At 34.4% G+C, this 72,089-nt stretch overlaps 1 protein-coding gene and 1 long non-coding RNA gene across 2 annotated transcripts in view; both read right to left on the minus strand.

Moving 5' to 3' along the window:
• Positions 1-9,586: 9,586 nt before the first annotated feature.
• Positions 9,587-43,480, minus strand: LOC127859733 (high affinity cGMP-specific 3',5'-cyclic phosphodiesterase 9A-like). Its single transcript, XM_052397240.1, has 7 exons — positions 38,483-43,480; positions 23,548-23,618; positions 22,894-22,971; positions 15,269-15,312; positions 13,497-13,551; positions 11,714-11,784; positions 9,587-9,699 (listed from the first exon to the last, which is right to left on the minus strand). Exons 1-7 carry the CDS (start codon positions 38,549-38,551, stop codon positions 9,587-9,589), a joined length of 501 nt encoding a protein of 166 aa, XP_052253200.1. The 5' UTR covers positions 38,552-43,480.
• A 5,718-nt stretch (positions 43,481-49,198) lies between these two features.
• The window catches only part of LOC127860516 (uncharacterized), a 36,275-nt gene continuing 13,384 nt past the window's right edge, over positions 49,199-72,089 (minus strand). Inside the window, exon 2 of the long non-coding RNA XR_008039827.1 lies at positions 49,199-52,193. This is a non-coding gene — a long non-coding RNA (uncharacterized LOC127860516). The remainder of the gene's footprint in view (positions 52,194-72,089) is intronic.

Genomic DNA, 72,089 nt, shown 5'->3' on the forward strand with positions numbered 1-72,089 from the left:
AGCGTGATAATACAATATTAACAACATAGAAACTGAATATCACCAAACGAAATCATAAACAAAAATATAAACACAACATAGATACATATATGGTGTGCGATTTGTTGGAAAATAGTACTTCATGTTTTAACATATATTAGTTAATGTTGTTGTCACTTTTTGAACAATTGATGTTATTTAGTAAGTTCCGGATTAGTTTGGTTATGGTTTGGTAAAAAAGGTCTATAAACGGGGTGCCATTAGGTAGGCAAATTATGTATATTCTGGTGCGTAATTATGAGACAGTCGTGGGCGTTTCTCTCGCGGACACTTACACTCAATAAAAGCTGTATTACAACGCAATATTACATGTATATTACATGCTTTCTTATATATTTTCTTATACAGTGATGTTGAGCCCCCGACCTTGGCAGCTGATAATTACCTATTTTATAACTAATTACAATTATCAAACAGTTATCGTGCCACTCTTGTTTCCCACACAGTCGCAATAAAAAGTATATCGGCCCACAGTTTGTTTTTTTAGAGGGCACAGCTCGCAGTCAGGGACCACAGTGACATCTCCTACTACTAAAACCGCAAACAGGTAAGCCTCGGATCTAGGAAAACTAGGGTTGATGCTTGGGCGTTGAAATGCCAGCCCTTTAGTTGCAGCCGTTTGCAGTACGCACAAGCTAAGAGAGGGACACTTTCCGCCCTAACTGGATTTTCGTTAAGAAGAGCCATTCTTTAAACGAAAAACAACAACAATTAAAGCGGAAACGTCCCTTTTAAGCCTAATCTGGGGACGGTACCTAAAGCACACGCAGTAAGCCCCGTTTTCCGGTACCCTATAAAGCACACGCAGTAAGCTCCGTTTTCCGGTACCTAAAGCACACGCAGTAAGCCCGTGACGGTACCTAAAGCACACGCAGTAAGCCCCCGTTTTTTTCCTGGGACGGTACCTAAAGCACACGCAGTAAGCCCCGTGACGGAACCTAAAGCACACGCAGTAAGCCCGTTTTCCCTGGGACGGTACCTAAAGCACACGCCGAGTAAGCCCCGTGACGGTACCTAAAGTACACGCAGTAAGCCCCGTGACGGTTCCTAAAGCACACGCAGTAAGCCCCGTGACGGTACCTAAAGCACACGCAGTAAGCCCCGTGACGGTACCTAAAGCACACGCAGTAAGCCCCGTGACGGTACCTAAGCACACGCAGTAAGCCCCGTGACGGTACCTAAATCACACGCAGTAAGCCTCGTGACGGTACCTAAGCACACGCAGCAAGTCCCGCCGACGGTACCTAAAGCACACGCAGTAAGCCCCGTGACGGTACCTAAAGCACACGCAGTAAGCCCCGTGACGTACCTAAAGCACACGCAGTAAGCCCCGTGACGGTACCTAAAGCACACGCAGTACAGCTCGTGACGGTACCTAAAGCACACGCAGTAAGCCCCCGTCTTCCCAGAAAGAGCTCATATGACCAGTTGTGGAAACTCTTGCGCAGGCATAGCCCCTTATTGAACCAGTAAGTTAAACCCTAATGATCTATAACATCAAGGATTAACTGTAAATTCATTCCAATTTGAGATGTCCTAATTGTGAGCCCAGATAAAATATAACAACAAAGTATAACTGTAGATTCATTTCATTTCGCGATGTTCTAATTGTGAGCGACCCAATACATGCTTTTTTCGCCTTGGTTCTTGTCATGAAAGCTACATAAAAAATTAAATCATATGTATTTGGTTGTTTTAATCGTTTTTTTTGCGTGCGAACGATAACTGATAATTATGAATTCATTTTTTTCAAGGGTTTATGTTATTTACCTTACACGGCTCTCGTGATTGTGTCTTTTAAATAGAATTACAAATTATTTGTTGCCACAAACACTCTAAAAAGGGAATGTAGTTCGTCGAAACTATTATAATAATGCTTTACGATGAAATAATTATTTAACCCATTTATGCCTAGTGGACTCTCCCATCCTTCTAAATTGGATCAATTTATTTCCAAAATTAGGGATGTCTAGTATATTTTTTCTATATTTAGAATATTCTTGCAGAAATTCCTTTGAGCAAACAGCGCAGACCCCGATTATACGCCCGCATCATGCGGCGTCTCATCTGGGTCTACGCTGTTTGCCATACCTTTTTTTCTAGACGCTAGGCATAAATGAGTTAAAATTTCGATGATATTTATGTTTGACGATTATTCAAAATCTCTTTTCAGCCATTATTATGTAAAAGTTAACATAGCGTTCAATGTAAAATGTGTAGCAAACATGTTCGTTCACAGAGTTTTATGAATTTGTACACTTAAAATGGAGCATAAAAGCGTTTATGAAAGGTACAACACATTTGGATCTATTGTGTTTGTGGAAACAAACAACTTTATTTCAAATAAATTATGTGTTTGCAGGATTGTTGTATTCGCATTATATTCGGAACGCGAACAATTCGAAAAAAGACCATCGCGAAATGATTTGATTTTACATTGTAGTGAAGAACATCGAGGCATGGTTAGCTGACATAGAGGTTGAATTTCTTTCATGTGCAGAGAGTTAAAGGTAGACGGTAGGATTATACAACTTTGCTAGTAAAGGCTACATTAGGATACGGGGTATACGGAAATTAAAGTCTAAAAATTACCTTCGGATAGGCGGGGATATCCCGCTTTAGGCATATCTTTCTTTCATCACTCATTGAACTATAAAAATGATCTATCGTGTTACTACCATACAACATTGGTCTGATTGTGGATGGTTTGGCGCCCGCGGGTTTGGAAAATCATAAAAAGGAAAGAAAGAAAAGAAAAACATTAAGATTTGTGGATTAGAAATAATTGAATGTGTGCGTATTAAATAATGTATTAACATATTTATGTACACTATTTGTTATTTATGACACACACACATGCAAACAAATCACAAATGTTAATGTTTTTACAACTAACACAATTTCAGTCTTGCGGTTTATTTACACACGACGATAATCATGTGATCGAAATTGCGTACTTCATTTGTCCTTAAAGTTGTCTAGACTTAAGTATCAGCATTAACATATGAAATGTGAATGAAATTAAAATGTTTGTCAAACTAGACCTTTTCGAAACTTTATAAAAAATATAAAATTTTACATTTATCAAGTTATTTCGTTTATCAGATTATTTTGTTTATCAAATTACATGCATTTATGAATAAAGTTTGTGAAAAGGTTACATTGATGAAATGATTGCAAATATCTCAAAAATAATTATCTGTTTAAGCATTGGCATCTGTAATTCAAACGCTGTTGTAAAATACCATCTTATCACGTGTTTGAAAAATCTCTAAATTTGATCACATAATTCCGCAAACCCATACATTTTTTTACTGGAAAAACAAAATATGTTAACGCTTAAATGCAGCATTGTTTTGATTTTGGGGGCGCTAACCGTCAAGTATATGTGGATAGATGTGCTTTGCCGTTTTCGCAGGCATTTAATAGGAAAGCTTAATTTGGTCAGACCTTTGTGGCGACAGGGGAAGGTGATGTGCATTCATTTACATCTATACAGCAAATCGTCGCTGTCGTTCTCAAACCTCGTAGCTACAAAATGCCAACTTTTCAGGAGAGAGAAAAAAACGTCTCATTTCGTCACGTGGTTTTTTCAAGGGCTCTGATTGGCGTAGAGCTAGGAGATATAGCAAACAACACGCGCCAGACTTCATATATTCGGAAAGGACGAAACAAATATTTTGAAAATTTTGGAGCTACGAGGGTTGAGAACGACAGCGACGAAATGTTCTTAATTTATTTTGTATACATGTATGTTGATAGCACAGAATAATCTTATTATTTAAGCAGGTTATCGAGAGTAAATTATTGATATGCATATAACTTCACCTTGATACGAAGGGCCGCCTACTATTTCAAAAATCATGACGTCAATGGAACATTCGGCGAATTTGATCTCGGTATTATACGGTGGCATAGAGGTGACATTCACTTCTCTTTCTTACATTGCTCTCCTCTTTTTTCTAGCTCGTGGCCACTAGTTAGCTATGTCGTGGCCACGAGCTAGAAAGAGGAGTGCAAAACTAAATAAAAGCGGCGTACAATTAAAAAAAGAGCGGTGCTTCTCTTTTTTTAAATTGCTCTCCTCTTTTTTCTATCTCGTGGCCACGACATAGCTAACTATTGGCTGACTAACTCGGGATCTCGAGATAGCGAAAATTCTCTCCTCTTTTGTTTACTGCACTCTGTCTTAATTTACTGCACCGCTCTTTTTTTAATTGTACGCCGCTTTTATTTAGTTTTGCACTCCTCTTTTTTCTATCCCGTGGCCACGACATAGCTAACTCGTGGTCACGAGATAGAAAAAAGAGGAGAGCAATTTAAAAAAAGAGAAGTGAATGTCACCTCTATGCCACCGTAGTATTACTATTGGAAAAGTATTGACGTCATTAGATCATGCAAATGTATATCAAACGACCTATGATGTTAGTACTAATAAATCATACCAAAAGAGCGTGTATTTAGAACGATCCTCAAGAAAAGGGATATTAGCTAAAATGTGAAAAATGATCTACCACATATAAGCAAAGAAACTCAAAAAAGAGCAATTTTAGTTCCGAACCACAGGAACAAAGTTGCGACTGTGAGAAAACTAGTTAGTAACCTACGGGGCTCGTGCACAAGGAGTCAATACTATAAATAGAGCTGGTCATACTATAAATAGAACTGCTGAATACTATAAATAGAACTGGTCAATACAATAAATAGAACTGGTCAAACCAAGATTTACACAATCAGCCGTTAAACTATCTCAATATTACTCAAATACTTTGTTCCCATGATGAAAAAATAAATCCCATGCATTACGTTCATACTTAAAGCATCAGTTTTTTTTATCTATGATGTACGATTGATAACATTTTAGTTCAGATACAAAAATAATTACATAAGAAAAAAGCGAGTATGTACGATCCAAGTTGTTTTTTACACATATAAAACACAGACAACCAGATTAAAGGCACAGAAGAGGTGGTATTTAAAAATGAACGAAATTCGGGTTTTCTTCACTTTCAATAAATTTTCTATTATAAAGGGCGAAATATCTCTTTCATGTACAAAGGCATTCCCACAATTATGCGCAGATTTGTTCAAACTAAAATGACATATAGTTTGGCTCTACAACAAATTCAAAAACATTGAAGTTTAGAGTCGGAAGTAAACAACATATTTCTAATTCCAATATTACAAGGTAGTTATATATTTTTCCTCGCACATATTCATGTAATTGTACACATTGGTATTAACATCAACTGCTGACATGACAATCGTGTATACTCGCTTTAAGAAATATTACTGTAGTTAGTTTTAACTAAACAACTGCTAATTCTTAAAGTTATTAGAAAGTCATAACCATCAAACTTAAATAGAATCGCTAAATCTATTTTAATGAACAATTATTTTATGTAAAATAACAGTAATCGGTGATTTTGAAATCAACTCACCTTCCATCTTCGATACTGACCAGATATTTGTGCAAATAAAAACGCAACGATGTAGCTTGAAACTTATTTTCAAAAACACAATACTCAAATTGTTTTACTAGAACAAACTTGAAGCAAAATGGAAAATAGTAATGTCAATATTTACACAATAACACAATTAATATATTAATCAAGGAAACACTCATGCTTATCCGGAATTTTAATGCATTTAAAAAGAATATGCTAAATTTCATATATAATTATATTCATAATACAATATATATTGATCAGTATACACCTTTTTATGAGAGTTATTATTTGAGTCTGTAAACTGAATAATGCTTTTTCCTTAATATTAAGTATACATTAATTGTATAAATTGAGTTCTCCTTTTAGCAAACCAGGTGATATTAAATGTTTTATTCTGGGACAGTTGTCACTGCCTCAAGGAATCTTCGAAAACTCTACATATTTTTTTATCTTTCTGTCTACCTTAAGTGGTCACAAATTAATTTTGATTGATGCGAACTTACTGTCTTTCTCGATAACTACAATATTATGTCACACTTTTTGTATTATAGCTTATATCATTATCTTAATCCTAAATTGTATACTTAAAAATTTAATATGCTTCACTGTTCAAAGTTTCAACAATAAGTAAATTGCAGTTACAAGTTGAATAGTTTATGCCGCATCTGCAGCACGTCCAACTTACAGAAGAGATATATAGAATAAACCTCGGGCTTTGTTTACAGCCCTGTCAAAGTGTACTTTACAATTTTATAAAATGTCAGGCATATTTTGTAAAAAATAGTATGTCGCGTTTATATTATATTTCTTACATGTGTCTACGAATAAATAAATAAATAAATAAATCGCACTTAAGTGATAATCGCACATCAAATTTCATGAAAAAAAGTATTTTTGAAAATGCCATATTTTCTTGTGACCATGTGATAAAATATTAACCGTTCAGCAATATAAACTTGTTACAGGCATTAACATGTTTAAAACATTAAAAAGAAACATCCACTTACTAAATGAATTTTATTCAATGATGCAAAGAGACATATTACGATTGGTTATGGTAAAACCAAAAAGACACGTTCCGTATCACATCATTAATGCTTTCTACAAACCACTAATACTTGCATGGATGTTGTCTTTGAACACACTATACAAACCATTAACAAAATTATCTCGTTTTGATCGTGTCCTTACATACTTTTAGAATTATGAGGATTCGGAAGACCGTATTCTAGGTTAACAAAAAAAATGATGCATTGAGTCTAACATAAATAATAATGTTTGACTTTGACAAATACCTTCTTTCGGACTTCTACTTAATCAGAAGATTCCCATTCTTTCTTAACCCAATATAGCGATTTATTTCAAACATCAATAATGCTTGCTAAAAAGATTTGATACTTGTATATACGTTTTATATGAACAGTGTTAACACATCAACAGTACTTCAGAACAGTTTTACCTTTACCTTGACATACTTTAGGAATGCGACTTACTCAGAAGGTAGAACTTCTTGGGTAACCCAAAACGACCGTTTGCTATTTGGCAATACGGCCTATTTAAAAGCTTAGATACACTCATTCAACACTCCGCTCACTCGAATTATTCTGACCTAATTTTGACATTGGTGTTGACCGAATTCAGTTCTTGAAGTATTCAAATTATTCAAATAAGCAAATGAATCAATTCTGAAAAGGCTTCCTCCATACTGAATATAACGACACGACTGCGATTTTTTATGCAGCATCGTGTTCAATATGTTGTTAGCTTTATGTATACTGGTCAAACTTGTTTCTATTAATAGTATTTTAATTATGTGGAATATAACGTATTTTCTTAGATAGAAGAATGCTTACATACAAAAAGTACTCAACCTCGGCATCAATTGCCACAATACTATAAATAGATCTTGTCAATACTGTAAATTGAACTGGCCAATACGTTAAATAGAACTGGTCAAACCAAGATGTACAATCCATTTATGCACAAACATATTTAACCCTCTCAATAAATGTTGAAATTGCACATCATAACATTAAAGATAACATATATGCAGTGTTTTGGGCGAAATTAATTAGATGCACTTGTATTTATTTACAAATATGACCTACGATATTTATATAAATACGTGTTCACAATGCAAGGTGTGTTTCATGCACTTGTTATGTCAATCTACGCGTCAACCAAATGTCTCTATGGTAAATGCCGTATGTGCGAAGCATTATTTAAGGGGCATATGGACGTTAATATAATACTATACTTCCAATAATTTTTTTATTTTTTAACTTATGTATTAAATGGTTGCTTTACATGTATATCTCGTTAAAAAAAATCTCTTAACTCATTTATGCCTAGCGTCTAGAAAAAAGGCCTTGACAAACAGCGTAGACCCAGATGAGACGCCGCATGATGCGGTGTTTGCTTAAAGGAATTTCTGTGAAAATTATTCTAAATATAGAAATAAATATACAAGACATCCCTAATTTTGGAAATAAATCGATCCAATTTAGAAAGATGGGAGAGTCCACTAGGCATAAATGGATTTAATATGAATGCTCATACTTAGTTGTCAACGTGGTATTTTAAGTACATACGGAAAATGAGTTTTTATAGTAATAACGTTATAACTATATGTGCATGTAGAATCGCTTGCTATTCGCATGTGGACCATCAAGGACGGGACTAATTGGTAGTGGCATTTTAATTGAAGAAGTCTGTTTCATCAATATAACATTGTAACTATGCATGTATCTGCTGAAAATGTGAGTCAATTCATTACTTGAATACATTTATATATTTATGTTAGACGAAATACCGTCGATATGTACCTTTAACTTGTCAAATCGCGAACATTTGACATTTACTGCTAATGAATGAAACGTGTATTCAGAGAAATGGCGTGTGCTGCTTCAATTTAAAGAATGTTTTTCTAGTAATTATCGCGAGTGCAAAAATGTTCTAATTCTGGATCTGATAGAGACAGATAATGATTTATTAGAAAAGAAATTATCTCCGGAGTCCATTAATGCATTATTACTTTCAGACTTATATGCCTTCTAAGTTTTATTACCTGTAAACAGCTAGAGTGTTTAAAGGCACCGTCAACCGCGATTGACGAAAAAAGAAAAGTTCTAAAATACCGTTTTTTTACAATTATAAGTTTATTATGATTAAAATATCACAAGTGTTATATTACATTACTTGAAAAAGTTGTTACGTTTTCATATTTTCAGTATATTCGGTAATAAATTTTACTGGGTACAGGTACCAGGTAACTACCAGTTAACTATAAATAACGCAAATAGATTGATCATCATCGTCACGTAGTAAACCAATGAACGCAAATTGTGCATGCGTAGTGAATTGTATATAGTTTATACAGTCGAAACCCGATGGCTCGAACTATAAAATGTATTTAAAATGACCAATCCACTTGCGTTATTTATAGTGTGTTTATCTTTATGTCAACTATTTTCGCGATGTACTATCGATTTCACATCGCGAAATTTTATTACCGAATATACTGAACATATGAACTTTTTTTCAAGTAATGTAATATACTAGTCGTGATATTTTAATCAATATAAACTAATAATAAAAAATGGTATTTTAGAACTTTTCTTTTTTCGTCAATCGCGGTTGACGGTGCCTTTAAACACACTGAAAACGTACTGAAAAACAAATGCAAAATGACACTTTCCTGATAGAAACCATCTAATGCTATTTTACGCATTGACTGTATTATGTTGGTTAATATTGCTCGTATAATATGGATGCTCTGGAAGTTGTTTGGTATCTACTGAGCCCTTGTTTTTAAACGTTTTTAATGTTATCTTAAGTGATAATTTTGAGTACATATGGTGTGCGATTTCTCAAGTTGTTTTGTTTAAAGTTTTGAGTCTGACCCAAACCTGACTTTGAAGAGATATTTGTGCATATGATACATATTTGGCATAGGTTTGGGATTTTCTTGTCCTGAATGACATATTCAATACTCGTCGAAGAGAAAAACCCGAAGCTCTCAAAACTTGAGAATGTTCATCATATTGTACCAATGTGCCTTAAAACTTTTGTCTTGAAAAACCAAACAACGCTTCGCCTCACCTCATTCGGTTGAAGTCCACAAATTTCTTCTGTGCGGTCCAGATCTGGTCCTTGATCTCGGAGATGTCCCTCTTGCATTTCTCGATCTCCACTGCCTTCAGGCCCTCGACTGCGGTAAAAGACGACACTCGTATGCAATGATAATAAACATCCCGTTGGTGCGCAAAGCACGCAAATGACTTCCGTGGATGCACAAAGCAGCACGCAAATGACTTCCGTGGATGCACAAAGCACGCAAATGACTTCCGTGGATGCACAAAGCAGGCAAATGACACCCGTGGATGCGCAAAGCACACAAACAGTAGCTGACAATCAGGACCTCGACTGCATTGAAAAATGACACGCGTAAGTAGGTGAGTACACCAGCAGTTGTAGGCATAAGGGCCCTCTTCTGCAGTGCTTAGTGAAACCCGTATGGCGTTGGTGACGCAAACCACGCAAGCACTTGTTTGTTTTAAGGAACGCTACTGCGATGAAAAATGCCACCCGCTGGTGACGCGACTCACGCAATCAAGTGTAAGCAATTACCGTAGACCCATTACTCCGTTGGACGACGCCACGCGTTAGGTACAGTAAGCACGCAAGCAGTTGTTGGTCATTCAGGCCCTCTACTGCGGTGAAAAATGACACACATGGGTCACACGAAGCACGCAAACAGTTATTGGCCTCAAGTCCTCAAATATCGTCACTCGTATTTTACGCAAAGCACGAAAGCAGTGGTAAGTTACGCAAAGCACGCAAACAGTGGTAAGTAACGCAGTGTAGAAGGTTTCTTAAATAGTTAAAACAAAGCAAGGTTGCGCAAAACACGCAGTTGAAGGTTGCGCAATAAGGAACGCAAAGCATACACAAAGTCGTAAGTACAAACGGTACACAGCTAGCGAAAACTGCCGCAGTTTGTAGATTGTGTCATGTGGAATTTTTACGAAAAGCACGAGGAAAGTTGCAAATTACACAGCGCAGGCGACGCAAAGCATTGATATACGATATATGGCGTAGGTAACGCATAGAAATAAAAAAAAATAAAACGATAATGGTAAGGTAATACACATTTGTGAAAGTTCCCAAAAGTACACATAAGTAGGGAACAATACACGTAGCACTTACTCATTTATTCAGCAAAAAGATGACAAAACAGACGAATTATTGTTCTTAATGACAGTTGAAAAGAGAACGTGTAGACGATTGGACACGGACATAGGCTGATGAAATCTTTTGTTGAAAGCATTTATGATTTTCTGCTTCCCAAAATAGTTTCAGAAATATAAAACGAACAGCAAAACTTTGTTCATTTAAGTCAACGACTTTAAGGGTCATATCAACGATATATGCAGTATAATATTACAAAATTAAGATTATCTTTCAGAATGTAAAAAAATTATTGCATCTATGTGTTATTTTTTAACGCTTTAATTAAGTTGTTGTCTCATTAAAAGTGTCCATAAAGAACATTTATATTTTATATGTTAACTTTATTTTTTTTGAAATATTTGTCGAAATATTCTTTGATTTTGAGTATTGATGTTATTTTAATCATTTTTATTATATCGATATTAGATAACGTCTAGGATTATCTAACAGAATAAAGAGACTTTGCATAGATACCATTAAAGCCTACATTAAGGGGGAAATACCGGCGATGTGCGACTTTAAAGCTTTGACAGTGGACTCTGTAAAAATATATTAAATATAGCGAGACAAACAGCTTTGGACAAAAAATGCATATTTGACACATAGATAACGTCGAACATAAAATATTTTATATAACTATGTAATTGTAAAGTATTGTTTATTAATCCATTTATGCATAGCGTCTAAAAAAGGCCTTTGCAAACAGCGTAGACCAAGATGAGACGCCGCATAATGCGGCGTCTCATCAGGGTCTGCTGCTGCTTGCTGAAAGGAATTTCTGTAAGAAATATTCTAAATATAGAAATAAATATACTAGACATCCTTAATTTTGGAAATAAATTGATCCAATTTAGAAGTATGGAAGAGTCCACTAGGCATACATGGGTTAATGAAGATCCGCTAAAAACTGCGTGTTGTATTATTGTTTAGACACATATATGCATAGAAGTACATTTTTCATGACAACACATTCTCAAAAAACGTATACTCACTTTCTAATTTCCGCTCTAAAGCTAATAATCTGCTTGAAATTTCCGTCTTCATTTCTTCCACTTTGAAAGCCCTGTAAAACAGTTTTTTAGTTTATATATAATCTAAACACGAACATACCTTCTTAAGCGCTGTCAGATTTGTACAATAAGAAATACCACATATGAATTAAATTAGACTTGAATTCTGACGTGTCGTTATATATGGCTCCCACAAAGGACATAATTCACCAAGACATGTCAGACAGACTTCCTTTTGGCTTAGTGTCTAATTGGTTAGTGTGTTAACATTATACGAATTACAAAATATGCGTTTTGGGTTGAATTGTGTGGTTTTCATATTGTGTAATGGTTGTGCGCAAGTGTCAAGTTTATACTCGTAAAGTAAGATGTTACTTACGATGACCCTGAAATAAAAACTTTTGAATCGCACTAGAAATCGTATGTGTGGATATTAATAGTCATTTTTATAAGGCTTTGATCATTCTTAAGACAACGGACACAAATAGTTGTTGCTTAACTCAACAATAAACAATGCAGAATGCGGCGTTGATACCAAATGGATACACGTTAAATGTAAATCCCAGTTCAAATGAATTTTTGACTGATAAATTAAGAATTGCAAACATTTTTTTTCTATGATCGTCGACTCAAAATTTATCACCCTATAAACAATCATATGAGTCCCGTTCTGGAAAAATGGGGCTTGATGCACGTGTCGTCCCATATAAGCCTGTGCAGTCCGCACAGACTAGCCTGTGCAGTCCGCACATACTAAGCAGCGACGACACTTCTCGGAGGTATATGTCCATTATAGGAAGTCTTCTCTTAGTGAAAATCTGGTTTTAGCGAAAAGTGCCGTCCCTGATTAGCCTGTGCCGACTGCACATAATAATCTGGGTCTACCCTTTACGCAAAGCAGTAAGATCCGCGTAACCAGATCGTGGCGCATATGCTTTAACACTAGGACAGTTTGATTTGGATATTTATCATGGCAACCGAATCTTGGGGCAAAGGAAACAACAGAAATGACGCCAACATTAAGTTTCGTTTTAAATGTAGGAACGGACAACTGAACAAGGGACGCAAATAAACGTACAATTCATTGAACCTCTTATTTGTTTAGAAAAACTGCCAAGCAACTTTATAGCTAAAATTTCAATATTTATTTTGAAAATTCGTCTCAGTTTGTGAGAGTCTAATTAACCCATTTATGCCTAGCGTCTAGAAAAAAAGGCCTTGGCAAACAGCGTAGACCCAGATGAGACGCCGCATGTTGCGGCGTCTCATCAGGGTCTGCGTTGTTTGCTTAAAGGAATTTCTGTGAGAAATATTCTAAATATAAAAATAAATATACTAGACATCCCTAATTTTGGAAATAAATGGATCCAGTTAAGAAGGATGGGAGAGTCCACTAGGCTCAAATGGGTTAAAGTACTACGATTACTCACATGTTGCGGCCTCGTGTAGGAAAACTCTGAAAAACTTCGAAATGTAAACCAATAATATATGTTAATATATATCAACATGTGCCGAATAAAATGAACTCACTTGTTGAACCGGGGGTTTCATGCTTGTGCGTAAAGTGTCGTCCCAGATCAGCCCGAGAAGTCTGCAAATATCATTAGGGAGGATACTTTCCGCGTGTATGATATGTTCCGCTCTAAGAAAGTCTCTTGTTAGCAAATATCTAATTGAGGTGGACTTCACAGGCTAATCTGGGATGACACTATATGCATATGCATTTAACCCCCCTTTTCACAGAGGGAGGCTAAAATGTACTAACTTGTTGAACTGGTCAGCTACATGGCTCATCAGCTGCGTAAGAACTTCACTGTCACCTATAACAAAATCAAAACGCTGAGAGCATTGGAAGAGTATTTGCGGAAAAGACATATAGGTCTTCGGAGATATACGGCAAAGTTGGCGTTTAACATGTTTATTAACAATACCAGAAAAGTCGGCAGCTTTTTTTCCTGCAAATATATCTTTTTCGATTAAAAACCATTGTCGATATCGCCAGTTGGGCTTTGCAAATATTTCATGATTGTGAAACGGTGCCTTTTAAACGAGAGTTATCAACCCATTTTGGAAAAGATACAGATTAAGCATCTATAATTGATCACTTTTACATAAAGTGTACATTTACAGTAGGAAACACAATAATTCTCGGAACATTCTTTGTTTTCTTGATGTTGAGTATATCATATTATTGATAGATAGAATAGTGTTAATAAATATAATGATAATCACATCTAGTCATTATAACATTATTTCATTCCTTTTTTTAAGTTTGAATTTCTTACTGTTGTTCAAATTGCACTGAATTTTTCTGATTTATTGTTTTGGTAAACTTTTCAACTTTCCCGATTCTTCTCTGTACGGAGTTAATCTACCTTCCTAATCTGCACTCAGATTATTTTCAGATGTCATTGACTCAAAGGAATTTAATGAAGGCTTACTTTGCAATGCTTCTTATTAGTTCCTCATAATAAAACATCTTCAAAAGCTTTTTATTCATCAACCAACGTGTCGTGAAATTGGATCAAGCAAAACCCTCGCTTGATTAAAGAGCGCATTGATCATACCTATACGTTAGATACTTAACCCATTCATGCCTAGGGGACTCTCCCATCCTTCAAAATTGGATCAATTTATTTTCAAATTAGGGATGTCTAGCATATTTATTTCTATATTTAGAATATTTCTTACATAAATTCCTTAAAGCAAACAGCGAAGACCCTGATGAGACGCCGCATCATGCGGCGTCTCATCTTGGTTAACGCTGTTTGCAAAGGCCTTTTCTCTGGACGCTAGGCATTAATGGGTTAAATGACATCCCGTTCGTAAAAGACATATTACACCATATTAATGACAACTGTCTTGCAAACGCTTTTGCAAGACATACAATTTAAGAACAGTTAAGCGAAATGTGTTAACCCATGCTTGTCATTCTATTTTAATACCCCCACCACCACTAAAATAAGGATTTGGTGCTAAGAAAATCAAGGTCTTTGTATAAACACATCTGTTCAACGGTATGTCTCCATGGCAATTTAACTGTATAGGTCGCCGTGGTGTAGAGGATATGGTGTCCGCCTCGTGACCGGGAGGCCATGGGTTCAATCTCCACGATAGACACCACGTATTGGTTCTAGTTCCAGGAAACGGACTCGTTTCAAATAAGACTTAGACGTTGTATGGACTCGAGCTATATGTCAGGTTTGAAAAATTATCTGTTTATGTACATCTGATATTGCGACATTGTCCGTATACATTATTTGCATTTATATTAATTCATTAACCTATGTATACCTAGCGTCTAGAAAGAAGGCCTTGGCAAACAGCGTAGACTCAGATGAGACGCCGCATGATGAGGCGTCTAATCACGTTCTGCGCTATTTGCTTAAAGGAATGTCTGTAAGAAATATTCTAAATATAGAAATAAATATACTAGACATCCCTAGTTTGGGAAATTAATTGATCCAAGTAAGAAGGATGGGATAGTCCACTAGGTATAAATGGGTTAATAAATGTGTAGCGGAAATCGTTTGTTACCTTGATTCGAAGTCGGTTGCTGGATTTGAACTTTGTAAGGTGTCCTGCAAAGAAGAAAATATAAATATATAGTTTTCGTCGGAATTGCCATAATTGTATATGTTAATTAAATTTTTGCCTAACGCTTATTGTGTTGAACATAGAGGGTATAGTAAACCTTAAAAAGAGCGGTGTTCACAAAACGTTTTAAGTAAATTCCATCCTTAAAATTGTTCTGCAATGTTTCTTAACGACAACATTTCATGAAAGGATCTTTTTCGCAGAAATTTCGTTTTGTTTACGAAAATACTTCATTTCAACGTCATTGAATAGATTTACTAGCAAACACTCAAAGCTGTAATATTTGGAATAAGATATGGGCTGCGCTCTGTGAAAAGGGGGCTTAATGAATGTGCGTAAAGCGTCGTCCCAGATTAGCCTGTGTCATCTGCACGGGCTAAATAGGGACGACACTTTCCGTCTACACTAGATTTTTGCTAAGAAGATACTTTCTTGAAAAAAAAACATAACGTAAAAGCGGAAAGTGTCGTCCCTGATAAGCCAGTGCGGACGTCACTTTTCGCACATGTGACACTTTACGCACATGCATTAAATCCCCTTTTGACAGAGCGCGGCCGATATCTTTTATATAACGAGTACGCGCCTTTACTCAAAACTAAACACGTGAATATTTCAAGACTTGCGTATTATTCATACGATATATAACCGACTTACGAAAAACCAATGTTTATGGTCTATTAGCCATTGCTATTCAGATCATGTTTTATAGTGCTTGGTAAATTAACTTCGCAGCGGCACTGCGTCTATATTTAACCGATTTTATTGACACAGCTGACTGAATCATCACCGCCATGTTCATACGACAAAGAAATATGTACGCCAACACAGGGACCAGTGACACTAAGTTAAAGACTTGAAAGAAGCAACATAAAACCTTACAGTCATTATTGTATAATTTGTATTATATTGGTGCCTCGTTTTAGGAAAGTGGAGCTTAATGTTTGAGCTTAATAACTTATGTGTAGAATGTTATAACTGTATATGCAAATGTGATTCTTACACTAGAATTTTAAATGCGATTGCATCAAATGAAGCTGTCTAGTTAGTATAAAAAATTAATGATTAAAAAGACAAATAACAATAATAACAATTTGTATAAACAAATCATTATATACATGTATGCTAAGTGTTTCTATGTTAATACGTAGTGATTTATTTTGAAAGATTGATTTTTGAAAGATTGATTTTTGATTATTGTATCATATTTTGCATATTTTGTATTATCATAATTATCATCATCATCGTCATCATCATCATCGTCGTTGTCTTCGTCGTCGGATTTGATAAGGAAGTTATTATGACATTTAACTATATAGTTCTTTTTTTCCCTTGTATGTTCGTATGCATGTTTCAAAATATATACTTGTGTTATGTTACTGACGACCACATTGTAAAAAATTAATTATTTCTTAATGTGAATTATTCATGAAATAAAGTTATTATTGTAATGCAACGAAAAGTTTCGGCCCATATTAGCTTGTGCAGTCCGCACAAGTTAATCATGGACGACACTTTCCATTTTTATTTTTATTTTATTTTAAAGGCTTTTAATTTAGCTTTTCACTTCGCATTAAGCCCAGTTTTCGTAGAACGCTGCTCAATTTATTTATTTATTGTCTACCTAACTGGAATAACGCCTCATTTGAAATAAGGCCAACATTTTTTTATTATATGTTTTACGGGAGCGACCGACCCTATTTTTCGACAAATACAAATAAAAATAAAAGTTACTTTCGTTCTTTTTATTTACATTTCACCCGCCGACCTAGTATTTTATCCAAAACTAGAAAAAAATGCGCAGATTGCCGAAAGTGTTGTTCAAAATTTGTTTATAATACGGATTGTTTCGTTGTGCCAATTCGACTTGTAAAGCGTCAGCGATTTTAATTGGCTATTGCAGCCAATGCCACACGCTATTAGCCAATCGGTGAGTATTTAACAAATGATTTTCATATTTTATTCCCGAAATGGCGGACATTAACATCAACGAGACAAATGCAGCATATTTTAAAATCAAATTTATTAAAAACGGAGCAGAAACAATTTCAATTAGAAAAGATAATCTTCAGAACACCATTGTTGACATCATGCCCATATTATGTGATACGAAATTCAAAAATAATAATGAGTTTTTGCAGATGATGCAAATGTGTCACCATCGATAACTTTCGGTGTGTTAAAATGTTTTGGGTAGGTTTAATAAATATGCGTATTTATTAAAATGCATAACCTGCAATATTTTTATAGTTAAAAATCAACATCCCGAAAATGTCAAAGAAGTACTACTTTACGTTTCTTTATAATGAACATGAGGACTGAACCACAGGTACTTGCATCAATAATCCCATTCCCCACCCACCCATATATATTCTTTATTTAGAAAAAAAAGTATGCAGCACAGCTTCTGAAGAAAATAAAATTGGGTCCCGATGTTCGTATGTCTGTCAAAGTCACAAGAAAGTTTAATTTATTTTTCTTGACATTATTTTCCCAAAATGAGTTATTATTTAGCCGAAATATGATGTTCTATCAACTTTAAATAAGGTTTTCATACTGCAAGATTTGTACTGCAAGGAATGCAAATAAATTTATCACACCTCGGGCTCTGTTGATAAATGTGCTCAATAGGCTCTATGTATTTGTTCCAAGGGTTATTATTATCTTCACATTTATATAGCTCTCTCTGTTTATTATATATCCAAAACATGTTATTGCTGTTTCTCCTTAAATAATACAGACAACACATTCCATAGAAATTTTCATTTGAACTTAAACTGTGAATAAGAGAGGAAAAAAATAATATGCACAAAAGTTTACACCATTTTATTTTGACAATACTGTGAGTCTTTTACGAAATTATTAAAATAAAATACTTTTTAAAAATATACAATTAAATAGTTCAAAAGTTGTGTTCTATTTATAATTAATCTTGCGAGTAAGTTATATACAGTCAGCAGAGTAATTCTACTACAATAATTTAAATCCTTGCTACATGTGCTATTTAATTCTTTATACGGCTTTCACTTAAGAAAATGTTCAATAAAATAAATCTAGGTTTCTATGTATATTGTGTCTTTTACCTAAATATTTTGTTGGGGCTAATGTGAAGCCAATGGACATGATACAAAACCTACGAAGATTACCGCCATACAATGTCACATACAAAATAATTATCACCTAACCCATGCGTTTTGAGCGAATAATATTGTTTAACTCTTTATTATATAAGTAAATATTAAGCATGTGAAACAAGGACGGGGTATTTTAAACTCCAAATGTATGATTTGATCACACCTATAAATATTGAACCCCTGACCCTTGAGGTGTCTGTGTTGTTAGGGATTATCAAAGACATTAATCTATATAAATCAGTTGAACCCTGATGCGTTTACAGTTTTGACCACGGAGACATGCTTTGAGGAAACTTAGCAAAGAACCACTAAATGGTTGGCATGCAACGCATCAAACCAAAGGGCTATGCGGTTTCAGAGAATGATCATATTATTTATATTTATAAGCAAAACAGTAACCCATAGGGAGGGCAATTTTTCTGCATGATTTGAACAAACTTCAACTTTACGTGTATAAACACTAAAACTCTTTCTGAAAATAAAATGAAATGCAGCACAAAGTCATGTTTTTATAAGTCTATAACTCACGGGTTCTTAAATGAAATATTCACATTTTATGTACTAGAATTTTCACTACACAAAGTTTTGATCAAGATCAATTCAAGCGCAGTCTGATCAGAATCCAAAGTGTTCGCTTAACATCTTTAGAAGTACTAACTGAATGAAAATTATGTTGAACAGTTGGATCCTGATCAGACTGCTCTTTTGGAGCCAAAATGGTCGCAATCGCCCTAAGGTCCAATTTCCTGTTATGTGGCTCATTTTTTCTCATGATTACAAATAATCATGATATAAAGCAAGTCTGTTGTATATTAAATAGTATGTTTTAGTGTGCATATTCCACCCATGGATGAAAGTTACAAAGTTGGTTGTTATTTAAAGCTATTAAACAATTTATAAAAAACCTAACCCTAACGACTTTTAAGTAGACTAATAAAAAAGTTATGACTATTTAATAGATAAGATAATTATATTCAGCATAACTATTCAATGATAATAAAAAATATTGTATGGCCTTTCTGGTATTCCATGAGGCGTTTTTGGTTCACTTATGCGGCCTTTTTGGGAAGCCTTTTTGGTAAACGGCCTTTCTGGTACTATACCTTTCTGATACTTTGAGGGGAGCAAAACACCCATTTGATACATTACATTTAACACATTTTAAATACACATGATAGCAATACAAAAAGAGCATGCAATTTGTACCGAAATTATCGAGAATATCTTCCAACGTATCGATTACCGATTCGCTTAGTCAGTTAAATGACGGACTTCGGCGGAGTGACCTCCCTTGAAATCGGGGGGGGGGGGGGGCGGCTTCACTCTCGCTGTCGAAAGGTTAATTGTTGGCGTTGTTTGCGATACTTTTTTTTGTTTTGTTTTTGTTGTTGGTTATGGTAGAGGGGGTTATTAAGTTGGAATGCTGAAAGGTACATTTTGATGGCGTTAATTTGTGTATTCTTGTTGTTGTTAGTTTTTGGTGGAGGTGTTAATATAGCTGAGATTCTGAACGTTATTGTTGATGGTGATAATGTTTGTGTTGGTTTTGTTGTTAGTTTTGTTGGTGGTGTTTATGTAGCTTGGATTCTGAAAGTTATTTTTTGATGGTGTATATTTTAACTGTGATGTCGCTAATGTCGTTTTTTAGGCGTTTACGAATCGATGTTGTAGTCAAAGAGATGTTAATAATGGCGGTGCTGTTTGTAGTTGTTTGATGTTGATTAACGAATTGTGTTTGTTGTAATAGCGATGCTGCTGATGGAGAGGTTGTTCATGGTGTTTATGGATGGCGGTGGTACTTTTATTGGTGATAATGATGATGTTTTTGATGGTGGTAGTGTGTTTGTTACGAAACGTGCTTGTTAGAACACGTTTATTTACACCAAGGGATGAATTGATGAACAATAAGATACAAAACAAATGCAATAGACATGACAAACGCGTACGTACGAACAGCACGCACATTGGGGCCACCGCCTTGGATCGGTCAAGGAACCAAGGAACAAGCACTGGATGTTTAAACCATTTATGCCTAGCGTCTAGAAAAAAAGGCATTGGCAAACAGCGCAGACCCAGATGAGACGACGCATGATGCGGCGTCTCATCAGGGTCTGCGCTGTTTGCCTAAAGGAATTTCTGTACGAAATATTCTAAATATAGAAATACGTATACTAGACATCCCTAATTTTGGAAATAAATTGATCCAATTTAGAAGGATGGGAGAGTCCACTAGGCATAAATGGGTTAAAAAGGTTAAACGGAGCTCCAAACCTCACACCTGGTCCATAAGTATCCAAAAACATTTAACTGTACATAAACAGTAACCATATACCATCACAATTCCAATTAAATCGCAGTAAAAAGACTACATATCAATGACCATTTATATACTAAATTCGTATACACAGACCAGAGTACCAGGGCCGTAACTTTTTGAGGCACGATGACATGAAACCAAACGATCATCAACATCTTCTCATCTTTATCAAAAAGCTTATGCCACATGGCAACATTTTTACTTAGCATTGCCAGATGTATATTTAATGCCTAGAAATTAAGAAAAGACAATTTATAAATATAAAGACACTCTTTATTAACTTTTATTATTATGAATCCTCCTCACTTTTCATTTACGAATACTATATGTGTGATGTTTCACTTTTGTCATTATAGTTAACAATGCGATGATTAATAATTTGTTGTATGTTCTGTTGACTTTGTACTTCTCCATGTCGATATATTATCTAGTGTGCTGTGCCATCGTTAAATGTTTTAATAATACACTTTGGACATTGGACGATTAAGTTTCAACATTATCTAACCCATTTATGCCCATCGTCTAGAAAAAAAGGCATTGGCAAACAGCGTAGACCCAGATGAGACGCCGCATCATGCACACAGCGTAGACCCAGATGAGACGCCGCATCATGCGGCGTCTCATCAGGGTCTGCGCTGTTTGCTTAAGGAATTTCTGTAAGAAATATTCTAAATATAGAAATAAGTATACTAGATATACCTAGTTTTGGTAATAAATTTATCCAAGTTAGAAGGATGGAAGATTCCACTAGGCAGAAATGGGTTAATCGTCGTACAAAGCAGAAACCATTCACACACAGATTTTACAAGGCCAAATTACAAAGCTTGGTTATGTATGTCTATCTGAAGTCATAACAAAAATGTGCAATGTAAATATGTTAAAAAAATAAGATTGTTTCAAATACATAAAATGATCACATCCCATAAATACTACTAGTATATGCAAACATGAGGCTTCTCTGAAATTGTAATTTTGCCGATCTTACCGCATCAGGTCACTTAACCCATTTATGCCTAGTGGACTCTCCCATGCTTCTAAATTGGATCAATTTATTTCCAAAATTAGGGATGTCTAATATATGTATTTCTATATTTAGAATATTTCTTACAGAAATTCCTTTAAGCTAACAGCGAATACCCAGATGAGACGCCGCATCATGCGGCGTCTCATCTGGGTCTACGTTTTCTAAGGCATTTTTTCTAGACGCTAGGCATAAATGGGTTAAATGTCGACTCGTGCTGCAACATGGTTGCTACAAATGTTTTCCGCTCGATTGTTTTTAGAGTATACAACGATGCTAAATAATTATTTTAAATAAGATGATTGGTGTCAAAAGTATATAACTGTACGAATATTAGCACTGTAAACTAGTGGGAAAAGAGTAGACGATATTGCGACAACTAAATACTAAATGAAAAAAATAAATTAAAAAAATCATCGTATTTACATAGCACCAGTTCATAAATGAACCTCTTTGTAACACCTGAAAATCAATGTGAGCTCTCGTTCTCTCCGCGGGAAATGTTTAAATTAACAGTTAATTCTCTACAATAAAGCGTCTTCGTGAAGCGACATAATAGAACTTGTTTGTAAACACGAAATATTTTATTTATTAATTTAATATTCTAATAAGAACATAACGTCAGTGAAAACTACGAAACCCAAGTAAATTAAATGTCGAATACATAAATACACCGTGGTAACTACGTGAATAACCAGACTGCTTGTCAACCACCTGGTTCAAGAGTCGAGCAAACATCCACGAATCAACGTCGCAATCACACGATTCATGTGATTCAATACCACGCAAATCACCACCAAACCTCTCAAACACGCAAATCACAAAACAAAGTGTCAACCACGTGATTCGCCAGACAACGTTTCGACCACGTGATTCACCAGACAACATTTTAAACACGTGAATAACTAGAAACCGTGTCTACCAGATGGGGACCACGTACTGTGAAAAGCACGAGACAACTGCCAATCTACGTGAATCATCTGGCCATGTGACTACCCGTATTAACAAACTAATTAAGTACACATGTTCATGTACATAACGGAAAAAACGTGAGAACATTTAAACCACAATACAATGTTCCAATCACGTGACTTACGTTGGCGTGTTGCATGGCATGGCCGGCGACATTGACACGTGCGCACCGCTTGCATCCTTGAGGGACAATGAGCAGTACCTGTAATGATAGCAGAACTTATAAGCATCATTCTTGAAAAAATGTTCTTTAACTCATTTATGCCTAGTGGACTCTCCCATCCTTCTAAATTGGAACAATTTATTTCCAAAATTAGGGAGGTCTAGTATATTTATTTCTATGTTTTGAATATTCCTTACAGAAATTCTTTTCAGCAAACAGCGCAGACCCTAATTCGACGCCGCATCCGGGTGTACGCTGTTTGCCAATGCCTTTTTTTCGAGACGCTAGGCATAAATGAGATCAAGGGAGTTTACTTAAAGGAACGTTCCTGTGTTTGGGACTGACATTTCATCATATAAAAATGAATTTCGAAGAATCTAAACAAAAGGTGGAAAATTTCATCGAAAAAAAATCAAGCGAATACGGTAGATCGTTATTATAATTTGTAAGTACACATCGTTGATGTTCTGATCGCTGCTGTATTTTAAAAACGTTTCCTTTTATCTGAATATATAGTGCAATCTTGTACCAAAAAAACCCTTTGGTTTTTTTTTGTTTTTGGTCGTTAATTTACAGATCAACTGCTTTAAATCGAAACAAAATAGATCTACTCACTTGCTACATCCAGCCGCCTGTGCAACCAGTTCGTGGATGTCTCGTGCGCTGCAGTGTTTACTGAACACGATCTGTAACACAGAACACATTTGGTAAAATCGCATGAAAAACAACTGTTTGACAGTTGATGTAGAACCACGTTTAACCCATTTATGCATAGTGGACTCTCCCATCCTTCTAAGTTGGATCAATTTATTTCCAAAATTAGGGATGATTAGTATATTAATTTCTATATGTAGAATAATTCTTACAGAAATTCCTTTATGCAAACAGCGCAGACCCTGATGAGACGATGATTTTTTTTCTAGACGCTAGGAATAAAAGGGTTAACATCGCATGCAACACAACAAATAACAAGTAAGTGACCCTGTGTTTGGCATCACATGAAGCGCAACTTGTAACACATAGCATGGATAGCTATTTTAACAAAACATGAAACATCGTGTGTTTAAAAACATTTTAAGTGACATAAATACTCAAAATAAACGAATATTTCGCAAAATTTTCGTAAAATAGAGTTAACCCAAAAAAGCTGTGTTCCTCAATATAGCAATAGCCAGAATTTCAACGCTAGATGTGTTATGGTCACATAAATTTGACGAGATACAAAATACTCGTTCTTATTTTTTTTGTGGCACAATATATTCCATTGTAATTTCCCGCAACGATATTTATTCATACGACACAAAAACACTAATGAGGTATGGTACATAATCATGTGATAAATATATTGTTCCACAAAAAAGTATTTTAAATATTTTGTTAAATCTATGTTACCATACTACATTTAGCGTTGAAGTTGTTGCTGTTGCTATAAGGAACACTGATTTGTTATGTGATAACTTTAATTTTTCGAAATAGTGTACGAAATATTCGTTGATTTTAAGTGTTAATGGGCTTTTAACATTTGTAAGTATCCCAGAGAACTCTAAAAAACGCGGGCCCGGGACTCCACATCGTTGTCTATTGGACGATAAACGATTACTTAAAAAGTATCTCTTACATGATAAAACAACAATTGCATGAAACAAAAGTGCGCACTAAACAATCAAATAATCACATATGCATCGTCATTGTTCAAGAGATTCAATAGTTTATGCAAGTTTATTAATTTGCTTAATAAATTGTTCGCCTTAACAACTATGCCTCGTTTAGATAGGTTGCTTTATTCAACTGCCTGTAATAACAATAATTGTTATCTCGCACAATGATTAAAATATAACGATTTTGCATTCACGTACGTCATACAGATGTATCGCTTATTACAACCGCTGACAATAACACAAACACTTTGTCGTAGAAGATCTATTTTGAGTGTTGATTTTATTTGTTTATTTGTCAACGCTCTCCAGATTTAGCAGCAGAAATCGATGAACGACACCGCAGATGGGTTTAGAGTTGTACTTTATTAAAAAGACGGTACTTTTTGTTAACTGTTTTTCCTTGTCTCAGTAGATTTACTTTTGATCAATCAATCAATCGATCGATCGATCGATCGATCGATCGAACGAACGAAGGAACGAACGAGCGAGCGAGCGAGCAAGCAAGCACAAAACAACCAAAAAAAAACAACAAACAAACATGAACACAAAAACCAATTACAAACAAGCAATTTAAATACCACGAAAATATGTTTGTTTCATGACACAATTTTTTGTGTCTTTGCGGTAACTTATTAAGTTTTCATTTGGAATGACTGAAAGATTTTAGAAGTTTTCTCGAGTGATAACATCTTGCTTAATGCGTACTTTTAATTAAGTTGTAATGTCATAATAGCTAGGATGAAATCTCCTGCTCCATGAACCTCTTATTTGCTGACTGGATGTTTCAAGCTCTTTTATTTTCAATGAATTCTGTGTTCTCAGTCGTTTTGCGCGTTCAACAGCACACTTCAGCAAATAAACCAATAGTGTAACCCATTTACGCCCAGTGGACTCTCCCATCCTTCTAAATTGGATCAATTTATTTCCAAAATTAGGGGTGTCAAGTATATTCATTTCTATATTTAGAAGATTTCATAAAGAAATTCATTCAAGCAAACAGCGCAGACCCAGATGAGACGCCGCATTTTGCGGCGTCTCATCTGGGTCTACGCTGTTTGCAATGTCCTTTTTTCAGGACGCTAGGCATAAATGGGTTAATGATGTCACAGTTTAATTAAAACGATTGTGCTATTTTTGCTTTTTATTATGTTTTACTTCCTTCCCGGACATTAGTTTTAAAACGCATGCCTTTAAGACTGTGTGTAGCAGAAGAGCTGTTATTTTAGTTGTTCGCTTGCGAAGTTTGTTGAAGTTTGTTGTGATCGAAAAAAAAAATGTAGCCTTGCATAATCCTTCTACTCAACATCTTTCCCAGTGATCAAATTCCTAATTCTTCCCACCACCATCATCAACAACAGTTGATATGACAGTGTGATAAATTGTCAACGCTCGCTTTCCGGACTTAGAAGCAGATATCGGTGAAAGACACTGCAGGTGTGTTTTCAAGTTGTACTTGAAACTATACGTTAAAGGGGCCTTTTCACAGATTTTGGCATTTTTTAACTTATTCATTAAATGCTTTATATCGATAAATGTAAGCATTGGATCGTAACAGCTCCAGTAAAAAATCAAGAATAAAATTTAAAAAAGGAAAAGAACATTGCCCGGTCCAGGTTTCGAACCAGTGACCCCTGGAGTCCTGCCAGAGTCCTGAAGTAAAAACGCATTAGCCTACTGAGCTATTCCGCCGAGTACACGTACTTGACGTATTTTATACCTTATATAAGCAATCTTCGTAGTTTCACAAAATTTAACGACAAAAACAGAACTCTCCAAATTAATCAATCGTTTCGCGTTGCAACGCTTTATAATTTTTAGGTTTTAAAATCGTCAAAAGATGCATATAATGGCTATATTAGACCATGGTAGATGTTCAGTATTACTGTTTCCTCACACATATCATAACTAAAACGAAAATTTGCGAATCTGAAACAACTTTTTTCAATTTTGTCAATTTACCAAAGCGTGAAAAGATCCCTTTAATGCGTACTTTTAATTAAGTTGTATTGTCATAAAAGCTTGAATAAAGTCTCCTGCTACATGAACCTCCTAATTGCTTTATGGAAGTTTCAAAGCTCTTTTATTTTCAATTAACCCTGTGTACTCAGTCGTGTTGCTCGTTCAACAACACACTGTAGCAAATAAACCAATGTTTTAAGGATGTCACAGTTTAATTAGACGCCTTTGCTATTAGTTCTAAGGGTTTTCTAACTTCCCGGACATAAGTTTCAATACGTATGTCTTTTATGACTGTTTTTAGAAGTAAACAAGATGTGTGATTTTTGTTCTTCGCTTTCGAACTTTGTTGTAAGTGATCGAACAAAAAATGTAGCCTTGCATATTCCTTCTATTCAACAGTCAAAATCCGAATTCTTCTCATCGTCATCATTACCAAGAATAAAAAAGAACAACAACACTAACGTACCCATCATGTTCTATCATCATACTCAACAGCACCACCACCACCACCACCATAATACAATCGCCGCAATTATCGCCATCGTCTTTATCATCACCATTTTATCATCGCAATCATCTTAACAGTGAACAAATTATTATCATGTTTTATTATTTAATGATACACAATATTTACACGATTATAAGTTTTGTTCTGTTCTGTTCTATTAGACAATTTATATCATAGTCCGAAGCAATAATTATGTAACTTGACACAAGTATTCCTGATATTTCCATATCAAAGCGAATGGGTATTGACCGATGATTGCAATATTCAAAATCTAATAATTAGATAAATTTTGCTCATTATGACGATGTATATTGTGACGTTGAACGTTATACCGATTACGTAATGATATTAAGATTGTGAATTTGATATTTGATGCTTATAATAATGATGGTGATTTTAATAATCATATTTATGTCGAATTATTATAACGACGATGATGATGTGTTTCGTTTCACCATATTAATGTGGTACTTAAACGCAGCGTGGTGTTGATCAAAAGTACGGCGCAAACCCGTATATAAAAGCGAATAAAAGGAAAGATTTGATGATGATGATGATGATGATGATGATGATGATGATGATGATGATGATGATGATGATGATGATGATGATGATGATGATGATGATGATGATGATGCTTGTGCTGCTGCTGCTGCTGATGATGATGATAACAAACTAGGAACACAGCACGGTGTTTATACAAAAGTCTGGTTATTCGCTTTTTTCACAGCAATAACAGTGTTAAATCAGTACGTAGAAGTTATTGTCCTTATAATTCCATATGAAAGCGAATGGGTATTGACCGATGATTGCAGTATTGATTATCTGATAATGAGGAAAATGTTGCGGATTATTCTGCTGTTAATTTTGACGGTTATGATGATGCCAGTGAGGGAAAGCAAATTTTTCATTTGGTATGGTGAACTAGATGTTGATGATAAATAGGATGTTAATTTTGATTTTGGTAATTATGTCGCATTATGACAACAGTGATCGTGCGTTTCATTTCCATCTACGAATGAGCGAGTAATATTTAAACGCACTCTTGGTATTTACCAAAAAGGGAACGCCTTTCGATTTTGAAGACAAACTTTTTGTCCTTGAATAACTTCGGTTTCACAGTGTCTTTTGTTTGCTTAATAGCGAACAACTGCATACCATCAGCGCTTTGATGAGATTTTGAATTGCGTGGCATAAGTATTAGCATAGTTCTGCATAAGTTCTTCTTGAATGCTTTGAAGTTTTATGAGTAGATACGAACAGCTCAAAGTTCTTCCTCGCAAGGGCAAAAGCCATGTACAAATAATGTCTCTATAAAATCGAGTTCAATCAACCTAATATAATGAGTTCGCATTCACGAACGTCACTAAGAAAAGTCGCGTATTTTAACCGCTGAAAATAACACGAATGCTTTGTCGCAAAATGTCCATTTTAAGTGATATCATAGTTTGATTATTTGTCAACGCTTTCCCGATATAGCAACAGAAATCGGTGAACGACACCGCAGTTGTGTTATAGAGTTGTACTTTATTTAAAAGACTGTACGTTTTGTTTACTGTTTTTTCTTGTTTCAGTATATTTACTTTTGCTCAATCAATCATTTGATCGATCGTTCGATCGATCGAACGAACGAACGAACGAAGGAGCGAACGAAATAACGAACGAACGAACGAACGAACGAGTGAGCGAGCAAGCAAGCACAAAACAACCAACAAACAAACATGCACACAAAAAACAAGCAATTTAAAAACCACGCAAATATGTTTCTATCATGGCACAATGTGTTAGTGTCTTTGCGTAACTAATTAAGTTTTCATTAGGAATGACTGAAATATTTAAAAAAATATCTCGAGTGATAACATCTAGCTTAATGCGTACTTTTAATTAAGTTGTATTGTCATAAAAGCTTGAATAAAGTCTCCTGCTACATGAACCTCCTAATTGCTTAATGGAAGTTTCAAAGCTCTTTTATTTTCAATTAACCCTGTGTACTCAGTCGTGTTGCTCGTTCAACAACTTACTATAGCAAATAAACCAATATTTGAATGGTGTAACAGTTTAATTAGACGCCTTTGCTATTATTTCTAAGGTTTTTTCTAACTTCCCGGACATAAGTTTTAATACGTATGTCTTTTATGACTGTTTGTAGCAGTTATCAAGAGGTGTGATTTTTTTTGTTCGCTTTCGAAGTTTGTTGTAAGCGATCGAACAAAATAAATGTAGCCTTGAAAAATCCTTCTATTCAACATCTTTCCCAGTGATCAAAATCCGAATTCTTCTCACCAACACCATTTTCAACAGTAAAAAACGAAAACACTAACGTATCCATCATGTTCTATCATCATACTCAACAGCACCACCACCACCACCATTATACAATCGCCGCACTTATCGCCATCGTCTTTATCATCACTATTTTATCATCACAATCATCTTAACAGTCGACAGATTATTATCATGCTTTAACCAGTATTATTTTATAAAACACGATATTTACAATATTATAAATTTTGTTCTGTTCAGTTCTATTAGACTATTAATATCATATTCCGAAGCAATAATTCAGTAACCGAATATAGGTACATTGTATTCCTGATATGTCCATATCACGGCGTATGGGTATTGACCGATGATTGCAATATTCAAAATCTAATAATTAGATAAATTTTGCGTATTATGACGATGCAAATGTGACGGTGATCGTTATACTAAACGTTATGATATTACGATGGTGAATTTGATAATGATGCTAATAATAATGATGGTAATTTTAATGATGGTAATGATATCGAATTATGACGACGACGATGATGATGTGTTACGTTTCACCATATTAATGTGGTACTAAAACGCAGTGTGGTGTTGATCAAAAGTACGGCGCAAACCCGTATATAAAAGCGAATACTAGTTACAGGAAAGCCTTAAGCGCTTTGACTAGGATTTTGATCTAGTGGCCTACTTTTACTTTAATTTACATCAATATATCAGTCCAAACCACGAAATTAATACGCCACGTAGTCTGTTTCGCTCCGTTTAGCAATAGTATAAGACTATCAGCATACTAATACATGGCGACAATATGTATACAATAGAGAAAATAACAATGTGTCTAATTCAATTTATCGGGCGTCTCAATTGGCACTATAGAAAGTTTACTGAAACTCTTATGTTTTCGTGATCTCGATTTTTTATATCACCTTTTCATTTTATATCACCTTCTCGTTTTTCGTACGAGGTTTTAACCAGAATTATTTATAATCAGTTAACCATAATGTATAGTATTACCGATATCGATGGAATTTAATTTCGTTGGAATAAGATAATCTCTATAAGGAATGAAATTGTAGCATTATACCAGAGACAGACTGAAAGACAGACAGTTTATATGGACGTACACACAAGTAAATCGTCTTCATAAAAGCACGTTTTAATATCTTAAAATAGGACAACGATTATATCAGTAATTATTGTTTGTTTGCAAGTTACTATCGCATTTGCCTGTTTGTATCAATATATATTACCACGAATTGACGTCTGTTAGTAAACATGGAAAAAATTGACAATTTTGAAAGGCATTTTGAATCCGTTCCAGAAACGTGTATAAAAACGTGCGCCACAATTGCTTTTTATGAAAACATGTGTTCGTGCTCTTTAAATAACCTATTTTTGCTAGCCGCTTGTTTTCACGATTTCCTTTGAATGGATGTAATCATGAACTTGTGCATGTAATTTCTTTTATTATTTCTTGATAAAAATAATAATGGGCGCTGATAAAATATGATCTGTCATTTCAGACGCATATTTCATTATCACAACATAAAAAATGAATATTATCACTCAAAACATTTGCAAAACTAGTTTTACAAATACAATGTTATATACAATCAGTTTATTTTATAGTGTTTTTTAAGTTTAACACATATATTGTTTACCACAAAATTCTATTCAGCGAACATGTTGTGTAAAGTTCTCAGTATAGGATATATCTTCAGTAATTATAATCAGCAAAATATTTGTTTATATACTAACAGATGTAAACAATTGCGTTCGTCCTAATTCGTCGATCGTAAACGAGTGTTAATCAAATTGGATAATAGCAAAACTTCTAAGATCAGACACATTTAATTATTATTTGTTTCAATAAAACCCTCGACATTTCAGCATTAAATGTTGTTTTTTGATCATCATCATCATCATCATCATCATCATCATCATCATCATCATCATCATCATCATCATCTTCATCATCATCATCATCATCATCATTATCATCTATCATGGTGTAATACGCGATATATACATCATCATTATACAAGTATTATTCGCATGTTTCACAGCAATAAGACCGTTAAATCAGTTTGCAGACGTAATTATTCCTAATATTTCCATATCAAAACGAATGGGTATTGACCTATGATTGCAGTATTGATAATCTGATCATGAGAACAATGTTGCGGATTATTCTACTGTTAATTTTGACTGCGTTGATTATGACGGTTACGATATGATTTCACCATGGTGAACTTGATGCTGATGATGATGCTGTTGTTGGTATTGATGTCGAATTATTATCACTGTGTTGATGCGTTTCGTTTCAATTAATGAATAAACGTGAAATATTTAAACGCTCTGTTGGTGTTGACCAAAAAGTGAACGATCTTCGGTTTTGACGACAGAAGTTGTGTTCTTAAAAAATAACTCTGACGCTACAGTATTTTCTGTTTACACAATAGCGAACAACTGTATAGCCGTCAGCGCTTTGATTATTATTGGAATCACGTGGCCTACGTATAAAACTTTATTAGTTCTTCTAGAATGCTTTGAACTTTAATGAGTACATACGAAAAGCTGAAAGTTCTTCCTCGCAAAGGCAAAAACAAGGTACACAATTTGTCTCTATAAATTCGAGTTCAATCAATCTAATACGACGTAACAAGCACGATGCATGTTACCATCGACAATTTGCGTGTCTTTTGTGGAGAAATGCTCAAAACAAAAACTTGATAAAACAAGAATATCAGTGAAACTGATGGATGCTCCCAGATGTGCGCTTTGTTAATGTATGTGTTAATAAACACCTAAAATAATCTATAACCTCATCAAAAGGTAGAGGTCCATGCAAGGTACCTACCAATGCCAAATATGACAGCGATTGGTAAAGTATTGAAGGCGCTATGAGAAACGGTAGCAAAAGTGTACCGGAAGGAAGTCTATTATTAGCCTCGGTGACATTGACCATGACCCTAGTGACCTCAAACCTCATCAAAAGGTAGAGGTTTATGCAAGGTACCTAAATGCCAAATATGAAAGCGATTGGTAAAGTATTGAAGGCGCTATGAGAAACGGTAGCAAAAGTTTGACGCAAGGAAGTCTATTATTAGCCTCGGTGACCTTGACCTTGACCCCAGTTACCTCAAACCTCATCAAAAGGTAAAGGTCTATGCAAGGTACCTACATGCCAAGTATGAAAGCGATTGGTAAAGTATTGAAGGCCCTATGAGAAACGGTTATCTCAAACCTCGTCAAAAGGTAGAGGTCCATGCAAGGTACCTACATGCCAAGTATGAAAGCGATTGGTTAAGTATTACATTAATTTAGCAAAACAATTGAAGACAGTACTTCGTTCACAGCTTCTTTCTCGCAGCTGCCTATCGCGCTAATAGGTGCCAACATGTACGTCAATGAATCTGTAATTCCGCGAAATCGTTGCACATTTGACTAGCCGCTTTTGGAGATGATTCGTAATTAACCATTGTATGCCTAGCGTCTAGAAAAAAGGCCTTGGCAAACAGCGTATACCCAGATGAGACACCGCATTATGCGCTGTTTCCTCAAAGGAAATTCCGTACGAAATATTCTAAATATAGAAATGAATATACTAGACATCCATTATTTTGGAAATAAATTGATCTTATTAAGAAGGATGGGAGAGTCCTCTAGGCATAAATGGGTGAAGATGCGAGTTCGTTTGACGTACGTAGAGGGCTGTATTAATCTCCCATTTATGAACGCTTAGTTCCTGAGATTTGAGGCTTTGCGTATCAAAGATGCTTGTACAGCTGCGCGTGCAGATTTACGGTCGATTCTTAATGAGCAATGCTATGAAAGCTTTGACATTCACGTCTTTTATAGTTACATCGTCGTTAATGCGGAATACTTGTCCATACATTTTGATGGATTGGTTCATTAACTAAGCAAAGAAACGTTCCGGTTAAGTCATTAGTAAGACATCAGAACATCCCGCAATAAATCAGTACATATGAGTTCCGTGTCAATACATTCGGATTTCCTATTGATATGGCAGTAATGAAGGTTAGGAAACAAAATAATCATAAAACATAATTACGCTATATACGAATAACGGGCCGCTCGCGAAGTCATTTTGTTAATATGTATAGTAACGATATGTAATATTGATTTATTATAAGTGAAGACTGTTTTAAAAATAAATTATTGATACAAACATGACGTTTATTATCTTTTACTTTTATATTATGCACTTTATTGTAGTTCGTGCAGTTTTTAATACTCTGTTAGAGTCATGATTTGGAAGTGTTTTTGTTTTTACTGAACACATTAATTTTATTTGAAAATAATTCGTGTTACTTAAAGGGTAGTAAATGAAAAGAGTTTTGGTTAAAAAACGCTTTTTAAGATGTTTGTGGTAACGAACATCGTTTTTGGCCTAAAATTGATACTTAACAGAACAGTAAACCAAAATAAATATGAAAAAAAACCGACAACAAATTGTATTATTTTGCGGCTTAACCACAGTTACAATACACAATTTAAAGTTAATTAATTAATTTGGGGTCTGTTATATAATGTTTGAATCTATATATACAGCAGTAATCGAATGATGTTGATGTACAATTCTAGTAAAATTTACGATATATGATGAAAGAGAAAAACTATATCTACTAGATTGAACAAAGTGAAATAAATGGGTAAATACTTTCAACATAACGAGGTCCTTTATTTAAAGGCAGTGTCGATAGCTTATCATTACGAGGTCTTATTTTTATAGAAAGTGCCTTATTTCCATCACTACGAGGTGCGTTAATTAAAGCCAATGTCTAAATGCCAATCACTACGATTTTTATGTATACACATTGTCCTAATGCTTATCATTACGAGGACCTTTCTATATAGAAAGTGTCCAAATGCATATCACTACGAAGACCTTTATTTATATCAAGTGTCCAAATGCTTATCACTACGAAGACCTTTATAGCATAAAGTGTCCAAATGCTTATCACTACGAAGACCTTTATTTATATAAAGTGTCCAAATGCTTATCACTACGAAGACCTTTATTTATATAAAGTGTCCAAATACTTATCACTACGAATACCTTTATTTATATAAAGAGTCCAATTGCTTATCACTACGAAGTTCTTTAATTATAGAAAGTGTCCCATTGCTTATCACTACGAGGACCTTTATTTATAGAAAGTGTCCGATTGCTTATCACACTACAAAGAACTTAATTTAAAGAAAGTGTCTAAATGCTTATCACTACGAGTAAATTAATTTAAAGAAAGTGTCCGAATGGTTATTACTAAAAAGACCTTTATTTATAGAAAGTGTCCTATTGTTGATCACTTCGTAGACCTTTATTTATACAAAGTATCTGATTGCTTATCACTACGAAGACCTTTATTTATAGAAAGTGCCCCAAAACTTATCAGAAGACCTTTATTTACAGAAAGTGTCCAATTGCTTTTAGATACGCAGACCTTTATTGATAGAAAGTGTACACATGCCTATCGCTACGAAGACTTTTATGTATTGAAGTGTCCAACTGCTTATCACTACGACCTTCTGAACTTAGAGAAAGTGTCCGATTGCCAAACACTAATTGTGTCATCAGAAGTCGAGTCTCAACTACCCCGTGTGCTTATTAGTGCTGCATGAGGGATAATTATGTATTATAATATACATGCCCTATGTTCCAAAAAAATGCAAGTTGTATCAATGAATAAAATACAACTGCACAATACATAAATAATTCCCATATTATGCTACTCGCTAGTTTTTCAATTCCATATTACCATACTAGCCGGACTACTTATAATAACGTCACCTTGAATGCAGAAAATTATAAGAGCATTCTTGGTTAATTATGCACGTTTAAACTCATTTTTTTTAACTTAAATGAATTAAAGTTGTATATAATAAAAGGAATATTACGCAAGTCAATTGTTGCAAGTTTTAGCATCAGACTCGCGGCTTGCGCTATTTCGTATCACACTCGAAACTCCGCCTCTCGTGCGATACGTCATCACACAAGCCACTCGACTGATACAAATACATGGAACAATTGACTTGCGTAATATTCCTTATATAATATTTGTATTGTGTAACAGCATTCGAGCAGACGCGTTCCAAGAACATTTGAATAACGTTTATGTTCTTACAATCACTCTGCGCCTCATGTAAATCCTCTTTAAAATGCTTATCCAACGGATTAGATTAATAAACAAACTGTTTATCTCGAATGTATAATTATGCTTGCCTACGTATTCGGATGTCAATTCAGAAACTACTTGACAGCGCAAGTACACGCATTTCGTTGCACATGCATGTATAGAACACTGTTTCTAATGTTTTGAAGCAAAGACGATGGTAAGGTTTAAGAGTTGCCTTCATACATACATGAAAGAAAGTATTCTTGTTTAAAAAATCAGTCGTCGGCGGACGTTTTCTTAGTGCATGCAGTTTGAAAAGCGTGCTTACACATCAGTTTACAGATTAATGCACAGCACTACAACAAGACACGGGACAAACACACGACACAAATGACTAAATCCTTTTAACATGTCATAAGAAATTCAGATCTAGTCGGACACATCGAAAAACCCGACAAAATGCTGGCGAAAGACAAGTGTCCGTGATGTGTGATAAACGTTATTATATATACATAACAGTGCCAAATAGGTTAGAAAAGAGCGCATTCACACGGAAACAAGTCCTCCTTTGTTATGGTATCGACTGTGATAGATAGAAATAGATATATAGAAATGCGAATGAATACATGAAAAAATCATCAATTTTCCCTGATACGATGACATAAATACAAATAATAAGAAAATTCTATTTTGGTACAAATACAATCAGAACAAACCATCTTTGTGAAACACTCGAAATAGAAAACATAGCAATTTATGAAGATATTAAGGTCCATTATATGTTATTCGCTGGTTAATAGACAATTACTTAAAATCTAAGTCGGGTTGAGTATAATTAAAACTTGTAGTTAAAATGTTATTTCTAGTTTGAACAACATTATACAAAATAACACCTCAATACTTGAATAGGTGACAACATTACATTGTTTTGCCTTCTTCGCTTCATGTTTACTGCATTCGATCATACTGGAAAATGTTACTGTTTCATTAAAAGTAAAATTCGTCTCAAAGAGATCTAGATTTTTTTTAAAATAAATTGTCCCTGATACATTTGTAAATTACTTGTTTATTATAAAAACAGTGAAGAAAAAGAGTCATTTGTATATATAAGTGGAAACAAACAACGTTTTAGGCTTTATTTAACAATGTTAATATAATGTAAACGCCTTATGCCGAATTATTTATTTATGGTTATTTTTCTATTTCGTTAGCATAATGTAATATGTAAATTTAACCTTTCATTGTTATTAATGCTAAATGTGCTTTTTCTTAAAGCCATACAATTAAATAAATTTCAATTAATGTAAAATTAAATAATATACGTCATACTTTGTTAAAATATTTACTGCAATATTTTCCCGGTTCTCGACAAACGAAAACATTTTTATAACGATCACTTTCCCATATGATGTTTGTTGTTAAGTTTCTTTACACTAAACATTTGGTCACATATCATACAATTATGCTATTGATTTGTTAAATGTAAAAATAACTGTTCTATACTTGTATAATATAGATGTAGAAAACAAACACACGCAGGCTTATTTAAGGGAACAGAATTAAAATACTGGCCGGTTGATTACAACCTTTTAACCCATTTATGCCTAGTGGACTCTCCCATCCTTCTAAATTGGATCAATTTATTGCCAAAATTAGGGATGTTTAGTATATTAATTTCTATATTTAGAATATTTCTTACAGAAATTCTTTTAAGCAAACAGCGCAGACCCTGATGAGGCGTCATGCGGCGTCTCATCTGGGTCTTCGCTGTTTGCCAAGGCTTTTTTTCTAGACGCTAGGCATAAATGGGTAAATAATATTTAATAATTAACTCAAATGGTTTCAAGAGTTTAAATCGGCGCATGGAATTTTGTTCTATATGTTAAAATATGAATAATTCCATTTTATCGTAAAAACAGAACAGTTTTGGCATATTCTAATTAATAGTTTAATGCATCTCTCTATCACTGCTTACAGCAGTATTATCCGTATACATGTTGGTGACGAATCAACAGAAAACCCGCCGTAATGACACATTTTTAAATTTAATTTCTCATGGCATGTTGTTACCCTATATTGGATTGATAATTTCAGAAGTTTCGCAGTTTTATATTAATATAAAATATTTTATATTTGATATTACTGTATACGTGTTTGTGAGGAAACAAAAATATTTTTTAAGAGCCAACCTTTTAAATATCATGACTGTATCATTGTTACCTTTCGAATCTAAATAGCAATTACGGAATATTTTAATGTAATTAAAAAAGGTTATGGTCCGGAACAATGTGTTCCGATAAATATAAGTCAAAAAAAGATTAAAGTAACATTACTATCCAAAATCAACGAAAATTTCGTACACTATTTCGTAAAATAAAGCTCAACAATTAAAATTCATTGTTTGTATGGCCATTGTCGAAATTTCAACGCCAGACGTGATCTGGTAAAATAGATGTTAGTGGATACAAAATGCTCGTTTTTATGATGGTTTTAACAGGATACCATTTTAGTGTTCGTGTGTCGTATCAATAGATATATTCGCAGGAAATTAACATGGAATTTATTGTGGTCACAAATAAATAAAAACGAGCATTTTGTATCTACACAAATCTATGTTATCAAACCACATCTAGCGTTGAAATTGTGGCTATTGCTATAAGGAACACTGACTGTCTAGTGTTAACTTTATTTTACGATATACTTTACGAAATTTTCGTTGATTTTGAGCGTTTTAGAGACTTTAAGGTAATTTTGTTTCAGTGTAACTTAAACTAACATTTATTGTGATATTTCAATAAGGCAGTTTTTCACGACAAGCGTTACAAATAAATTTTCAGAATGTTTAAACGTCAATCGTACATTCATTTAATGCCAAGTTTTAGTAAACAATGTATTGTCATTCTGTATAAAAGAAGTTTATAAAAAAAAGATCTGATTTTGTGATTAAAAAGCATACATGTACACAAAATATTTCTTAAGTTATTCGTTAACAATTACGAACTTATACGTCCTACCTTTTCGTGTTTGCCATTTAGGTCGAGGTAAATTACGATAGACGAGCCTATTGATGAAGCATTTCCCATTCTTGCAGAGCTGTCTCGGACTGTCTTTAATAATGCGGTTAGAATAAAAACGTCAACAACATCACAGTTTTAATATCACATTTATGCAAACAGTTCACCAATTTGTACCGTTTACACCACGGATAGAGCTACAACATTTTTAAAAGTCATTTAAAGCATGAATTTTACACATGATTCGTAACACGCAAGAAGTAAATAGATCTGATTACAAGCTTAATACATTGCTTTCCCTGCCAGGAATCAATAGGCAATGATGTCGCTAGCTCAATATTTATTTCAAGACGCTAATGCGCACATGCGCATGAGCGATAGTAATCGTTGCTTAGTTACGCCCAATACAAACACACTAATGTAACCTTAGCGACGTTGATTGTGTTATTGTGCAGTAAAATGGCCATCGATTTCGTGGCTGCTATTGAAAACGAAGCTGATGACGCAGTTTGTGTGTTTAGACAGTGTCTATATTTGGCCTCCTTATCTTCTTTTTTGAAAGCAAAGTGACCATACTCACAGGATTCCAACTCGGTCAATATATTATTATTAACGTTGATTTTATTTGCTGACGCGTTATTTATTATTTTCATGAAATGTTTATGCACTTTTTTATGCTGCATCATATCTTAAAATTCTCTTATATGTCCGTCCGTCTAATTTCTAATTGTGCTGCCTTTGTTTTGTCTGGTTGTGAAACGGCGCCACACTAAACATTATTAATTTCTCAAAGATTATTTTTTTGATATATTTATTTAGATTAGGTGTGACAGAAATCGAGTATGATAGGAAAAAAGCTATGGGGGATTTTCGTTTAAAACCGTTTGAGAATAAAACACTGGTATGTTTAAAGTGAAGTATTGATATATTCCAACATCAACTGTTACTATACAATTTTATATGCAGTTTTTTTAGTAGATATTTTCAAATCTGTTGATAAGCAATTATGTAAGTGGAGTGTGTACTATGCAATAATTTTTGTTTGTTCTTTATATTAGGTAAAATTTCATTATGAATATAACCTTTGAATGAATTTCTATAATACCATGTAATCAAGTTAACAAGGCTATACCCATATCCCCATACTTTGTATTTATAATAAGATAATTCTGACATAAATTCTTCAGTTTTGATGTTTATTTTTACGCGTTTCTTCTATTGTCTAGACAAATCAATTGAAATCGAAGAAAGTTACAAGAACTTAACGATCTTAAATTCATATTTAAGGTTGATGTTTCTAATGAACAACACAAGTTACTGGCAAATATGAAATGGACTAAACCTATATATTTGAAGTAACGTGCATTAAGCAATCCACTTGAAGTTGTGTAAAATTCACCTTTGTGTCAACTTTGTGTCCCGTGGCAGCATTAAAGGATGCGACTAGTAAAATTCCTGCTGGACCTGGATCGCCTCTTTTCGTCTTGACGACATGAAACCCACTTACAATTAACATTTGCTAAAAAAAGCTACGTACAATTTTATCAAAATGCGACGTAGATCAAATTTCATATTCCAAGCGTTCTTTTAGAAGGGGTTTCCTATCGTTTGGTTAAGATGAAATGTATTATCTATAGAAGGAAACCTTGAGATTTCCAGCTTCATATCGGGGCATTTACACTAATGTATTGAATTGTGTGAATAGATTTTTTTTACAGATATTACACAGACTGGTTAAGGGTGCTGAAATATTAATGCTGTAGGTAAGACAATGCATGTTTTTTATTGATGAGCATTTTCAGAGATAACTGGCTTTGTTGTTTTAGCAGGCACGCTTTAGCTTTCTTCAGTATATTCATGCCCCGACTTTTAATGTTTCTATTGATGATAATAGTGTCGTACTTGTATAGTTTGTGTCTGTTTGTGTGATGCTTTCAATATGTTGGCTTGTTTCACGAGTATTCTATGAATCATATGTGAATTATAATTGTCATAAATAGTGTTCTATGTATGGACATTTTTTATCTATTCATGGTCATTACTTCTTCTTTGTATTCAAAATTCAATAATGATATTATTTGACTGTTATTCGATATGCCATAAGGACAACAACGGTTTACTATTATTGATTTTTGTAAGATTGAGTAGTTATTAAATTATATTATTTCTCAATGAGAAAAGCTTCAGGCTATCCATACGATAGTTTTAGTCGTAAATTAAACTGTTATATTGTCGACGAAAGTTAATTCTGGTTTAAGTTTTTAACGAAACACTCTAAAATTCGATCGGTCGATTTGTAAACTCGAGCGCACGTTTTTTTTTTTTTAAATTGGTTCATACTTTATTTTGAGCCATTGAACAAAAGCTTTTCAAATGTTGAATATGAATGTTTTTGAGATCTTACACATATGTTTCGTTATTAATTATTTGGTTCAGGTAATATGCAATTTTAATATGATTGCCATCTAACAACATTATTTTCACTATTATTTTACTATTATTTCTGAAAATATTGATATATGCATCTCTTAACCATAATAGGCGTAATACATTGTCATAAACCAAAAGGCAGTTTAATACCGACATAATTTAAATCTTATTTTGGCGATACCACTCGTTTTGTTATTTCGGATTTAGTCTGCAGTGTCGATAATAATAAGTAACTGAAATACTGTATTTCATGTAATGCAAAAACTATCAGATCTCATAAGTCCGAACTCAAAAGTCACAACTCATAAGTAAGAACACACATGCCAGAATTTACAAGTCAGGTTTCACAACTCATAAGTCAGAACTAACAAGTCAGAACTCACAAAGCAAAATTCATAAGTAAGAACACACAAATCATAAATAACAAGCCTGGACTCAAAATTAGTTTTTTATTTGTTGATTGATAAATATAATTCTTTATCAGACATCCATTGAATTTAACATATCTCAAATGGTGCTTTATTATGAATAGTTATTGATCAAATTGCTTAAACATTTTAAAATAATGCAAGTATCTATAATACATTTGGTAACAACTTTCTGGTGTTTATTATGACGTTGTTGTCTCATCCATTACGTTTCGGATCAGAATATCATTATAACAAACCATATTCACGGTAAAGAAAAATGTCCAGTAGGATTATAATTTATACTTTATCTAATATCTATGTAGTACTTCAAGCCGTCAAGCAAAGAAACCTTCATGCAACATGATATATGCCTTGCGGTTGTTCTTGAAAGTCATTTTGCTCCATAATTGTAAATGCGATACAAATTCAGATGAAAATATCCTTCTCGTTATTTTGAATGCAATAGACATTCAGTTGAAAATATCTTTTCCGTAATTGTGAATGCAAAACAAGTTCAGTTGAAAACATTGTTCGCTTCCAACACAAACGACATTTTGGTTTTAGCAACATAGAAACGTTTTGAAATTTGGAATTTTGAAAGTGATCAGTTCGGAGATACCTTCCCCTTCTTAAACGTTATTTTGTGACTACAACATCTAAAATTTGACATCAAATGTTTTAAACGGTTCGTTTGTGGTTTGGACAAATTATTTTCCAGGTTCTTAAAAGTATGAGCGCTTATTACCTTTGACAGGGGGCTTATGTGAACACAGGTATTGTTCAAATTTACTTTATTGTTTCACCAAAATAAAAGACCAAAGCAAAAGATGGCTGCCATTTTAAACTTATAAAATGTTACGTCAAGCATGATGTGATGCTGCATTTATTCCCGATGATATTGAAAGTTGAAGTATATAAACAAGTCTTCTTGCAGTCTTTTTCACACGTTTTGTTTACTTCCATATAAAAGAAAAAGCTCTGCTGGCTCTTATCTTTATTATGAAAGTTGTGTATGGTTTACAATCTTCAATGTTTTCGTTTAGTTTTGTATGCTTATATTATGAGTTGAAAATCTGCATGCGGCATACAAGATGCCTAAGATCATCGCCGTCTTCCTTTTCCAATTTAAAGCAGTTGGTGTAAGCAGACAATTCTTAGATAGAAAGTTTTTGATCAACTATCATAGGTACTATCATAATTCATCAAATAAATTACCGTTTAAATTTTACGTAAATTTCCATCGAACATTTAAAGAACCCTCCACCACAATAACAAGAATTTAAACTGTTCGGTCACTTTACTTATCTCAATAAGTCCATTGTATAACACAAATACTTAATTTAAAACATCGCGTTATTGACTTGCATGTGTCATTCTGCATGTTATTTGACCAATGGAATGGAGCGTTATATAAACAGTTACATACACACGGTGTTCGCTGATATAATACGTAAATTAGTTATCAGTTCTCTGCTGGCATGTTTCCTGCATCCAATAAAATTATCTTTTCTATGCAGACTTAAGTCATGTGGTGTTTAAAAGTGATGTGTATTTTCTTTTGTAATCCATTGATTTATCAATATTATGAAAACGAAAACAAACAAATCTCAACAAGAACATAACGCCAACGCCGACTAACTGTTCATAAGTATTGATACACCTTTTCGCTAAATAGACGAGCTAAAATAGTGAGTATTGTAAAAGGTTCAATGCAATATAAAACTAATTAAAAATCCCAAATATAATATAAAAGTATCAAGATATTCCTATAACATCAATAGGTAAAAATAAAATAGTGGTTAAAAATATTCAACATTATAGATAACCTGCAATGCAAAGTTGGTTAAACACTGTTCCACTATTAAAAACAATAGAAATATATCGTCTTTTCAGGTTTGGAAAATCAACTGCGATCACGTGTCTCGTATGTTATTGGCTATCCACATACCAGTCCGGTAGGAACATTTTCGCCTCGTCTCTTGTCTGACTGTAACGGACAATCTTTGATTGCGGAACATACTCGAACACGTGTACCCGCCTGCAACAATATCACATTAACCGTTTGCATGCTGGGAAATTTGTCGTCTGCTAAAATGTTGTCTGCTGAATTTCTAAAATTAGCATTTTCTTTGATTTTTTTCAAAGAATACTATCAGAATAGCAAACAGTTTGGATCCTGATGAGACGCCACGTTCTGTGGCGTCTCATCTGGATCCAAACTGTTTGCAAATTCCTTCAAAATTCGGTTCCAGCACTGAAAGGGTTAAGAACAACGATCAAATCCAAATAAAAACACAATAGTTAATTTTCAATTATATAAGGCCGATTACTAATCGTGTCTGAAGGTCAAAAAGCACTGTGACATCTTCTGATATCGTATACGTCAAAAAGCACTGTGACATCTTCTGATATCATATACGTCAAAAAGCACTGTGACATCTTCTGATATCGTATACGTCAAAAAGCACTGTGACATCTTCTGATATCATATACGTCAAAAAGCACTGTGACATCTTCTGATATCGTATACGTCAAAAAGCACTGTAACATCTTCTGATATCATATACGTCAAAAAGCACTGTGACATCTTCTGATATCGTATACGTCAAAAAGCACTGTGACATCTTCTGATATCGTATACGTCAAAAAGCACTGTAACATCTTCTGATATCATATACGTCAAAAAGCACTGTAACATCTTCTGATATCGTATACGTCAAAAAGCACTGTGACATCTTCTGATATCGTATACGTCAAAAAGCACTGTAACATCTTCTGATATCATATACGTTGTTTTACCGTAAAAGTATTATTTAATAAATTAGTAATATTATGTTTGGAAGTATATTGTAAATTCAGTCCAATGAAATATGATAACAGCTTATGTGTTTTGTGCTACTTGGTTAAAAATAGATTCGTGTTATTATATATGTTAACAATTTCGTGTAATGATAGATGATAACATCTTCGTGTTATGACAGATGATAACAGCTCCATTTTATGGTAGATGATAGCAGTTACGTGTTATGATAGATAACCAAAGGGTAGTGCCTATATAGACCATAACAGTTTTGTGTTGTTAAAGATTATACAAGTGTTATGTTGATGCTCAAAGATACATATTAAGATAATTGAAATCAGTCTCATGTTCTTATGTTAGATGATAACAGTTTGGTATTATGATAGATGATAACAGGTCCGTGTTATAATATATTATTATAGCTCATGCTATGATAGCTGATAACATTTCCATGCTATGATAGCTGATAACAGGTCAATGTTATTATATATGATAAAAACTTCGTGTTATGATAGATAAAACAGCTTATTGTTATATAGATGACAACCCTTTCGTTTTATGATAGATAATAACTTACTGTTATCATAGATACAAACAGTTTCGTGTTATGACAGAACAGTATCCAGATTAAGTTTGCAAATCCAGATTATTTGCAAACTTATTTTTTTTTATTTATTGAACAATTGTTATGAAATTTTGGATATTTGTAGGGGGCATTGAGTACATACATATAATTGAAAAAAAAAGAGTTAAAATGTTTTTAGAAAGTAGAGTTATTTGATGATAAAGTTGCCATCCCCCGTGGGATCCCAACGGGGTTTTGGTTCCCCCGTTAAGAATTGCAATTTTCCAACGGAAGTTTTTTCCAGACGGGAGAATTTTACCTTTATTTTACAAAAAATGTAATTTAAATGTTACGCTTTGTTTTCTGTTTAAATGTTTACAAATACACATGCTGAAGTCATAATTGTAAGAAATAAGTACTTAAATAAGAAAATAAAGTGTTTGTAGATTTTCTTCCCCCGTTGGAGTTTTACGGGGTCTCCCGTGAAACTCCCATTTCCATTAAACATCCGTGGGAGGTTTGACGGGGGACCCTGTCAATCCCCCATTTTCAATAAACCCCAACGGGCGTTTGACGGGGGATCCCCGTCTAAGTCCCATTTAAAAAGAACTCCAATGGGACTTTTACGGGGGGGGGGGGGGGGGTAGGAATCACAATTCATTCAACAGTTAATACACATAGCAATATATTACATTGTATAAAGACACCAAACTTTATTAAATAATTGATGTTTTCTTTTTTGAGGTGTCGGAATCAAATAATATTTTTTGAGTTTTCTTAAATCAGTACCAAAATTTACGTTGAATATAATGTCTTTTTGGTAAAAGATTAGAACCACATATCGATATTTCTGTAAAGATGAATATAAAACGTTCCGACCATAATTTTGCAACACTCACTGTATATATAAAGTGACTTGTCTCGAAAATATATTGCATTTACCTTTTGATAATCCAAACGTTGCTTTTATCCATTACTGTGATGATAAATACAATCCAGAAAGACAATAACATTGGAAGCATAATTATTGTCATTCGGAATTGTATTTCTTTTGCTGTTTATTCCCGTGTAACAGTTTTGGAGGTTTTTTTCCTAGAAATTTAGTTTGCAAACATTTTCGCACTCTGGATCAGCAGACGATTTATTTCATATCTTACGGAGGAATCCGAGATAGCCGATGTATCACGATTGACATTTTCGGTGCAATGTCGTACCTTAGTGTACCGGTTACATTCCACAAGTTGTTTTTTTTACACAAAATGCCTGAATAGGGCAGTGTGTTAGGTTCATTGTTTTGTTATTGTAGTTGTTTGTTTTTTATCTTTAACAACACCGTGCACTGGTAGCGTTATTAGCAGAGACATGCGGGAGTCTTCTTGAAACATACTGTACTGGCTAGTTTCAATTATGGGACACACCACTTCTCCAATAGAATCGATGATGTTTAAATACATTTAAGTTATATTTGCAGTTTCAGTTATTAACTGTTTTGTTTTCTGATAAGGATATGATATCCCAGACGTTAGTTCCTGTGCTGTCTTTTTCCCTCTAAACAAACAGACATATAACACCAAGGGCTTATATCACTTTTCATATAAAAATTATATTTGTGTATAAAATACAAAATACCACACACAACTGAAATATTTGATATAACCCATATAAGCAGTATGATTTCCTTTCTAAATGTAATAAAAACTTAATTTTCAATCATGAACTAGTAGTTTCAGGAAAACAGGAAACCAAGAAAAAATGTGAAACCAACAAAGGCATAGAATTGTGAAATATGCAAGCCAGAGTTCTCGACTTATGATTGTTGAACGCTGCACTTCTATACACCACAACCTACCTTTGTTTGAAGTTTGATGTAAATGGGTCTTATTGTAATTACGTAATGACCCGGACAATAAAAAAGTGAGATAAATAAAGTAATGAAGGGGCTATAGCTATAGTTCTTGTGCACTGAACTTCTCATCAGTGAGATCTATCCATATATGCATATATGAAGTTTCATGTGAATAGGTGATATAGTTAAAAGACTAATACTCCGGACAAAGTACTGGAAGCTGCCCGACCCCAGGCATGACATAATTAATCCCTTAATATGGACTCCATTGGTCATTGTCGACTCGGGTGCTACTTACCTGTACCCCGGGTACTCTTAAGTATACTTACATGTACCCCGGGTACGGTAAATATACTAAATCGTACCCGGTCGATATTAGACTGTACTCGAGTTGTATTCCCGCCTAAAATCCTATGTTGTAAAACGCGCTACCGATTATCTTAAACAAACTTCTATTTAAAAAAAAACTGCCTCAACATGCTTTGTGAGTATGAGTTTCGATTATATAGAGGCCATTTTACAGAAAATTGACATAAATTTGAATATATTTAATTAAAAACAAGATGTGTTTGTGAAACACAATGTCCCCCTATATGACGTTTGACCTTGAAGGATGACCTTGACCTTGTAAAGGATGACCTTGACCTTTCACCACTCAAAATGTGCAGCTCCATGAGATACACATGCATGCCAAATATCAAGTTGCTATCTTCGTGAAACACAATGTCCCCCTATATGACGTTTGACCTTGAAGGATGACCTTGACCTTGTGAAGGATGACCTTGACCTTTCACCACTCAAAATGTGCAGCTCCATGAGATACACATGCATGCCAAATATCAAGTTGCTATCTTCAATATTGCACAAGTATTCATAAAATAAGCGATTTGGGCCACATATATTTGACCTCTGACCTTGAAGGATGACCTTAACCTTGACCTTTTACCACTCAAAATGTGCAGCTCCATGAGATATACATGCATGCCAAATATCAAATTGCTATCTTCAATATTGCAAAAGTATTTATAAAATAAGCGATTTGGGCCTCATATATTTGACCTCTGACCTTGAAGGATGACCTTGACCTTTCACCACTCAAAATGTGCAGCTTCATGAGATACACATGCATGCCAAATATCAAGTTGCTATCTTCAATAATGCAAAAGTATTCATAAAATGAGCGATTTTGGCCACATATATTTGACCTCTGACCTTAAAGGATGACCTTGACCTTTCACCACTCAAAATGTGCAGCTTCATGAGATACACAAGCATGCCAAATATGAAGTTGCTATCTTCAATATAGCAAAAGTTATTGCAAAAAAACAGACAGACCAACAGACAGGGCAAAAACAATATGTCCCCCACTACTATAGTGGGGGACATAAAAATAGCCGACAACGACCGATTAAGCTTTAAATTTCCCGGGTAAGTTTTAGTATATTTACCGTACCCGGGGTACATGTAAGTATACTTAAGAGTACCCGGGGTACATGTAAGTAGTACCCGAGCAGACAATGACCAATCGAGCCTTAATATGCCCTGTATTTGACAGACATATAAAAGAGACAAATGGAAAGGATGAAAAAAACAACACAGCAGTAATTAGTTTTATCAGAGACATAGATAACAGAGATAGGCAGCTCGCCAAATATCGGCAAACTCTCGCGCATCCAGTGGTTTTGGCGAGATAGGTTTAAACGCGCAACTGTTTGACGGTTGCAACGGTAGTAAACACGCTTATCAACATTTCTAAAACTCGCTTTCGCATTCCAGTTTTTGCAATTTGAAACAAATATGTTATGTATTATTAAAATGAGAATGTATGCGGTATTATCACTCAACGGTAATGTGTCAATTAAAATAAATCACATGCCGCATTGTTTTATTAAGCGATTTTATCTGGCTCCAGTTTGAAAAAAAAAACACAATTCTTACCGGTATATAAAGATGGCCTTTGTAATGAGATAAAGGAGCGATAAGAATCTTACGACAAACAACTAATAATAGGTTGTTTAAATTAGATTTTTGTTTTTCATTTTAATTGCATTTTTCAAATTTGAATAATCCGAATGCCATTTACCTGTAGTATAATTTGAATAAAGCTCTGAACAAGTTTTTCTTCTTATGGAGAGAATCTGTTCTTGGTCTGCTCTAATCTGCTGTTTGTGTTCTTTGCTCTCTTAAATTACCGCTCAATTCAATGCACAATTTTACCAATAATAAATAACATTACAACCTAGAGTATATGTATAGAAATCTTCAGACCCGTATACTGTGCCATTCTCCGATATTTAGCATATCAATCAAGTTATTAAGTGACTTTTCTGTTTTTCTTCAACATGTCTTAGGCGGATTTTGTGTCATGGGATGACGAGGATGAACATTGTGATAGTGAATTTGTTGAGGACATTAATCAGTCCGTTGTGTATGAGTGCCCAGAATGCAAAAAGTTAATGAAAAGAACATATGGATTCCATGTGTTGTTAAAAAGCACAATCAAAACTTTAAAAGTATGTCCCCTTATGTACATAATGATAACTAAATGAAATGTGTTCCGGCTTCTACAGAGGAGCTTATGCAACCATTTATGTGATACAGTCTCTAAATAAACCTGAGACTGTAGTAACAATTTTAGTCTGTGCAATAAAAGAATGCATGAACATAGTTTTTACAATTTAATGATATTTCATCAAAACTTCATCATTCATAAACACATATCAATACAACTGGCATACAAAAATAAGCAATTTATTACACGTATTAAGCAAGTTGTTGATATTACAAAATTAATAACATGTCGGGAGAAAACAGCTAATATTCTGCAGTGATGCAGGCAACAAACATGTAAGCATAAGAGCCATTATCGTATGGGGCAGAGTATTAATGTTGCTGAAGAAAATTCATAATCACATAAGAATTTTTCATCATGGAGATTGGACTATAAATGCGACTGAGAGTGTTAACATGTTTTTACCAATAGTCATGTAAGGAAAAAGCCCCGCCCCTTGGTGGCCATGTTTTTCATGATATCATTGGGACACTCTATAGAGTGTTAAAAAGGTTTTTCGAATCCCGGACAATCGCTCCTACGGACAATCGCTCCTACGCTTAATTTGACAAGGCGGACAGTCGCTCCTACGATGTTTTGACAGGGCGGATAGTCGCTCCTACGATGTTTTGACAGGGCGAAAAGTCGCTCCTACGATGTTTTGACAGGGCGGACAGTCGGTCCTACATTATTTTGCCAACCCGGACAATCACTCCTACATTATTTTGTCAACCCGGACAATCGCTCCTACATTATTTTTGACTCCACGGCAAAACATATTATTCGCTGATCAAAGGCTTACACCTATAATTAACCAACAATTAAAATTGCCAACCTGTTAACAGAAAGCCAATTTAACATGAGGCGATCAATTTGATTTTAATTAATTAATTTACTTACTGACAAACTATGTTACAGTTTGTCGATTCTGTAAATATAAGGTAGTTATAAGGGCACTTTGGACAATGGTTCCTACATTATTCCTATCAGGGACATTCGTTCCTATATTACATTTATTGGAATAAGTGCCATTTTGCGAATGGAATAAACATAAAAACCGCATTAAATCAATAATTGCTATAACAACAATGGTAGTATCAATCGATAATGACCACTTTGACACCTATGATGTGCGAACCGTGCATAAAGATTACAGAATGGCGTCACATTAAAGGGGCCTTTTCACAGATTTTGGCATGTTTTGAAGTTTGCTATTAAATGCTTTATATTGATAAATGTAAACATAAAATTTTAAAAGCTCCAGTAAAAAATAAAAAATAAAATTTAAAAAAGGAAAACAAAAGTAGCCCGCAGCAGGACTCGAAGTAAAAAAACGCATTAGCCAACTGAGCTATCCTGCCAAGGATACATAAGATGCGTATTTTATACCTTATATCATCGTAGTTTCACAAATTTAAACGACATCACTAGAACTTTCTAAATTATTCAATCGCTTCGCGTTGCAACGCTTTATAATTTTTAGGTTTTTAAATCGTCAAAAGATGCATATAATGGCTATATTAGACCATGGCAAATGTTCAGTAATACTGTTTCCTCACAAATATCATAACTAAACCGAAAATTTGCGAATCTGAAACAACTTTTCTCAATTTTGTCAATTTACCAAACCGTCAAAAGATCCCTTTAAAGTGAATTAAGGTTAGTAAACAATTGGCTAGGTCATTGTTTTCACATTTGACCAATTGATTGATATGACACTGAACAATTTCTTAATCGGCATTTCTATGATTATTAAAATAGTGTGTTAAAGTGATACTGAACAATTTTTGTATGTGTTGAATTGTAATATATTGATAAAATGTTATATGTATATGTTACAATAACACAAAATAGACAAGAACAATTATACATTGAATACAAAATTCATGAAATGCAACATGCTGGCAAATTCAAATGTACAGACATTTTCGATTTCAAATTTAAATATCTGGCTTATTTCGCATTTTTCGACACAAGTGGCAATTTTAATTGTCGGTTAATCATAGGTGTTAGCCTTTGATCGGCGTACACTACATTTTGCCGTGGAGTCCAAATAATGTAGGAGCGACTGTCCGGGTTGACAAAATAATGTAGGAGCGATTGTCCGGGTTGGCAAAATAATGTAGGAGCGACTGTCCGCCCTGTCAAAACATCGTAGGAGCGACTGTCCGCCCTGTCAAAACATCGTAGGAGCGACTGTCCGCCCTGTCAAAACATCGTAGGAGCGACCGTCCGCCCTGTCAAATTTAGCGTAGGAGCGATTGTCTGTAGGAGCGATTGTCCGGATACCAGGTTTTTCTATAGCTATATATAGACATATAAGGAAAAATGCCCCACCCCCTGGTGCCCATGTTTTTGAACCAACCGGAACCATTTTTGAACTTGCCCAAGATATCATTTTGACAAATCCTCTGACCAAGTTTCATGATGACGGACAATAAACCGGAACAATTTTTTAACTTGTCCAAGATTTCATTTGGAAAAATGTTCTGACCAAATTTCATGAAGTTTGGACAATTAATGTGGCCTCAAGATTGTTTACAAGGCAAATGTTGACGCCACACAACACGCACTCCACGACTGCCAAAAGGCGATCAAAAAAGCTCACCATTAGCACATTGTGCTCAGGTGAGCTAAAGGGCAAAAAGATAATCACTACAAATTTGTTCCCACAAAAAATGGTTCTGGGCAACTTCCTAACCATGAACATATTCAGTAGTGTGTCCTGCTTCATTAACACATACTTTCATCCTTAAATATGTTTTGCCATGCTTTGATCTGAATGTAAAAAGCGAATGTCCAGGTCTCTAGCGTGCGTATTGACAATAAATTGCTTTGGATCACTTCGTTCAGTATGTAACACTCAACCCTGATAGGCACAGTGATCTCAACTTGGCAGACTCCAACGGCAGCTGAGTCTGGTTCTGTTGTTGACGATGACTAACCACACTGAGTTGCTTTGTCTTCATACAATGCAGTGTTGAGAGAAGTATCATCCTCAGTTCTCAGTTATGGATTCATCCTCATCGAGCAGGAAACCATCCTCAAGCGCTGTTGGGGATGATTCTGCACCCCATAACTCAGTCACTCCCTCCTGGGCATGGCCAAACTGAAAATACAAATGAGCATATCAGATGAACACCAAATAATATGAAATGTATTATATGCTATTCTAAATTTAGATAAAACAAGAGATGTGTTCATCAGAAACACAAAGCCCCCTACTGCGCCGCAATTTGACCTTTGACCTTGAAGAATGACCTTGACCTTGAACTTCCACCACTCAAAATGTGCGGATTCATGAGATACACATGCATGCCAAATATCAAGTTGCTATCTTCAATATTGCAAAAGTTATGGCCAACGTTAATTTTTTTTCGGACGGACGGACAGACTGACATACTGACAGTTCAACAGCTATATGCCACCCTACCGGGGGCATAAAATATAAAGGCCTCATGGAATTTATAAAGAAGGCACATAAGCATGCAATTTATAATGTTTCATATGTGAATTCTTTTTCTTTCTATCAGCATTTTAACCATTTTAACCCAACAACATTCAGGCTGTTTAGTTGACTTGTTACTGCATAATGTAATAATGGCAATTTCTCCATAAGATATAACAGACTACTGCAGTTGACGGCCAGTTACCTTTAAAATAGGATTTATGTGTGTTACATGAATATTGTAACTTAAAAACTCTTCCATTATACAAAATTCCTTTTCTTGTAATAGAATGAGCTTCATTTTTATAAATTCATTGTCATATTTCAGCAAATGAACACAGAAAGACAATAAACAACCAATCCACCATTTACACCACACAATAACTGGTAATAAGACAAAATGCTGTCTTATTTCCAGGTATTGTGTGGTATTTAATATTACCTGAGCTAAGACACCTTATTAAATTATCTTCCTATATTATAAATTGATCAACAAGCACCTGTTTTAAATTAAATTTGATTTAATATTCCTTGATCAATGGATTAAAATTAAATTATTAATTAAATTCTTATCTTAATTATTAAATGACTCTTGTTTCAAATCTAAATTTATAAATTAAATCATATATTAAATGATCAATTTATTAAAACTTTCCTTAACTTATAAAACTGAAGCACTTTTTTAATTAAGCACATTCTTCGATGATTTTAACTACACAAAATAAACAAACCATTATTTATACTAATTTACACAAAGTAAGATTGTGAATGAGAATGAAGTAAAATTATAAATGTTTAAATTATTATAAAAAGTTGATTTAATTGGGGAGGGCTAATCTTTTATCTGGCACAATACTGTGTCTGCCATTATAACTTTGATGTACATCAAATGATATACATCACCATTCGGTGGACGGACGGACTGACCGACATGTACAAAAAATCTACCCCCTCTTCTTTGAAGGGGGCATAAATATGGGAAACCATAAAACTATTGAAATCAGAAATTTGCTTATATATAAATGCATTATATATTATAGATTGATTATTAAATGAGGCATGTATTGATACGTCTTGCTAATTACAGCATTTAAACTTAGAGCAGATAATATAAAGATTTTTTAGAGAGTAAATTTTCCCCCCACAACTAAAATTTTGTACATAACATCTAACTGTATTTTTTTCTTTATCAATTGCGGATTTTAAAAATTCACTTAACTTTGTTAAAACAGAAAGAGCTTTCTCTTACATCATACATTCTCACAAGTCATATATTTGTACAAAATGCATAAACATATTTTTGGTGTTATTTTGATGCATGTGTATTGTGTATTTATTATTATGGTAGTTTGATGTTTAGCTGTATATGCTTATGTCGCAAATAAACTCGCTGTTCTGTTCTTTTAATTTTATAATATTGGGATTTATTGTGCTCGAATCAAAGTCAGGGGAAGTCTACACTGTGTATTAGCAACCTCCTGTGTTGATCACTATCTTATTTATTTACCATTATTATTTTAAATAAGCGTTCAATGGCAAATAATACAGGTAAAATCATTATTTGATGTGGATATCAGTACAGTTAATAAATGTTAATAAATGTCTATATATTCTAAGCATAGCATACGCAATTGTATAATTCCGAACTAATATAATTTACTTAAATATGATCTAGCTAGAATCAACATCAACATGGATCAACATCACAGTTGTACTTTTTATTTAGTTTTCAGTAATCTGTCCTTGAAATAGCGGTAGCCTTATTAAAGACAGCGCTAAGTGTAAAGTGGAGATTAAGAAATAAGATCTATTGCATCGCACTGGCGGTATAGCATGTAGTCTTAAATAAGACACATTTAAGACATGGATAAAATACAAATATGACACATATGAATCTTTCATTTCTTCAAAAAATAAGCACGTAGTCACATATAAATAAAACACATTTAAGACACAGAAACAATATGAATAAGACACATTTGAATCTTTCATTTCTTAAAAAAAGCATGTGAATCTTTAGAATACAATATAAAATAACATGTATTACTGACACATTATTCTCAAACAACATGTTTAATTAAAAAAATGTATCCGTACAATACTCAATATCCTTTTACAATGAATTTAACAAGTTTTCTTTAATGACCGATTCATCAAAGAAACACAAATTCCCAACCATTAACAACATGTTCAATTAAAAAAAAAATGTTTCAGTACAATACTCAATATCCTTAAAAAATATTGCTCAAAAATCTGTTTTACTATATAACGTCTTGCATTTTTACCTATGGCATTTTTACCAGTTTACCTCTGGCATTTTTACCGCTGGCATTTTTACCTCTGGCATTTTTACCTATGGCATTTTTACCTCTGGCATTTTTACAGCACACCATATAAATGGGTCAAAAAGTAAATTTCAGTAGCGTTAAAGATATAATAGCAAATTCAATAAGAAAACTGTATTGATATGACAGAAATTAAAATTCAAGTATGAAATGTGTCCACTTTATCAAATTCTAGTATTTAAATGGGTCCAGTTTATAAAACTTCTTGTATTGAAATGGGTCCACATTCTCAATGGTATCGTATACAAATGGGTATGCTTTAAAAAAAAATCTTGTATCAAAATGGGTCTACTTTATCAGAGTTCCAGTATAAAAATGGGTCACATTTCGCAAGTCTCAGCGGAACACCCCACACACCCGGGTTTAATGTCCAGGTGTTTGTTACCCCTTACAGCAATTGCTAGGGAGGGGGGGCTACATCTTGTTCGGATTACAATAATTTTAATGTTTAAGTGGTCATTATTTTATGTTATTTTCTATTGATGCAAAGAAATACTTAAATTACTTCCCAAAATGTATAATATATTATAACATCATTATTTTTTTGCAAGCATTCCCCACACATTTGGCAACGTCAATATGGTGAAATAATCAAAAATAATATTTTCATGATATTGCTGAAAACACAATTTGAATCTTTTATTGACATACCATATATATATATATATATCGCTCAAATCAGCCAATGGAAAAAATGAAGTGTCTTTATTTGTGTCTAGCCGCAGGAAATTTTATTGGACAGTCTGTCTTACAAAGGTCAGGTTAGGTGAAAAGCTGGCTTAGACAGCTTCCACGAGAAAGTACAATTGAAACATATACATGTAACTGTTAAGCATGTGCTAATTATAGCAAACAACAAAACCTGCATATTTAATTGGCTCTGGAGATAATCTGTCTACTGGGGTCAGTGATGTCCCCCAATAGCTTATCTTATCAGTTAATTTATAAACTGCAGTGTGATGGCTCTTATAATGAAGTGAAGCAAAATGTCTATGTCACAAAAGAATGTTACTCTCAGTTGCAACTGGGCAGACATGTGGTCAATTACTCGAAAAAAAAATCAATGAAATTAATGATTTTAACTTATTTTTTAACATGATTAATGTTTTTTTCATTGATATATTATTAATTGGTAATCTCAACCAAAGTGATCAAATTGATTACAAATGTATTAATTCATGCATTTAATAATATTTGGGCTTCTAGACCCTTTATCAACCACTGTTCATCTATAAAAAAAATCCTATTCTTATTAAGGGTGTCACGATACGCTCCCCTTCATTACTATACGTATCGCGGTACAGTGTGTACGATACAATACGTACCGGGATACGTATTGTCAGATGGAAACAACATACAAACCATTTTAAACCATTTTTTCAATTTTATTTAAAGACCTCTACATACATTAATTTCTTTAATTTGTAAAAAATGTAATTTTATTTTAAATTCATATTCATGATTACAAAATTTGTCATTTAAAAATGTGATATGAGATGATATTGGGAGAATTTCCGTTAACATTGATCCAATTACTGTGCCACATATTTTATTGATTGCGCCAATGGAATCTTTCTTGCCGCGTATTGTTACAACATCCAAACATTAAAAGTTTACTTGGCGCGTTGGCGCATATGAAAAATGCTGTACCGTACCATACGCACTCGAAGGCGTATCATGCACCGTACTGAGAGGAGACTATTACGATATACCTTCCCACAGAGTACCGTGACACCCTTAATTCTTATCCTATTAACTTGCACAAAAAAAAAGGTTGCATGGTACTGCACGATTATTGCATTTAATGTTCATGGGCATTTGAAAAGTGCGGTCACTCATTCAACTTCTATGAGAAAGGAAAGAAAATGCCAGAGTCTCTCCACTGGTGCAGAAGTTGCATGAATTGCTTTTTCAAAATGTAACTTGTATACATGGGTTAACATGGTTCACTAAAATTCTCATGAAATCAATTATTTGACTGATTACTTAACTGTTCCCACACCGAATTAAGCTCCAACACTTATTTTTTGCATAAATGCAGATCATCAATGCAATAGACTGTATTCGGAACTCCACTAATCGTTAGGTACAATAAACTTTTTACCATTATGACCCTAGTGTCACATGAATATTCTGGTACCGTACTTACTTAGTTTGAACAAGACTATTTCCAAGCAATATGAGTCCAATACCGATGAAACTCCACCATTTTCAGCAATATTTCTAGTCTATTTGTTGCCATACCAATCAGAATTATTGACATTGGAACACAATGAATTGACATGCATAATCTCCATGTTGCCTTCTATCCATGTTTCAAGTTTCATGAAAAAATATGTAGAACTTTTAAAACTATCGGAGGATCCACTATTTTCAGCAATATTTCTAATCTATTTGTTGCCATAGCAACCAGAATTCTTGACGTAGGAACAAAATGAAATGACGTGCATAATCTCCATATTGCCATCTATCCATATTTTCAAGTTTCATGAAAAAATATGAAGAACTTTTAAAGTTATCACAGGATCCAGAAAAGTGTGACTGACTGACAGACAGAGCAAAAACCATAAGTCCCCTCCATTTTCACCTGTAGGGGGAATAACAATACGCATTCCCGTGGATCTAGGTCAATTTTATTTGTACCTCATGTAAATTAGCGGAAAAACCAGTTGTAGGCAAGTTCCAAATAAGAACTATTGTTCAGACTTAATCCCTTGAAATACCCCTCGGACCGAGAGCTATCAGAGATCTACACCACTTGAGTAATTAACTACATGATAAGTTGGCAAGTATCTGATGTTGTTAATGTGTCATTTGTCTTCATGAATTGAAATTGAATCTGCTTTTTGGTCAAAAATAATCATAAAATAATAATGAGTAATGACCTCTTGTAGAGGTAATCTATAAAATTATTATTTAAGTAATACAAAAGCTATAATTAATGATCAATCCATGATTAATGAAAAAAGTATTCAATTAATAATCATGATGATAACAGATTAACAATTATGATTACCCCATGTCTGCTACTGGCAACTTATTGAAAATATAACCCCATTTCTCAGGTAAAAAGTTTTATCAACTCATCAAATAATTATGAAATGGTATTTGTACTAAATACTTCAGGTAAAAATGAAAGTTAGATTTAAAATTTGACATTTGCACAACAGTAGATAGCAGCTTGTGCTTCAGTGATGTGAGACACAAAGAAACTATTATCAAGCACATGCAATACCCTTAATGTTTTGAAGCATATTTAATTTGCATGAAATGTACAACTCTTTTATCTTGAAATAATTAATGAGAAAATCAGAGCTTCCCTTGGCATACTTTTTTGTATCTTCATCACACCCTAGGGTGAATTAAAAAGAGACAAAACAAAAACACAATTTCTGATAGAATATTGGAAATAGTGTCACAAAGCATTTGGAGAGAATGTTCAAAAGAAATTGTAAATACATTTTAAATGTTTATTTATGGATTATGATGAACAATTTAATGATCAATATAAAAAGTGCTTATGAAATGCTGGGAACAAATTAAAATGAATGTTGCCTGATTGAAATCCCATTGTGGTTTTTCCAGAGACTGTTTATCATCTTTGATGTGAGGTGTGAGCATTTAGAAGCCCTTAAATCAATTGAAAGTCTGTCACATTGAATCTTAAATTATGAGACTGAATATTGAATTGTGTAAAAGGTCCCTTTTTTGGGCTGGACTAAATGACTGCCAACTTATGACATTGAACAACAAGTTTTACTGTAAAGTGTCAAATGAGCAGTACAACAATTGGCCCAGTGACACCCCATTTGCACAAATATTTGTTTGGTACTTTTTCAATCATTTTTAACCCTAGCATTATAACTCCTTAGTCTGAAACTCCTAACAACAAGTATCGTTGAAAACGATGGATGCTCGCGATGATGCCCTTTGTCAATCTATGTGTTAATAACCACCTAAGAAAAATCTATTATTAGCCTCGGTGACCTTGACCCCAAATGACATCAAGCGTCATCAAAAGGTAGAGGTCTATATATGTAAGGTACCTACATGCCAAATATGTAAGAGATCAGTAAAATATTGAAGGCGCTTTGAAAAACTGTAACAAAAGTGTGACGGAAAAATATATAATTAGCCTCGGTGACCTTGACCTTCAACCCAGTGACCTAAAAACTCATCAAAAGGTAGAGGTCCATGCAAGGTACCTACATGCCAAATATGAAAGAGATCGGTAAAGTAGTGAAGGCGGATGGCCCTATGAGAAACTGTAACAAAAGCGTGACGGAAAATCTATTATTAGCCTCGGTGACCTTGACCTTGAACCCAGTGACCTCAAACCTCATCAAAAGGTAGAGGTCCATGCAAGGTACCTACATGCCAAATATGAAAGAGATCAGTAAAGTAGTGAAGGCCCTATAAGAAACTGTAACAAAAGCGTGAAAGAAAATCTATTATTAGGCCTCTGTGACCTTGACCTTGAACCCAGTGACCTCAAACCTCATCAAAAGGTAGAGGTCCATGCAAGGTACCTTAGACATGCAAAAAATGAAAGAGATCCGTAAAGTAGTGAAGGCCCTATGAGAAACTGTAACAAAAGCGTGACAGAAAATCTATTATTAGCCTCGGTGACCTTAACCTTGAACCCAGTGACCTCAAACCTCATCAAAAGGTAGAGGTCCATGCAAGGTACCTACATGCCAAATATGAAAGAGATTGGTAAAGTGTTGAAGGCGCTATGAGAAACCGTAACAAAAGTGTGACTGAAAGAAGTAAGGAAGGAAGGAAGGACAAACTGGCCACTATATGCTCCGCCAACATTTTATTTCGGGAAGCATAAAAATATAACACTTGTTTAACCCTTTCCCACACAAAAGCAAAGTGGAAGTGGCTTTGTGCAAACAGCATAACTTCAGAACAGCCTGTGAATAAAACGCAGGCTGTTCAGGTTTTATGCTGCTTGCTGCTCATCAGTATCTAAGGGTTGGAAATGATGCCTTTAAAACTTGGATCTAGTAAGAAAGTTCTTGAATTAAATATAACTTTCTAAGTGACTACGAATGCGTCAAAATACGTATCTAAGGGGTAAAGGGATAAACAAAAAGTAAGGATTGGTAGTAAAAAACTAAGAAGATTGCCAGTAGTATTACAAACAAATAAAACTATGTATTTAAAACTGATAATATTGTCTTTGTGAAATTAATCTGCAGATTCATTAGCCCATTGTTCTCAATAATTAAATCAAACACAACTGATAGATTTACCATGCCAACACATTGTTTAAAACAATTATTATAATACGTGTTTTCCTCAATAAAAAAACAACTTATTTCGTATTCATTTAAAATTAATAAAAAAAACTCAAATCTCAAGATTGTTTGACCTGGAGATAATAAGATATTCAATGTGTGGAGTGTGTCCTTCAGCTTATCAGTTACTGTGTTACTGATTGTAATCTAATAAACCGTGGGTGACTGTGCTCTCTAGGGGTCTAAGGTGACAAAATAAGATAAGACTGGATGCATGTATTTAAGAGGGCATAAGGCACTATTTGGATTTTTCGGCGTAAGCTGTATTAAGCCAGCTTTTCACTCTGACTTGACCTTTGTAAGTGTCCAATAATACTCAAATAAAATTTCCCGCGGCTAGGTACGAATGAATACACTTCATTTATTCCATTGGCTGATTTGAGTATAACACCAGAACATTGGAAACATGTCCGCGTCTTTGTAACACTGTTTTACTGCATGAAACAATTTTATCTCTAATGAAAAGGCTCAATAGATAGAACAGTTTCACAATCAATTTTCGACATAAATACAGTTTGTGCGTTCACCTTTTATTTTCAGAGAATTACCAGCGCAAAAGCGTTTATACTAAAGGCTATGTTGTCATATTTAGTACTTACTTGCATTGCATTTCAACCCGCGAGGTTTCGGGTCAAGTCGCGGCCATTTGTGAAAGTCAGAGTTTATATACAGTTCATCACCGGAGTTCGCAGAAGGGGTTGCGATCATTGTGTTACACCGGTCTTACTGACAATAACGTAGTGACTGTAATGCATTGCATTCCAATCCGCAAGGTATCAAGGTCAGTTTGCGGTCAGTTGCAGAAATCTTTATATAAACGCCGTCTCGTAAACTTTGTGCACTTGAAGTCTGTTTTGATCAGAGAGATACTAAATAAAGATATTCGGCGATATTATTGTGGTAAGCCAATCATCGATTTTTAATATGGTTTCAACCATGATAAGGACCAATTTTGATAAAATTAATTAGAAATATTTATCCATTTAGACCAGTTTATTAAGCATGAGCACAATAATTCACTATACTATAATTATGCAATTAAATAAGATTCGAGTATTGCCGGCTGACCTATATGCACTCGTTTATTTTCATGTTTCTTGTGATTTTCTATTATGTAAATATAGATATCTGAGTAATAATATCACATAAAGCAAAATAAGCCACGAAATCTGGCGCAACACCCCGTAATTGATTTGCTTATGATGTAGCTAAGAACTGCGCAGAAAAGAGGCATCCGCTACTTTTTATCTCATAGAGATAACTTTTGATCGTTCATAAACATCGACCACAATCAACGCCGTATATCTTTTTTAAAGATATTTCTTGTTTATATTAATAAATGACATTAAATAAAAATGGAAACTAACAAACTAACAAACTAACAGCTCATAGATTATGGGCATTCAATAGTGGTGATATTATATTGTTAGTAAAAAACGGCTCTAGGAGAAGTGCCCCCCCGGAGAACTGCCCCCCCCCCAAAGATTTTTCACTGGGCGGAGAACTGCCCCCTCACTGTTTTTTATAGGGCGGAGAACTGCCCCCCTGCCGATTGTCAGAATTGATGACCCGGAGAAGTGCCCCCTAATTAAAGAAATTTCGCGGCGATATATAAAGCGAGTATTATAATGACAATAACGCCAGTAACTTTCTTGCTATTATGTCTGGAAATTGAGTGAAATTTCAAAAGTAATATAAAGTTGTACAAGTAATAAAAGTTATAAAACGGCAAAAAAACCTGCCTCGGCATTGACGTCGCCATCTTGATAATCACGTGATTTTCGTCTATGTGAACAAAGAAAAACAAATCACTTTTTGCTAATAAAAAGTTTTCTCGGCTGAATTATTTGATATTTTCCCCGTAAGTAAAACAAACAATTAGCATGCAATTTAATCCATCCTTATGCAAGCTGAAAACAATAATTTATTTGTTTGTTTTCGCCAATTACGGATTTGGACGGTTCAATATAATAAACCCGTATGCGGCTTTATTCAAAGCTAACAAGTTCTTAACAATAAAGGTCGGTCCGGTCTACCAATTAAAAGATTAAAAGATCGCGGTGCTTATCGTTAACGGTAACAAGTTCTCTGCCTGCCTAATTAGCTGCTAATTAAAGCAACTGTTACCGATTTTGTTTGTTTGGCATGTCGACATGATCTGCTCAAAATGCAAACTGTTGCCGTAATATGTGTAATGTGTGTATTTATGTATGTCATTTTGTATGACACATGCATTAACTAAACAACATAAATAAATTGATTATAAATTCGACTTCACTCTACTTTTTTCTTCAAGTCAGCTAAATTAATGCCTTTGCTTTGCCTATTAATTTCCTTTTTTATACGTAAATTTACGTTTTTTTTCCATGGGTCAATACTATCTTTATAATGAAAATTAATTCCGATGTAACTTTTCCTCCATAAGTACTGAGTTGCACGTCTATATTTAGTTGCGACACTTGGCCAGTATTAACACGCACGCGTTTCCTGTGTGGATCTCGACTATGTTTCGCGCTCTTATTAAAACACGACTTTTACATGGCATTCATGTATAGTGAGTGGTGCAGATGCGCACTAAGGGCCTTAAACAGTATTATCACATGCCTCTAGACAATTTGTGTTATTCAGTTCGATAAATGGTAATATACTTGTACTGAAATTCAATTGTTACCGGATAAAATGTGTACGGCGATAACGTAAAATTACCCGTAAGTATTGTTTTCACTACGTAACTAATAACTAATATGACACCGGGGGGCAGTTCTCCGCCCCTACAGATTTGATGGGGGGGGGGCAGATATCCGCCTACTAAATTCTGACAGGGGGGCAGTTCTCCGCCCCTACCGATTTGATGGGGGGGGGGGCACCTCTCCGCCACCTTTAAAATAAGGGGGCAGTTCTCCGGGGGGCAGTTCTCCGGGGGGCGCTTCTCCGGATTCCGATGTAACTTTTCCTCCATAAGTACTGAGTTGCACGTCTATATTTAGTTGCGACACTTGGCCAGTATTAACACGCACGCGTTTCCTGTGTGGATCTCGACTATGTTTCGCGCTCTTATTAAAACACGACTTTTACATGGCATTCATGTATAGTGAGTGGTGCAGATGCGCACTAAGGGCCTTAAACAGTATTATCACATGCCTCTAGACAATTTGTGTTATTCAGTTCGATAAATGGTAATATACTTGTACTGAAATTCAATTGTTACCGGATAAAATGTGTACGGCGATAACGTAAAATTACCCGTAAGTATTGTTTTCACTACGTAACTAATAACTAATATGACACCGGGGGGCAGTTCTCCGCCCCTACAGATTTGATGGGGGGCGGGGGGCAGATATCCGCCTACTAAATTCTGACAGGGGGGCAGTTCTCCGCCCCTACCGATTTGATGGGGGGGCACCTCTCCGCCACCTTTAAAATAAGGGGGCAGTTCTCCGGGGGGGGGGGGGGGCAGTTCTCGGGGGGTGGGGGGGGGGGGCAGTTCTCGGGGGGGGGGGGGGGGGGGCAGTTCTCGGGGGGGGGGGGGGGGGGGGGGGCGCTTCTCCGGATACCGTAAAAAACAACTGCATTAATTTATCAAAAAGAAACTTAACACATAAAATTGTCTATTTGGTATCTGAAAAATCTTTTCTTGCTGAAATTGTGATGTACACACCATCAATGCATTTGGTTACGTAATATCCCATATTTCTACGAATTCACTGATGGTATTGACACAACTTACATGTAACTGTAACAATAATAAATATTAATAATAATTATAATGCGAAAAAGTTTCCACCGTAGATTTTCATTTACAAGTAATTGATCGCCTGATAATAAAGGCCAATTTGGTGCAGTCACACCAGCAACCAGTATTCGATTTCCATTCTGGGACCAGGGTCCATGTAAATTGTTTCGGTTGTGACAATACAATATAGGTGGAGCTTAAATTAGGTACTCTGGTTGATCCACATGGCACATGACCATGTCAACTTTAAAATATGTTTTTCAGTGAGTCAGAGATTAATGCATAGAATTAAGCTCTTAATATTGAAAATTCTTTCCACATTTTGAGTCTTAACTGCAGGAGCTCCAGGTCAACACATTGTCATAAGCATGATAATACATATTCATCATCACACACTGTCATGTAATTATTCAGGTGAGGAAGGAACTAAGAAATAAAATATATGCACACATGCACACATTTGTTCACAACCTGTGGCTTCAAGCCTAAAAGATGCAGCAGACGTAAACATCCTCAGGTGTGAAAAAATGATGTTCAATAAATTAAAAATAATCTACAGTAGATACACTTGATTAACCACACAGACGAAATCTACAGTACTGTAACGACACTGAATTGCAATTAAGTATAGTGAATAATTTCATCATTGTTCAATTAATGGATTTTTTTCAACATTTGACCAACAAATTTTTTGTTGTAGTAAATATATTCAATACCAACAACAAAAAAATCAATAATAAAAGAGGATAACATTCATTAACCCTTTCAGTGCAGGAACCGAATTTTAAAGGCCTATGCAAAACGTGGCGTCTCATCAGGATCCAAACTGTTTGCTATTCTGATAGTATTCTTTGAAAAAAATCAAAGAAAATGCTAATTTTAGAAATTCAGCAGACAACATTTTAGCAGACGACAAATTTCCCAGCATGCAAAGGGTTAAGGGGGCAGGGGATATATTTTTGCCCAAATTTCAAGTTCCGAAAGGCAGCAAACAGTCAAATCCATTTCATCAAAACAGAAAGTGACACAAGAACGCCTATTTGTGTCAGTGTCATAACATAGCGCAAAGGCAACATGCATTGAAAATAAAACCAAAGACAAGGCCAGCTTCTTCACTTGTGAAACTATTGCCCTTGATCTTCCCCCCGGCAGCGAGACAATTCACCCCCAAGACAATTCACCCCGTGGAGACAATTCACCCCTGCTCCCTGGACAATTTTTTTTAATCTTTTGCTGTTTGTTTAGGATTTAGTAATTACAAATATCTGTTTTCTAAGGATAGTTATTTGTATTCTTTTTTATTTTTATGAAGTTCTTATAAAAGCATATTAAGATGTTCTCAGAATTTCTTTCTTTTTTTCATAAAATTACTTGCAATTGAAACATAACTGTGCTTTTTATCTATTGATGTTTGATTTTGTTATTAACAATATCTTATTATTAACAATATCTTATTATTGTTTTTATGTCATTAAATAATTTATTATGTGTTTATGTTTTATTTAAGATTGATTTTATTCATTAAAACAGTTTATATTTGTAAAAAGTGTATAAATAAATAATAATGGTATTGGATACATTATTTGGAAATAATCTAATTGTTTTATTTGATAAGTTATGCAAGATTTCGAAATTTTTATAAAATTACTATATTTATTTTTAAATGGGAAATATAATAATAAAATATTTGTCACATAATCAGTCAACAAAGTAACAACACCTAAAAACAACCTTTTTCACACCCATAAAGGTATCAATAAACAGATAATCTGTCAGGCATTTAGAGCTGATGAGGGTACTGATTATCTAATGGTAGATAAGGCTATTACTGATTGGGGTTGCTAGAGATAAGGCTGTAGTATGGAATGAGTTAACATACTGTGTGATTGAAGTGGACTTGAATTGAGTACAATTTTTGTAAAAAGTACATTACATTTCAAAACATTTTTAAGAGGAGCATACTAGCGGTATTATAGTAGATTTAATAAATCATGAGGTATTCGTGTATAAGTAGCATTTAAAAAAATTGTAACATAAAATGGTGTGAATTTGATACTGGCTTTGAAATGAATACTGATAATTGCAGACTAAAATATGTTTCAATACACAACATTACAAAACACAACTTCTATCACTAATCCTTCAATGAGAGAAAATCCAACAACTTAATGGATAATAAGAATAAAAATAATATTTTTTTTAATGAAACACTTTTGTTTATAGGCAGTTAAATAAAAATAATAATCAAAATATCAGGTGAACAACAATGGAATTTTTTAATACAATACCAGGTCTTAGAATTGCCCAGCCCAACATAATTATTTGTCAATGTGTGTAACTGAAGTCTTTGTTTATCCGTGTTGACACATCTGATAAAGCCTTGTCAGGTGTGTGAATGCTTGATTGTAATACCCATTAATAGCACGCTTCCAACCAGATTAAATTTCCTTTCTTTAATTAAGGTTTTCTTATCAATTAAACCATAATATTTTATTAAATTAATTATCCCATCTAACATGAATAAATAAGTAATTGTCATAATGTAAAATTCTAAGAATTAAATGAAACTAATTAATTAACTTCAATATTTGACAAAGTTCTCAAATAATAAAATAGCAGTTAACCTAATAATATTATTTCAGTCTTCATGATAGTTCATTTTATCCACTAGCCATTCGGGCTTCTGGAATGGTAAAGACAAGTAGCCCAGCAGCAAAATTACTAGCCCAAAGTAAATTTGTTAAAATATACACCCTGTTAAAGGGTTTCATCTTTCAATAGCAGTTAATCTATTAAAAGTAAAATTGTATCCAGGGTATGTTAACTGTAAAGCCTATTGCAAAAACAATTGCAACACAATATAACAAGTCAATGTAATTATGTCCTTTATTAATTATAAGTATTTAACATGTGATAAACAACTTCTTCGTTCATCTAATCATCACTGCAATCCTGGAGATCCTCTTAGTCAGAAACCATATCCTGTAAAACAAGCAACCTGATAGTTATTTTCCAGAAGTTTACTTGACAAGTGAAGGCATAGATGGCATACTTTTATCATACATGTTGACTTTTTTATTATGCTGTGTTTTAAAGCGTAGCTTATTAAACTCTGTCATACAGAAGTAGCTTCTCCTTCATCACTGATTTTTTACCACTTTTCTTGAAATTCACGTTTCCGTGATTTTTCATAGTCATTTGTTGACTTACGGTCAGAAGTGGGCAGTTTCTTGCCAGGCTTCGCTCCAGCTACGTATTTAAGCATTATGCAGCCTTATGCGCGTAGGGACTTACAACTTTGGAAATAAACACACAAACAAGGTTACAAAGTAAAATGATGTTTATTCCGGAAATGCAAGCCGCGTACGTCGATAAGTTTACTTCAGCAGAAAACACATCAGCATGACGTGTGCCAATAGTAAATAACCAGTCTAAATTGTTCACCACGTGGCCTGTGTTACGACTCGAAAATGACCGTTGAATGTATGGACCAATCGGAACGCGTTTAAATCTCGTATTTTAGGCGAAGTTGAACGAAGTTCTGTCGGAAATCTTCGCGAAGTACTCACAAAATAATGACTTTTATCACACTTAAAAATGAAACAATATTGATACACGGAATTTCTACTGGCCCGACGGCAGGCTTCCTGAAAAGGCCGGACCGCCGGTCTTGTCCTGGCAAAATTCTTTACGGTCCGGTGAAGTTTCTAATATTGCCGGTCCTTGTGACAGGCCAAACAAAATATGACTAAATACCGAAAAGACTAATACTTGCCAAAAGAACGATTACACCCAATTCGAATCACTCTTTTCGTGAATTTCGAGCCTATTTGTCATTAAGAACACTAACGCGTTACGAGTTCTTAAGAGTACTCTCCCATTGTTGTTGTTTTTTCGAAAACAGTAAATTTTCATTGTTCCGACATATAACCATCTATCCAATTACAAAGGATGTAACTAAAAACTACAAATGAAAAAATGCTTATACAAATGATCGATATTGTCAAATTTGAAGTTGTCATCATCATATATAAGCAATGTTTTGCTTTATGTATCGTCGGAACGCATGAAATAACACGGAAATGTGCTTATATCAGTGTAATATCGCATAATGTCATTATCATTTTATTTTTGATAATATAAAACAGATAGTTTTGTAAAAGAATGATATTGTACGGAGAATATATAAGAGTATATTTTGTACAAGTTGACTACATAATTACATTTTATATTGAATGAATCCCATTTTTTAAAATTACAGTGTGTTACATTTGCATAAGAAAACATAATGATTTGATGTTATATGTTCCAAAATCAATTACTTATAGTTGTCAAATACTTATACACAGGCTGCACATTGCAATAAATATAAGTTAAACTTTACTAAATTCTTCAGTTACACTACCCGACCCGTGATTTTTGCCGCCATTCTCACATCACCGCAATCGATGCAACGTGACAAATCGCGGTGATTCCGAGCGACAAGAAAATTTGGGTGATGTCTGGGCGACTCCGTGGTGACCGTCGCGCGATGTATCTCGCTGTTACTCAATCAGCGCGAATCACCGCGAACCGCCGTGGTTCACCTTTTTAAGCGATTTACATTGAGGGTTACACTACATTGCATTAACATATATGTATACATTTACATTGTACATTGCAATAATAAAGCTTTTGTTGTTGTTGTATACAATGGGCATATTAGCTAAAATACTCCCGTTCCGACATGAACTTGATGAAGTAATGTCGGAAGCTTTAACGACTCCAAATTAATATATAACAGCGCAGAATGATCATGCAATAATTATTGAACATAACATGTAAACTTTATTTAACTAATTGCATTAGCAGAATGTTTATTAAAACTTACAATCAATTATATCGCAGGCCCGAATTCACAACCACTGTTCAAATTCCATATTGTTGCCATATACATGTAGCGTAGCACTGTGTAAATTGAAAGTTGCATAGTGTTTCGTCATTGGTCGGTTATAAATACCTTGTTCTCTATACACGGTATTAGATTTAGACAAAACTAATAATTTGGTAATTTACGAGAAATATGTTTTCCATTTAAACTTTGATCTTACCGTGTGTGTTTATTGACGTTTTTAATTATGTAAATACTTTTTTTGCATTTCATTAAAAATTATAACGTGTAGCCCTTTTGTTAACAGTGTTTAGCAAAATATTCGCGCCTTAAGACACAGAAAAGTGTTTGAGTAACACTTTCATTTAAAGGTTAAATGAAGAGCTGCAACGATTCACCAACAGCTTGATTCGATTTCGATTTCAGACATTCCGATACCGATTTTTTCGATTCGATTGATCTTAAAACCTAGTTTTATCATATATTCACTCTTATGCCTCAAAATTAACATTTCTGTTCAAATGTAATTTCAATAAAACACATAAAAAATAATAGCAAATTAGGAATTTTAATATAAAAACTTCTCACTAGAAGATTGTGTTGATAACACAATAATATAAAAAGTAAAAAATAATCATAAGAACGTATCTGGAATCAGTGGAATGGTAGTACTATCACTATTATACTTTTACCCAAAACCGCTACAAGCATGTCTACCATTGTGCCATGACAGCATCACCTTTTACCTGTAGGACAAATCACATTCTCTAATAAACTTAACAAAATTCAAACAGAAATAGAATTACTTTTCTGGCTCGCGACTTCAGTAGTTGCACTTGTGCGACCTCTTAGTCTTGCTAAATCAACGTTATGTTTGCGTTTGACATGTTGCATTAGATTAGTGGTTGAGCCGGACTCAGCGTACGCCACATCCGTGAAGCACAGTTTGCACTTTGCTTTATCGGTAGGGCTACCATCCCGAAACCCAAAATACTGCCACACTTTTGATTTTAGCTTCTTAGGCGCATCTGATAATTTCAATTTGTCGGCAACAACTTGTTCAGCCATTTTGACGCATTTCCAAAAGTAGACCGTAACGCGCTTATTGATTGGATGACTAAAGTAATTAGCAACCAATCTTGCGCGTCGTAATTACAGGTAAAGATAAAACCTTCACCTTCCCGTATCAATAGTCGGAATACAGCGTGCTTAACGTATCTATGTATATATGTATATATATATATATATATATATATATATATATATATATATATATATATATATATATATATATATATATATATATATATATATATTATATGTATATATGTTAAAGAATCAAATCGAATTTGGTAGGTTTGGTATCATAATCGAATCGCAGCATTTCGAATCGATTTTCGATGAATCGGATCGAATCGTTGCAGCTCTAGTTAAATGTAATCGGTAGATTACGTCTAATTATTTGGACTAAATTATGCTATACTTTCTGTTTCAGGCTTTAATGCGGATAACTCGTGTTACTCACGTTACTATCTGAGCGTTATACATACATTCACAATGCTTGATAAGCCGGAAATCGGAAATACATTACTGTTCTATTTTAAAGTACATGTTATTATGACATCGTGTTATATAATATGTTGTTATTACATCATTGCCTATATATTAAAGCAATTAAACATAGTATTTGTTTTGCTGAAAAAAACACGAGTATATTAACGTAGAACTTAGTGTTCGCAGAGTTCAATAAATTTGATGATGATGTATAATGTACATGTATTTCTCTGGGTTTTCACGCCCAAAACAAAAACAAGAGGGCCATGATGGCCTTGTATCGCTCCACTGCTGAAAAAAGGCTGAAACAAATATTATCTGCATGTGCAAATACTTAAATAATTATAGGCCCTATTTAAGCACATGTACACTATTGTGACCCCCTGGGCTTGGTCAAATATAACCCCAGGGGCATAATTTGAGCAAACTTTGTAGAGAGCTACTATATCTCACACCATGTACATTCAAAATATGCAAGCCCTAGGTCCTAGAGTTAAGGACAAGAATATTTTTTAAGTTTTCACAAATAAGCAAGATAAAAGCGTATATAATGTTCAATTTTGTGACCCGCAGATCAGGGTCAAATTTGACCCAAAGGGCATAATTTGAACAAAATTGGTAGAGGACTATAAGATGTTACTGCATACCAAATTGGGTAGCCATTGTCTGAATGTTTTTTGACAAGAAGATTTGTAAAGATTTCACAAAATAGGCGCTTTATAAGCGTTTATTCAATTTTGTGACCCCCAGGGCAGGGTCAAAGAGGCATTATTTGAACAAATATAGTAGAGGTTTCTAAGATGTCACTACATACCAAATTTGGTAGCCCTAGGCCCAATGGTTATGGACAAGAAAATTTTAAAGTTTTCACAAAATAGGCCCCATATAAGGGTATGTTCAGTTTTGTGACCCCCGGGCAGAGTCCTTATTTGAACAAACTTGGTTGAGAACTATTAGATGTCACTACATACCAAATTTGGTAGTCCAATGCCTTATGGTTAGGACAGAAAGATCTTTAAAGTTTTTACAAAATAGACACTATACAAGCATATACTTGATTTTGTGGCCCCCAGGACAGGGTCAAATTTGAATCCCGGGGCATTATTTGAACCAAATTGTGTAGCCCTAGGCCCAATGGTTATGGACAAGAAATTCTTTAAAGTTTTCACAAAATAGGCATTATCTAAGCATATGTTCAATTTTGTGACCCCCGGGACAGGTTCAAATTTGACCCCAGGGATAAAATGTGAACAAATTTGGTAGAGGACTATAAGATGTCACTACATACCAAATTTGATAGCCCTAGGCCCAATGGTTATGGACAAAATATTTTTAAAGTTTTCACAAAACAGGCCTTATATAAGCATATGTTCAATTTTGTGATCCTCGGGGCAGGGTCAAATTTGACCCCAGGAGCATAATTGAACGAACAAAGTAGAGAACTATAAGATTTCACTACATACCAAATTTGATAGCCCTAGGCCCAATGTTTATGGACAAGAGATTTTAAAACCTTTACAAAATAGGCCTTATATGAGCGTATGTTCAACTTTGTGACCCCAAGGGCAGGGTCAAATTTGACCCCAGGGGCATAATTTGAACAAACTTGTTAGAGGACTATAAGATGTCACGACATACCAAATTTGGTAGCCCTAGACCCAATGGTTATGGACAAGTAGATTTTAAAGTTTTCACAAAATAAGCCCTTTATAAGCATGTATTCAATATTGTGACCCCCGGGGCAGTTTC

This window comes from Dreissena polymorpha, chromosome 15, assembly GCF_020536995.1.
Source record: "Dreissena polymorpha isolate Duluth1 chromosome 15, UMN_Dpol_1.0, whole genome shotgun sequence".
In the NCBI taxonomy this organism is placed as follows: domain Eukaryota; kingdom Metazoa; phylum Mollusca; class Bivalvia; order Myida; family Dreissenidae; genus Dreissena; species Dreissena polymorpha.

Coding starts and splice junctions, on each gene's coding strand:
- LOC127859733 (XM_052397240.1), bottom strand. CDS start 38,551: ATGGGAAATGCTTCATCAATAGGCTCGTCTATCGTAATTTACCTCGAC. Junction 11,785..13,496: donor GTAGCTGACCAGTTCAACAA/GTTAGTACATTT, acceptor ACTGTTTTACAG/GGCTTTCAAAGTGGAAGAAA. Junction 9,700..11,713: donor TTTAGAGCGGAAATTAGAAA/GTGAGTATACGT, acceptor CTTTTACCGCAG/TCGAGGGCCTGAAGGCAGTG.